This window comes from Electrophorus electricus, chromosome 11, assembly GCF_013358815.1.
Source record: "Electrophorus electricus isolate fEleEle1 chromosome 11, fEleEle1.pri, whole genome shotgun sequence".
Classification (NCBI taxonomy): domain Eukaryota; kingdom Metazoa; phylum Chordata; class Actinopteri; order Gymnotiformes; family Gymnotidae; genus Electrophorus; species Electrophorus electricus.
In genome coordinates this window covers 19,541,421-19,604,726 of record NC_049545.1, presented here as the reverse complement: position 1 = coordinate 19,604,726, position 63,306 = coordinate 19,541,421, and the positions used below count along the sequence as shown (strand labels likewise).

At 43.5% G+C, this 63,306-nt stretch overlaps 5 protein-coding genes, 1 pseudogene and 1 gene segment (V, D, J or C); 3 read left to right on the top strand and 4 right to left on the bottom strand.

Moving 5' to 3' along the window:
• Positions 1-2,752: 2,752 nt before the first annotated feature.
• Positions 2,753-3,732, bottom strand: LOC113575528 (annotated as a pseudogene).
• A 1,327-nt stretch (positions 3,733-5,059) lies between these two features.
• LOC113575529 lies at positions 5,060-5,656 on the bottom strand (the record flags this gene model as incomplete). The annotated part of the segment is given in 1 exon segment: positions 5,060-5,656. A coding segment is annotated over 1 exon segment (357 nt), but the record flags the coding sequence as incomplete, so codon positions are not given.
• A 2,668-nt stretch (positions 5,657-8,324) lies between these two features.
• On the top strand, positions 8,325-17,926 carry lbh (LBH regulator of WNT signaling pathway). Its single transcript, XM_027007086.2, has 3 exons — positions 8,325-8,630; positions 14,245-14,347; positions 15,885-17,926. The coding sequence occupies exons 1-3, from the start codon at positions 8,602-8,604 to the stop codon at positions 16,125-16,127; spliced, it is 375 nt and encodes a 124-aa protein (XP_026862887.1). The 5' UTR covers positions 8,325-8,601; the 3' UTR covers positions 16,128-17,926.
• Positions 17,927-23,720: 5,794 nt separating this feature from the next.
• Positions 23,721-34,143, top strand: lclat1 (lysocardiolipin acyltransferase 1). 3 transcript variants are annotated; one of them, XM_027007058.2, is made up of 6 exons: positions 23,721-24,069; positions 28,999-29,171; positions 29,911-30,109; positions 30,233-30,379; positions 32,360-32,476; positions 33,611-34,141. In XM_027007058.2, exons 2-6 carry the CDS (start codon positions 29,001-29,003, stop codon positions 34,114-34,116), a joined length of 1,140 nt encoding a protein of 379 aa, XP_026862859.2. In that variant the 5' UTR covers positions 23,721-24,069; positions 28,999-29,000; the 3' UTR covers positions 34,117-34,141. The 3 variants fall into 3 exon arrangements, with proteins under 3 accessions (XP_026862859.2, XP_035387723.1, XP_026862860.2); XM_035531830.1 differs by lacking the exon at positions 23,721-24,069 and adding an exon at positions 28,801-28,855 and having other exon boundaries at positions 33,611-34,142; XM_027007059.2 differs by lacking the exon at positions 23,721-24,069 and adding an exon at positions 29,579-29,624 and having other exon boundaries at positions 29,100-29,171; positions 33,611-34,143.
• Positions 34,144-41,955: 7,812 nt separating this feature from the next.
• On the bottom strand, positions 41,956-45,005 carry slc30a10 (solute carrier family 30 member 10). Of its 2 annotated transcripts, none has more exons than XM_027007056.2 (4): positions 44,399-45,005; positions 43,615-43,689; positions 43,178-43,417; positions 41,956-42,865 (listed from the first exon to the last, which is right to left on the bottom strand). In XM_027007056.2, the coding sequence occupies exons 1-4, from the start codon at positions 44,928-44,930 to the stop codon at positions 42,438-42,440; spliced, it is 1,275 nt and encodes a 424-aa protein (XP_026862857.2). In that variant the 5' UTR covers positions 44,931-45,005; the 3' UTR covers positions 41,956-42,437. The 2 variants fall into 2 exon arrangements, with proteins under 2 accessions (XP_026862857.2, XP_026862856.2); XM_027007055.2 differs by having other exon boundaries at positions 44,444-45,005.
• Positions 45,006-52,602: 7,597 nt separating this feature from the next.
• Positions 52,603-54,461, bottom strand: LOC113575512 (protein yippee-like 5). Of its 2 annotated transcripts, none has more exons than XM_027007061.2 (3): positions 54,350-54,461; positions 53,629-53,791; positions 52,603-53,262 (listed from the first exon to the last, which is right to left on the bottom strand). In XM_027007061.2, the coding sequence occupies exons 2-3, from the start codon at positions 53,767-53,769 to the stop codon at positions 53,038-53,040; spliced, it is 366 nt and encodes a 121-aa protein (XP_026862862.1). In that variant the 5' UTR covers positions 53,770-53,791; positions 54,350-54,461; the 3' UTR covers positions 52,603-53,037. The 2 variants fall into 2 exon arrangements, with proteins under 2 accessions (XP_026862862.1, XP_026862863.1); XM_027007062.2 differs by having other exon boundaries at positions 54,354-54,461.
• Positions 54,462-57,507: 3,046 nt separating this feature from the next.
• Positions 57,508-63,306, top strand: part of LOC113575505 (collagen alpha-6(VI) chain) — a 30,137-nt gene continuing 24,338 nt past the window's right edge. For both annotated transcript variants that reach the window (XM_027007048.2, XM_035531448.1), the window contains exons 1-6: positions 57,508-57,569; positions 60,326-60,368; positions 60,772-60,862; positions 61,067-61,663; positions 61,836-62,408; positions 62,656-63,219. In XM_027007048.2, coding sequence (XP_026862849.2) covers positions 60,790-60,862; positions 61,067-61,663; positions 61,836-62,408; positions 62,656-63,219 — 1,807 coding nt within the window. In that variant the 5' untranslated portion in view covers positions 57,508-57,569; positions 60,326-60,368; positions 60,772-60,789. The remainder of the gene's footprint in view (positions 57,570-60,325; positions 60,369-60,771; positions 60,863-61,066; positions 61,664-61,835; positions 62,409-62,655; positions 63,220-63,306) is intronic.

Below are 63,306 nucleotides of genomic sequence, written 5' to 3'. Positions count from 1 at the left end.
CTACTATACGAAGCACTAAATGACAAAAGACACCAATTATTTTAAGTTATATAGCCAAAAAGCCTAAAGATTAACAACTTTGTAATTAAAGTTAACTTAGTTACAAATATGAATCATGGTCGGGTTGACTAGACAGAGTTGGATAAGTTACTAACTCACTCCAGTAGGACACACCTGCATATAACCCCACCATGTGCACACGCACACACACGAAAGGTTGACTGAGCAGTTATCCTTTTCACGGAATGTAACATTTTAAGTTGAATATCAAAAATTACACAGTGATTCACAAAACACATTTTTCTGTTTTGGGGAAATCCTTATCTTTTGCTGTGCCAGCACCTTTCTTCATTCCCTTCTGAACGCTTAAATAGTGAGGGCATAAACTAAAAAACTTCACTAAAATATCTGTTACACGGTTATGTTACATGTCATTGGTTATGACAGTACAGGAGATACAAGATAGATTTTTTTTGTCAAATTTTACCTACAGTTTGACCAGCTCTATCATATCATCAGCTTTACGTTACCCCTGACATAGCAGAAATAAATAAATCAATGAATAAGCACTGAGTCAGTTGTTGTAACGTGCCATGTCATTTCACCACACAAAGTGTCATGAGTCGTGACACATTGTAAAGTGTTTAGAATTATGTGAAAGTTGTTTTGTTTCTTTGTAAAGATCTAAAGATCTAAATGGGTTTGGTACCAGGTATATTTTCAATCTGCTGTGTCCCTATTCGGCTTCTAGATCCTTGAGCTCGTCTTCCGAGCAGCTCCTTATTGCTTATCGCTCCATGGCAGTGGAAGATTCTAGCCATGGAGGTCAGAGAGTCTTCTTCTTTACCGAACTTTAAAACTACACTCAAAACATTTTTTAATGTACCGGCTTTTCCAGACTAATAACATTATCTGTCATACAAAATATAGTTCTATGTCTCTGTGACTCATGTCTTTTTAATCATTTTATCTAATGTCCTTCACTGCAGCACAGCACTTTCGATCAACATCAGTTATGTAAATATACTTTATAAACTAATTATACTTCCTTACGTTTTTAGTGCATAGGGTTACTGAACGCATGAAAACAAGCTTTGCTGTGGAGTCTGTAGAATGATGGTATAGGTGTGTTTAGACCTACGGCATCCTGTCATAAACTGGCCTCAAACACACAGCTTTTTCTACTGCAACGATGACTGGAAACGTCACAATGACGGGAAACGTCATGGTGTAGTGGAGAGCTCACTGCAATGGTGCAGTGGAGACCTCCCTGGCCAAGGCAGTGATTGATGTCAGACATCAGAGAGGCATCCAGGTTTTAAAACACACTAACACATTGCTCAGGCTGAAAACTTAACTCATTCCCATTCTTTCTTTCTCCATATGCGCACGCACACACACACACACACACACACACACACACACACACACACACACACACACACACACAAACACCACACACAACACAGTTAACAACAGATCAAATTATTTAAATGTATTTGCAATTGATTGGTGCATTGACTGGTACACCGCTCTCCTGTTGTCATGCATGCAGTGTGAGAAATCAAACAGCAGGACCAGATGATGAAATACAGACCTGAGAGAGCATCATGTGCATTATGCCACAATGAAAGAATGAGTGAAATGTGACAAATGGAGATGTGTGCAGGCAAAGGCATGCACAGGAAGTGCATGTAAATCTGATCTCCTGGGACTTCAGAACAACGTTCGTTGAGAGGTTCCTGTCAGGTCCACAAGCCACTCCATTGTCAGAAGAACCAGACAGTCCTGAATAATCAACTAAATGTTCTGCCCTTGTTCACCTTCACCAGAGTACAAATGTGATCCACCTGTTTTCAGCTGACTGCCTCCCCTACTTAAACTCTCATGTTCTGAGTCCTCATGGTGAAGTATTGGGTGCCCTCTCTAGCACATGGATTGGTTTTATGAATTTGGTTTGTTGCCCTGGTTTTGACCCCTTTTTGTTGTTCGTCACCTAAGCTCCGGATCTGACCTTTCTGTGCTACTGCCCGTTTATTAAAATAAGATTGATAAGACTGATGCATCAAGCTGCATTCTTTGAAGTCTTTTAATTCCAATATGTGTAAATTGTTGATATTTAATCTATCTTATAAGAATTTACTATTATATGCAATTTACTTAGAAGATAATAATTGACTGTGATTGTCATGACTAACATCAGCTCATTTAAATATTTTACTTTTGAAATATACTATGATGAAATATAAGAGGCGAAAGGTTATTTGTTTGTTTGTTTGTTTTTTATTATTTGTTTGCTTGTTTTTGTCAAGTCAAAAGGTCAGAATGACAGGCCCTGGAACTCAAGTATGCTTTTATCTGCAGTGACTTTCCAAAATGTCATTTTTAGTCCACACAGTAAGAAGGAAAGTTGATATGATGAAATTCTAAATTTGATAATAATGTTTAAAAATTAAAGAATTAATTTGCTATATATGAACTAAATAAATGTTCATGTTTAACTAAGGTAGCGATCCAGAAGAATTGTGGAAGTTTCAACTAAGTGAAAGCTCAAATATTATCCCTGGTAAAAGTGCTTACAAAACCACACATATCATTTTAGACATTTGATAATAATTTTATTAAGGCAAAGAGATGCAATTAGCAATACAGTTCCAGTGAGCTGTTAAACAAAACACATCAAACCAAAAAGCAGAAAACATTAAGATGTGAAGTGACATTAATATTAATATGCTTCATCTCCTGCAGCTGTCTACCCACACTGCTCCACCCCAGCGCTGGAGCTCACAGGGCTGGCCAGGGCCGAGTGGCTCACGGTGCAGGTGTAGGTGCATCCGGAGCTCCAGCGTTCTGCACTGAGTTTCAGGAAGCTGTTCCGGGAGAACGTGCCGTCAGCCTGATGCCGAGATGAGCCCATCTGGACCTCAGGACCCGCCATGGCGGTGCCGTCCTCGGACCAGGACAGGGTGGCAGCATCAGGGTAGAAACCCCAGCGAGGCACATGATGCTGGCCTCGCCCCCAGAGGGCGGAGTCTGGGAGGGAGACAGGACCAGCAGCAGGACCAACTCTGCCATACATGAGAGCTCACTCAGAACTCTTATTCCAACGCATCCTGGCTAGATCTCAGCTACTTGACAGACTCCGAGCAACTTCAGGTAACCAAAGTCACTCTGGAGGTTTTTGTACAAGCAGTATGACAAACTGTAACACTGTGATGGTTCTCACATATGATACAGCCACAGTAGTAAATGGCCTCATCTTCAGCCTACACGCCATTGATATTCAGGTACTCGTTATAGCCACTGTCCGTGTATGTGAATCTGCCAGGCAATCCACTGGCCCTGTTGCTATCAGCAAGTAGGAACTTTGGAGCTTCTCCAGTCTTCTGTTGGTACCATGAAATTGTCCAGCCACTTTGATCTTTTTTACATAGAATTTTAACATTCTGTCCCACACTGACATCCAAAGTCTTCTCCTGGGTCAGATGCACTATGGCCTCGAGTCCTGTGAACACAGCAGAATCCTGCATAAAAGCATGTTTGCTGTGTGATTTAAATCTCTGATTATTATTACATATCCATAACATATCCACGTTACAGAGTATTACTAGTTAAAACTGGTTAGAGAAATATAAAATGTTTTACATCAGAAGGGAAGGTGGTGGATATTGGCTGTGAGTTACTAGATAGAGTGATCAGGAGTGTAGACAGGGAGGCATTGTTGAGAATCATGTTCAGGCTTCCAGTGTTCAGAGAGGAGAAATGAGTCTGGGAATGTTCAGAGCAGGACACATACACTTACAAACTACTGCTTATAAAGGGAGCCAACAAACTGTGACACACACACACACACACACACACACACACACACACACACACACATACAAAGAGAGAGAGAGAGAGAGAGAGAGAGAGAGAGAGAGAGAGAGAGAGAGAGAGAGAGAGAGAGAGAGAGAGAGGAGAAAATGCATAACAAGTTGTGCAATAACATGGTTCTTTCCATATTTAACTAATTTTATATCTACCCACTGGGATTTTGGACGATTGTCAGTGTATATATGTGGAAATAATGTTTAACTGTAAATTTAATTCAGTCTTTCTTAATACCCAGCTAGTGGAAAGTCAACCATGACAATTCAGATGTTCAGGAAAAAGATCAGGAACAGAAACTGCATGTAAATTTGACCCCTGGGGTCTCCATTAATAGAATTCTGCTTTCAGCACTGAACTTCAAACAGCTAGGGGGAGAAGCTTTTGCAATAAAGATGACATCAGCATGGCTGAGCACCCAAAGACTGTACATAAAGCTCAATTTACGAAACTTCAACCATTATTAATGCTGTATTTTCTAAGGTACACATTCAATTATTTCAATATTATATTATTATATTATATTATTCAAATTTTTATGGTCTTCAGAAGCAAAGTTCTTTTGCTTTTAATTTATTTATATTGCTCCAAGAGCACAAAAACACACATATCAATAAATGGTCAAATAACTCAAATAATGTAAAGTAATAATGTAAAATAATGTAATATTCCATAGGTTTTTATTATTTTATGCATATTAGTAACAGAATGTGAAGTGATGAAAAATTATCTTTACTCTATGACAATCAGCATTATTTAAAACTGCCTCAGGGCTTTTTATTTCATAAACATAAACATTTATGTTTATTTCATAAACATAAACATAAAAAAGTAAGATTTGTGTGTTTAAATCTAGATAAAAACCTGTTACAGAATGCACCTCATTTTAACATTTTATTTTCATAATTTATTTGAATGTTATTTAATTAATGTTCTTTATTTTCATATAAACTTTATTTAATTTTTCTTATGTCAATTATTTTATTATGAAAATGTAAAGTGCTATTATTATTATTATTATTATTATTATTATTATTATTATTATATGTTTTAGGCTGTGTGTGCAGGATGCTTTGATGTGAATGTCCACGGTAAGAGTGTTTGGGGTAACAGAGTAGGGTCATAGTGCACATGGGAGTGTTGGTTGCATAAATCCATGTAAAGACACTTAAAGACATCACTCTGGTTATATGATGAAAGAGTTTTATTCAGTAACACTGAGCAGTACAGATGCAATCCCTTGCATAATAGAAATGTACAGTAAGAAAATTACATTCTTTCATTGGTGCTTTGGGCTGTGAAGCAGGTTTTCCTGTGTCCTGTACTGGACAAGAACAACATGGCCAACTAAGCTACTAGTCTCAAACCTCTGAATTAGAAGTAAACCTGGGAAATACTGTTCTTTGTATTTCAGTATTGTGAGGTTGCTCTACCCACACTGCTCCACCCCAGCGCTGGAGCTCACAGGGCTGGCCAGGGCCGAGTGGCTCACGGTGCAGGTGTAGGTGCGTCCGGAGCTCCAGCTTTCCGCACTGAGTTTCAGGAAGCTGCTCCGGAAGAACGTGCCGTCAGCCTGACGCCAAGATGCGCTCATCTGGACCTCAGGACCCGCCATGGCGGTGCCGTCCTCGGACCAGGACAGGGTGGCATCGTCAGGGTAGAAACCCCGAGCGAGGCACACGATGGTGGCCTCGCTCCCAGAGGGCGGAGTCTGGGAGGGAGACAGGACCAGCAGGGATGGAGGAGACACAGGACGAGCTGGAGAAGACACCTCTAGGGAAAAAGATCAAGAGAAAGATGAATGCAGCTATAACAGGAATGATGTGTCCGAAACAGATTATAGAACATAAAAAAAGAGTGAATGATCTTTCACAATTTTCACATACATGTTTGCTTCCCAAACAATGGCAAATATAGATTGTACCCTGCATTCAGCTATCAACGGGGAATATTGATATGTGTAATTACTCTATTCAATGTTATACATATTATTTACATAGTCTAGTATAGAGCCTTTTCAATACATATCACATTATATATAAACCAAATATAGCTAAGTGGAGAAAATGTGTGTAATTCCAGTCATTAAAAATAGAATTTAAAATTTTAAAGAAAGATATTACTGCATTTAGTTATAGCTGCAGTGACACAGAAATGCCATTTTTTAAAAATAAAAGTGTTCTTACCAAGGCTGGTGCCTTCAGCAAACACTGTGCTACCACCTCACAGTGTTAGATGCCAGTACCCAAACATCAGTACTGCAGGCTATGAGCACAGCCCACATTCAGGCAGTGCTCCTATCACCCCTCCTAAAAGAAAGTGTGTTCAAATCACACATCCAGCTAAATGGAAGAAACTGACCATGCACCGGCCAGTTTCCCATGGCCATTTACTGAAAGATCCCAAGTCCAAGTGACTGGACCGACTCATGGAAGGGGGAAGTCAGCCGAGTAGATGTTTGTATGAGCACTCCACTGGAACGCAGCACCGTAAGCCGATCCACAGCTAACACAAGCACAGTAGTAGACCGCTTCATCCTGGGATTCTACCCCATTGATGTTCAGATAGTCCTGGGTGCCTGAGTCAGTGTAAGTGAACCTTCTGGGTAATCCACTCGCTCTTATGTTGTTTCTGAGCAGAAACTCAGGGGCACTGCCAGTTTTTTGTCGGTACCATGAAATGTAATGCTGATCATCTTGTGCAGTACAAAGTATCTTCACCGTGTCTCCCAGTTTCACAGACTTGGACTTCTCTTGAGATAAGGTATATGCTGCCAAACCTGAAATGAACACCAATAAATAAATAAATAAACATAGGCTGGCAAATAAAATTTGCTTACGAAAAGTAGAAGAGAACCAAAGGAAAGAGAATCTACTCAGATAGGATAGTAGTTCATTGTCTCCATTCACTGCGAGGAGAAATGTTGCTTCGTTGATATCACTTGATGTTTGGGGTGCTCTTACCGGTCACAGTGAGCAGGAGTCCAATGAGAGAGGCAGGGCTGAAGAACATCATGTTTCAGAGAGGTGAGAAGAGTCTTTGTGGGTGTCTCTATACACAGCTCCTTATAAAAAGAGCCAGACAGAGCAATTGGGGAGGTGTGTGTTTGTTTCAGTTTCTCATATTTTCCGAATCTCATTACTGTTTCTCAGTAAAAGTAAAGGGTAAGCCCCTCACCTTTTTGTGCAGCTGTTGTAGTCAGAAAGTAAGTCATATTCTTACACATACACACCAGGAAAGAGCCCTGTGTGAAACCCTTTGTCCATATATTTATACATTTCCCTTAGTCTTTAAATATATCATAAATTTGTGCAGCAATAATAATTAATCTCTAGTAACTAGTAATTCAGTACAAATCTTCCTAAATTCAGGCATTCTGTAGGGTGGAGTCATGCAGCAATTCAGCCTGACAGATACGGCTATCGGAAGCCTCTTTCAGACCCCATTCATTAGCTTTGCAAATACCACACGCCTTTAAGAAAAATAAACCTATTCATAGTTTTCAACGTCATGCAGTCAAAAGAAATGTATTGTCTTTGACATAATTATACAGTAGGGGGCAGGACTATCTTGCAAGTAACACTTTGCGTGGCCAGTAGATGGTGCTGTGGATTAGATTTTTAAAAATTGAAAAAAATCTCTCTCTCTCTCTCTCTCTCTCCCCCTCTTGCTTTCCTGTGCATTGAAGCAAATAAATCTCTACTAAAACGTAATGACTGACAGTATGTTACTTGGTATGTAACCACCATAGTGGGTGCTTTTTTAACAATTGCCTGAGTTATAACCACAGACAATTTACGACTTAAAAAGAGCATTCAACAAGTGACTGATATGTACTGAAGACCAAAGACTGCCTTCTTCCGACACTGATACATCCGTTAACGGAGACCTGCTACAGCCGGTTAACGGATACTGATACATACATTTGGACTACTTCTTCTGGGTCTCATATTATTGGCCTCCTGAAGTGGAAATTCAGAGACCTCCAGAGAATGAATGCCCACATGGGGTTGGTTTTCTCCCCAGTCATGAGACGCAAAACCAAAGCCTGAATCAGAGCCCTTCCTTTAGACGGGCACTTAAAATACAGCCCTGGGTCTGTAGAGTGGTCATCACGTCAGTATGCCCCTGTGCCAGTCCGATTTCGTATGCATTAAACTTGGACTTGGAACTCCAAATACTCAGCTAGTCGCATTCAGTCGTATCAAAGTATTCGTGTGTGCGTGCGCTCAGGGCGGATAAGGTGCTGGTGTCCACCGCTTGCATGGTGTTGGGGTGTGTGTGTGTGTGTGTGTGTGTGTGTGTGTGTGTGTGTGAGTGTGGGTGTGTGTTGCAGCATCCGTAACATCCAATGAAATAAGTCCTGTACCATTGTCGTCATCAAACCTATTGGCCATCTGACCAGCACCAGCCGCGTTTCTTCCTTCTCATACGGCCATGCAGTCATTCAAGATTTGGTTAAACCCTTGTGTGTGTGTGCGCGCTGGGGAGAAGGAGGGGCGGGTCCGCTGGTTGCGTTACACGCCTCCTTTATAAAATACAGTTCGCTGCAAAGTCAAAGTAGTCGATGGAGAGACTGTAAGTGGCTGTTGTCATTTGCGCCTTAATCCTTTGATGCCTCTTTAAACGCTTTTTTTTGTATTTCAATAAGTTGCACGCACGTCGCTCGCGAAAGGAGAGAAGAAGCGCTCGCCTTGATCAACTGATAAGCGTGCAGACGCGAAGACCTACATGTCTGTATACTGTCCTCCACTGCACTGGTAAGATGTGTAGTCTTTTGCATTTATTAAAGGTGGGCTACGGTGAAGAACATCGGTGTTATTTTCGGACAGGTGTAGCAGTTTTGCGATCGTTGAATGAAAAAGCCGTTTTGCTATGAATAGATCATTGTTTTAAAATACATGCAGTCTGGACAAATCGACACTGTAATTTAGCCAAACGCATCGCGAGAAACCAGTGTTTTCGAGCAGGCTGGTAGTTAACACGTATAGTGTGAATTTAAAAAGAATCCGATCAAAACCTGAACGATTGGCTGTCTGAACAGAGCAAAAAGCTTTGTAAAAACGTTGCGCTGGATATGAGATCGTTTTTTTCCCCCCAGAGCTTTGCAAAGTTGCAACAAATCGTTTCGCGCTGTGGAATACGCGAGAAGGTCATTGGTGTTACGGTACCTTTGCTGTAAATCCACATCTAGAAGATTAACAAAATCACCATCCATGGACTGCACTCAGATAACCGTGAGTCACAGTGGAACATGTTAGAGGTGTTTGGAGGCACTCCCCATCGCGTTATTTCCACCCAAATCCACTGCACAGGTCGATGTGAGTCATTACTGCTGCCCTGTCAGCCTGTGTTAAAGGTCACGTTCCGTAGTGAACGCGACCAACCGAGCACCGCATGCACCACAGTAAGCAAGCAAAGACTAGACTTTCAGTGGATGGAGCAGCATGCATATGCACCATTTCATACCAAAACCTTCGCTTACTATCACCCTCTCCCCACACGAGACCGGGGTCCGTCCTGGGGTTGGAGGGGAGGGGCCACTGATCACTGACAGCCCTGTACCCATAACACTATTGCTTTGGGGTTTTTTTTTTTTCTATCTCCTCCAACCACTTTGAGTTGTCAGAATGTGAAAACCTGACCTTCAGTTATCTTTCTCTGTCTGTCTGTGTGTGCGTGCGAGCAAAGTTGCAGTTTCTCTGCACACTACTGCAAGCGATTTGCTGGTGGTTTGGTTTGCAAAGGCCCTTGATTTCCTCACGTAGCTCTCCATCAAAGGACTTGTGTCAACCCAGCCATGCCACTCTTGTTTTGTTTACATCTGGGTGATCCCAAAGGTGTCAGAGTGAAATTAGACATAGCTGCTTGTAGGTGCTTGCTCTTTTTGCTTGTTGTTTACAGGTGCCGCTGCACAGTGTCACTTTCCATGCTTCTTGTTAGACTCTACTTGGAAATGGTTTGTGCCATCTAAGACTTCTCCTCTCCTTATTAACAGAATCATATGGGTAGGACGGTGTGTGTAGGACTGTAATGAGTGAGTGTAAATAGAAAATGACTAGAGAACAAGGAAGGCCCATTTCCTGCACCCAAACACTGCAGCATTGTAACCAGCAATGTTTTCACCGCAGTCATGTGTTCCACTGATCTGAGCACAGTTTTGCTGCCAAGATATGCTATCATTAACATTAGAGTAGGTGGTCTGGGGTGGACCCAGATCCATTTCTGAGCACCACTGCCTTGCACCGGTCTTTGCCTGCCTATCCACTGTGCCAGTTCTTCTAAGCTTTTGTTTCGCAGCACTGAATACATGCTGTCAGAGCGTACAGCTACAGATGCCCTCTAGCAATGACATGGGAATATGTGTAGTCATCTCCTCTCTTTATAGGACTGATAAATCTCTGAACCTGGTGAGCTCCAAGTAGTTCATCACTGGGGGGTTTTAGTGGGGGGGGGGGGGGGTAGTCTTGCTCTCGATGAGCTCATCTGAGCAGTGGTCACAGCAGAGGGGGAATGGCACAGATTCAGCATGTCCTGAGCAGGGTTGAGAATGGCGTCGTTAAATTAAAGGCAGCCAGCGGAAACCTTCACTCATTGGTGGGAGGCTCTGGCTTAGCCGGCACCTCGGGAGTGTGGTCCAGTCTCCCAATGGGCCCAGCGACCTGTTGTTTAGCTTCTGCAGGTGATTACCACCAATTCACTGAAAAACAGTTTTGGCTTTCTGCGCTCCGGTTCTCCAGCTTGTCCATGGGTGATGAACAGAGAGATGAAATGGGGCAAATCTGCAGTTGAGTCCCCAAAAACAATAGGACTGCATGTCCTTTACACAGATGAAAAATTCTTTATAAACGCACTCTTGTTTAATGCGGTTGAGTAAACATGAGCCAGATAGTGGAGCTGGCGGTGGATAAGATGCTTGGTGTGTGTGTGTGTGTGTGTGTGTGTGTGTGTGTGTGTGTGAGAGAGAGAGAGGGAGAGAAAGACTGCACTGCCAACCTCTCAGTGCTTCCGTCTGTCGCTTAGTCTCGACGTCTGTCGAGGTATTGGCATCTCTGGAGTGCGGTCCTTGGCCCAGCATCCAGACGGCAGCTGCGTCCCCAGCCCTGTGCTTCGCGCCCCCTCTTCATGTGCCCCACCCACCCCCACATGCTCCGCCTTCCCCACATGCCCCGCCTCTCTGCAGAGTCGCATTCCAGCCCCATGCTAGCTAGGCAGTCCCTTCAGATGGCCATGACCAGGTGTGTGGGCTCTGCGATGGAGCTGAGCTCATACAGTCATCAGATCTCCAGGAGACATTAGTGGCCATTGGTTTTATAGCCTCAATTAAACATGCCCAAAGAATCCTTAGATTTCTGTAAAACTTAATAGACGTGGCTATTCTTGACATGGTGTTTCTCCCCGGGCGGTCTGAATAATCATATTGCTGCGGTTGACACCCAGCACCCAGTTATTAAAGTACACTCCTGCTGTCTGAAATACTGGAATAATGTTTGGATGAATCCAATTCAATTAATTTGACATTAATCACCACTAAACTCCAAACAGATTGCTGGAAAATATTGCACGGCTCTTTTCCTTGCTTTGATGCCACGAATAGCTCTTCCCACAGCTAAATTCTCCTTTGCCCTTGGCTGGAAGCCATATCTCTGGCTTCTTGCTTGTTTCATAAGGAAAACTTTGCTTGGGATGGGAGAATTTTTTCGAGCTCTGTGGGAAGGAGGGGCCTCGCGTTGGCCTCGTGTGACAGCGGCCGGGACACTCCCGTCCGGTCCCAGGTTAGGGAGACGGACTCCTCTCGCGTTCTCCTCTCTCCTCCAGCGCTCTCCTCCACTTCCTCTTCTCCTGTGCCCCTCCGTGTTTTATTAGGCTGATGCTCTGTTATTCTTAGCCAAGCAGGATGTTTATGCAGCCTCCGAGCTGAAATATCACTGCCTGCGCTCGAGTGTTTAGCTTTCAGGCCTCTCCTGCCCAGGACTGTACATCTAAATCTATCGGAATCTCCTTTGCCCTACATCTCTTACCCCATACTGTGTGGGCATGTACTGGTGGGTGCAGAAATACTTTCACTCCTCATATTAAGGGCCAGAAATGATTTAAAGTGATTGAATAAATGGGGATGGCATTTAGGAGCTTAAACTATGACCCCAATTACTTAATCAGTTACTTGAAGGTAAATGTGCGTTATATTTTTGTAATTGGAGGCTTCTCCATGGTTTGGGGCAGTACAGCATGTCTAGTGGAGGACAGGGCACTGATGGCAGCCCACTTGGGAAGATCCAAGTTCATGGTTTAGTCTTGAGACTGTAACTTGTCTTTGAATGAGAGGCAGAAGTGGCTTTTTGCTGGCTATATAAAGCATGCTTATTTATTTAGTTTTTTTTTTTTTTTTATGAATGCTTTCCAGTTGTTCTTCTGCACTTCCTGTTTTGTTTTTTTTACCGCAATGGTCATAAGGTCATAAGGAAGAACACAGCACCTCCCCCACCCCCCACCCCCACCGGGTTTTTGCTTTTATGTGGGCGCCAAATCATAATGCTAAAGCTAACGCTTGGTGATACGGTTGGCATATGTTCGATATGCCTGCTGGTTCTCAGAACAACCTTGAAATGGTCTGCTCTTGTACTGGGAGCCATCTGTAGTTATTGGGGCCTGTTGCATCAAGATGCGCATATTGCTTGTGGCATTAGAGAGAAGACCTGGTGGAATGCTTGTCATCGGCTTGCCATTTGGTGCAGCGTTGTTTTGTCTTGCTTCCTTAATACACGTGTTTGTGTGCGCGCATCCCACTGGGACATGTGTGATATGTGGTTGGCTCCAGCTTCTTTGTGCGGTCGGATTCCGTTTGCCCTCCACCTGCTTGACTGTCTTCTGTGTGACATACTCGGCCATCTGCAGCAAGATGTAAACATCCCTTACAACGAGCAAGTGTCTGTGACAACGGCACGTGCGCAGCTTCCTGTTGATAACGTACAAGCCTGGCGATATGGAGATGCCTGCCAAAGATCACAGAAAACTCAGGGCTTCATTCATTTTTTTTTCCTTTTTAAGTGCAAAGTGTCAAGGCTTTGCATGTCAGAAGAGGCCTGTTGGGCATAACTGTTATTAATCCCACAGATATGAGCACGTGCGCGCGCACACACACAAACACATATACACACAGACAGAGCCCATGGGGTGGAGCTTCAGTGGTTTGGAGGTATGATCTGGCATTTGGTTGGCTCTGTCTGTGGATGTCAAATCTTTGATTATGATGAAACATGTTTATTTTTCACAAATGTTTGCGAATGTGTAGGACTAAAATGTTTTTGCTGTCTGTAATGAGGTTTGCATTGGATCAGTAGCATCACACCTTTAGCCTTTGCATAGTTCAGAAAGTATCATTACACTTGTAGTGTTCACCTGCGTGTACTGTAGTCATCAGCAGATAATGTTCTGGGCATATCGGATTCAGTACATAGTTCCATGAGAATTCCTCTCTTTTCATGTTTTTCTGATCACAAGCTTACATAAATGCTCTTGTTGGAGTTTATTTGGCTAGACCCTTGAAGTGTGTGTGTGTGTGTGTGTGTGTGAGCGAGCGTACGTGCATGCACGCACACTCATACTGGCTGCTATACCGGCAGACTTTAAATAACTGCTGTGAGAAAAGATCCACGGTGCAGCCTATGTTCTCAGCTCATACAGGAATAGATGCCCTTTCTTGCCTTTGACATGTCCGCTCTGACAGTGTATGGTAGTCCTTGAGATTTCTGGGGCAATTTACTTGGACACACCGGCAGTAAAAGCTCGACCACCTTCATCATTAACTGGAATCAATCGCTATCTTCCCCCCCAGTTACATATGTATCTAGTAGCATCCAGGATGCCCGATGGAAAGTGCCCTCGCTGTACGCTGGAAGTGACACTCTTCACTCCTCACTGTCGCCAGCTCGCTCCTAGCTCACTTTCACAATGACTAGAACTTTTTAAATATATCCAGGCAGCAGAGCGCCGAACAGCGACGTGACCTCGTAGCTCTAATCACTGACCCAGATGCAGTGGAACCTGCATGGCCACACAGCACTTTCAACGTTTTGCTGAGTTCGGACTAAATGCGAAAGGAACACACGCAAGGTTATTGATGGTTCAGCGTGGCAGAACATGCAAGGGGAAGTTCTTAATAATACAGAATATCCTCGCAGTGTCTCTTAGACAGTGGGAGCCTCCGTATTTGTGTACCGTGTATGTATGTAGTGTGGATAGGTGAGGGCGAGATGGCCTGTATGAGGAAAGTACAGCATTATCTGATGTTATGTGATGCAGCTTGATTAAATTATTCATCTTTGATTTTCTGTGTGTGTGTGTGCGTGTGCGTGTGCGTGCGTGCATTTGCAGCCCCGTGTTCGTGCCGTGTCGTGAAATGACGGACGTGATCATCAGCAGTGCTCCGATAGACGACATGCTCCTCAGTCCTAGCAAAGATGGCAACACCTTTCAGGTATTAGAAAATTCCCCTTCCTAGCAACCCGGAACGCACCATGGTGCTTTCCAGTCTGTATTCCTGGACCATGGTCTGGACCTGCTCCTCCCTGCCCAGCCGGATTCCTCAGGGACCTCTCTCTCTCTCTCTCTCTCCCTCCCTCTCTCTCTCTCTCTCTCTCCCTCTCTCCCTCCCTCTCTCTCTCTCTCTCTCTCTCTCTCTCTCTCTCTCTCTCTCTCTCTCTCTCTCACCCCCTCTCCCCCTCTCTCTCTCTCTCTCTCTCTCTCTCTCTCTCTCCCTCTCTTCCCCACTTTCTCTCTCTGCAGGGGTTTGTGTTTTCTTATTCCCCATCCCCACACCCCTCCAATCACTTCTGTTGGTTGCTGTGCAGAAATAATGCTTTGCTGTTTTGAAGGGGAGCTATTTATAGTGAGTGGTGATGTATATATTGTCTTTTTCTTGCTGTTGGCCTGAGATAACTGAAAGGCTGAACTGGGGGGAGGGCTTATTACTGACCGCATCATTTGGTATACTTTTTTAAACACGCATATTTGTCTCGGGTTTAAGCAAACTGACTGTAGGTGGGTTCTTCAGTGAAAGGTCTAGTAGGCTCAGGCTTGGATAACTAATAGTTTTGTAGCCTCCTCTGGCTTTGGTTTCTGAACTCATTCTTACGTCCTTTGTTTTTAACTATGGATAACGGATATTTTTGCACATTGTCCTTCACAGCCTGATTTTGCAGCTGTGTGTGTGTGTGTGTGTGTGTGTGTGTGTGTGTGTGGTGCTTCATGCCTCTTTGCTGCCAGATGCTAACCCTACAGCAGTGTCTTAGGGTGTTATCAGTACTAGGCTGTGACAAAAATTCACTTCTCCTCTTCACTCTGAGAGCTGATTTTCTCACACACAATTTCACATTCCTCTCTCTCTCTCTCTCTCTCTCTCTCTCTCTCTCTCTTTCCCATATCTAATGAAATCAGATGAAAACTCCCTCGTGAATTTTTTTTTTTAACTGAAGCTTGTTAATTCTTTGAGTCTTTCTGTTTTTGTGTCTGTTTTCTGTTTCTCTGTCTCTTCAAATATTGTCTTCTCTTGGCTTATTGCCTACATGGTGACATTTACTTTCCCTTCATTCCATGTGTGTTGCTGAAGCACAGAGCTAAAAAACATTGCTCCACTTCATCCAGAAGTCAGCCAAGATGGGGTTTTTGGATGGAGACTGGGCCTCCAGCCATATTCCTCTTACTGGGGCCAAGAATGAAAGATAAACAAAGAGAAAGATATGTGTGTGCGCGCGCATGTGTGTGTGCGTGCACGCAACAGAAAGAAAGTCAATTCTGGAATTCCGTTCGTCATCTTTGTGTTGCAACATCTAAGCATACATTCAACATTTCACACAAACTTTAATGATGTGGCACAGTAGTGCTTGTTTTCCTTTAATCATCTTGGTTTGTATCAACAGAAGCTCAATGGAATAGTATTTAAAGCTGGTCTTGTCTTAAGATGAGCATGGGCAGAAGTGCCATTCCCAACCTCGCTGTCATTTTATTCCCCGCAGATCTTTCCTGGTCCTTCCGATTTCGAGCATTCCCGAAAACAGAAGCACCGCCTACCCTCTATCGTGGTGCAGGTGACGGAGGGCGAGGTGGAGAGTGGTGAGCTCCGCTGGCCTCCGGAGGAGTATATCGTCAGCAAGGAGGAGGAGGACGTGGAGGAGAAGGGGGTGAACACGCAGGGAGAGGGAGAAGATAGCAATGGCCAAGCACCAGAGGGACAGCTCGTGCTGAACTCTCAGCATTAGACAGGACTGCACTGACTTACACACACACACACACACACACACACGCAAGCACGCACGTACAAACACACGCACGCACGCATGTGTTGAAAATCGCGACAGATCATATAAGAACCAGCTTTCTGTCTCTTCATACAGGTGCTAAATTGAAAAAGCAGACTTCAAAACAGTGTTCCTTCTTTGAGAGCATAGGAATCTTAGGGTGATATGAAAGTGGGAGATGCATTATATCCTCATATTCACTTACTAAAAATGATGGAAGTGTTGTCTGTTTCTCTCAGTTCCCATACCAGCATCTTCCCTGCACACACAGGAATGTTTACGTACTGACACGTACTCCACCTTCATGTCCCTCATTCACTCCCGCTCGCTCCTTCTGTTCAGTTCAGACACTCCTTCAAATACTACACACCCATTTACAAAGTGCATGCACACACACAACCACCCAAATGCGTAAGGAAGGCATGCAGTTCTGAGGCTTGCAGACTTTGTCCAGACCATAGCAGAATCTGTATCCGATGGTCAGATGAACCAGGCTGAGAAGACCTGCTCCTCAAGACCATCATATCTCCTCCAGCTGCAGTCCAATGGAGAACTCTGACTTGGTCTAAAATGGAGCCAAGGGTTTGGTTTTGTTTTGTTTTTTTGTTTAGTTTTTTTTTGTTTGTTTTAGTTTTGTTTTGTATAATGTTCACTAGGAAGTAACCCTACACCACAGTAAAGATGTGGGCCATGTCCGAAGGTTGTCGCTGATGACTGATCGCTCGCAGAGATCGCCAGCAGATGGGGTTTCGGATGGCAGTTCCAAAGTAGGTGTGGTGGAGAGTTAAAGAACAGTGGGATGACTTTTCACCTTCAGCCGTCACGGTTTGGAGAAAGTGGACGGGTGTTTTCTGAAACTTGGGGAACAGAGATGGTGGAGTCGCAAGCGCCAGACATGTACAACCTTCAAACTGTGCAGCATGTAGAATGCTCTTTAATAGTTTTACTATGTTCAGTTTAAATTGCACTCTGTCCCCTTTCCTTCCACCAAAACAAGTTCATCCTATACATAATACTGTATGTAAATAGTATTTGTATGCAGAAATAGTTTCACTGTGAATATCCGCAAATTAATAGTGTCTTTGTATATAGCAGCATTCTAGCAGATAAGTGGCATGCAACTGTTGGGGGTGGGCGTAATCGCCCCCTGGGGTATAAATTGATGTCATCCCTTCATCCTTCCTTTCATCACAACGTTATACCTTCTTTGCCCACCATCATTCATAATGAGAGGTGATCTTGAGGCAAAGGCTTTATTTGAAGTGCACTGGGATTGAGAAAAAATAATTAAGGCTTCCTCCAGCCGCATCGGGGGCGGGCAGTAAGAGAACTTGTCTGAAGTTTTTTTTTTTGTTTTGTTTTTTTTCCTTTCTCTCTCTCTCTCGCTCCCCATTCATCATCTTCCCTCGGTGGAAAGACTCTAGCAGGTCACCTTGGTGCGGAAAACACCATGTGTATTTTAATCAGGATGTCTAGCCATTAAAAGCAACCCCCCCCCCCCCCCCCCCACTATGTAAAAAGGTTTTGTGTAATTAGTCTGCGCATGTGTACTGGAGTGTTCGGGTCTTTCGAGTAGGGGTGGGGCCATGGTCAGGTTCCTCCTCTATCTGAACCACCTGAAGATTCTGTTCTGTTTCTATCTGTGTACAGCTCAGGGAGAATGGTTGCCATTTAGTTTTTCTTCGTTTTGATTTTATTTTTTCCTTGCTGCCATGTTCTCTGACTGAGAGGTTGTAAATAAACAGTTTGAATGCACTTTACAGACCAGTGTGTTTGTGGGCTTGGATGCAGTTGGAAGGGGTTGTTAGTGCTGGGTGGTTTTTAAGGGTACAGCTTGCTCGTTTCTTCTCTGAAGTATGTGTGTTTTCAGGAAACATTTATACATATAAAATATTTAAAACTCCGAAACTTAAAAACCCTTTTGGTTTCGCTTCCCTTTTAGCAAGCCGCTTCACCGAGCGCAAGCTTTTAAAGCCGCGCGTGGTGTGACTTCCTGCAAAAAGCCTTCACGAACGCGCACTGTATTTAGCTGCACTAACCACATCTTGGCTTCCTGTCTTCCCAAACTCACCTCGAGCCTTGCACGCTTCCTCTACGCGAGCTGCAAGCTGAGACACACACACACACACACACACACACACACACACACACACACACACACACACACACACACACACACACACACACACACACACACACACACACGTCCGTGTTTCTTATAAGGCTTCTGGCAGACGTTCGGCTGCAGGCGGTTTTCTGCTCTTTGTGGAGCGGTTCCGTGTTGCAGTGTCATGACAGTGACCTGTTTTTGACACTTGTTGCTTTAACATACATTTAATATTAAATTATTTGATCTGTTTTATGGGTAAGGACATAACGTAGCATGTAAGTAACAGACCCCATAATTTAAATATATTTGCCTAAATGTTTGGATATATTGACCATATTTGAATATGTAATCTGTGTATAATATTGACAAATACACTTCCTGCTATGTAAAGAAAGTGTAACACAGGTGGTAGGAAGGTAGGCAGATGCATTGGTACAGACTTTAATGTGGCTTGAAACCCAGGTATTGAGTCAACCAGTATAGCTGGTCTCAATATCTCCAAAGACCTCAAAAGAGAAACAAAACAATAGTTTCAGGGGAGATGGACAAATACAGTCATGTGAACCGTGCTCTAATAGGCCTGTGAAATATTGTGGACACCTAACTTCTAAGTTCCTCGTAGGCCATGAGAACAAGCAGAAATACACCCTGGGTCCACAGTTATATTAACCTTTGCAGGTTTTGCCATGCAAATGATTTAGCCGCTTTCATTTTCAAGTTAGGTACATCTCACGTAAGACTGGAACCTTAAAGGTGACGTGGAAGCTGACCTGCGCAGAACTTCTTATGCCTCCTGTTTTATGATTTTGTAATGTACATATATTGTGTTATATAATGTCTGAACTGGGGGGAAAGATCAGTGGGCAGAGCAGTCCGAGTCACTCTGGGGTTGTTAAAATCGCTTTGTTGACCTAAGATTTCTGTTATGTCATGTGCTTGCTCTGAAGAGCGGTGACTATGAGATGCTTCATTGACTCAGATTATGTTGCGTAGTCATCATCCACACTTATACTCATCCAACAGGAACATTCCCCAAAGCAGGATATCTCAATAAACTTAAAACAAAAGTCAAAACTAACCAATAAGACAATAGGGGGGGAAAAATGCTTGACTTCAGCAGTGGTTTTTGTCTTAAATGATCAAAATGACCCCTTGGAGGGTTCCAAAGTCTAAGGACAGCACTGACAGAGTCATGGAGGGTCACTTGGGCTCCCAGTGGGCCTAACCAACTGGACAAAACGTGGCTTGTCTGTGCTCTCTTCTCTGTGCCCACCTATGACCTTTTGCCCTTAATGACTGTGATGAGGTAACTGATCCTAGATCAGTTGGGCATGGGGGGGGGGGGGGGGGGGGGGGTTACCGAAAACATGGCTGCCAGCACAGGTCCTCGGGTTACTTCCTGGAAACAGTGAGTTGACGTTGCGCCCAGATAGAGGCTCCTGGCTAGATGCTTCCTGGAAAACTGCCATCCACAGCAGAGTTATTTATATGGTGGACAATGTTACAGTTCACCCAGGCAACTGGGTGAAGTCATCAACAAGGATGGGCCGACAGGTGTTACCAAAATCAGGTGATCGCATCATCACTGTGGGAGTGCTTTTACATGCATAAGTGCAGGGAAGGGTACCAAAGCGACGGTAACACAGCCACACAACGTGCCTCTGTCAGTGTGCACCCAGCCACCAGTGAACTGGAAGGACAGACAGAGGATAAGAACTGGATTTGCAAAGACAGCCCAAATTAATCTTCATGATAAGTTGATTTTACACTTTTTGCTCGTTTCCACTGTGCTGTCGGAAAATAACAGTCACACACATTTCTCAACAAAACAAGTGGGCAGAGTTTATGTATGTGTGTTTCAGACCCTCATGGACATGGAGTGTGTGCATGTGTGTGTATATTTTAAATTATTGTCCGGGTCATAGTGCTCAGTCACTGATAGCTATTCTCTCGCATTCCTAGCATTCTTTCCAGTGGAAACAATCTGCCACTGATCCTTGTCTGTCAGCGCGCGCACACACACACCCTTACTCGTACTTTTAAACCTGTCACCAAAGTTCACACACTCAGACCCTGTTATAGCCACATACACAGCAGAAGTACCCTCTCTTCAGAAATAATGTCATAATATCAGGGAGAGCAATGAGTAGTCTTGCTTCACACAGACACACATACACACACACACACAGTTGTACACTGGAAAAATGTGCTTATCCCGTGACCTAACACTCTGCCCATTCCTCTTGTCACCTTTACCACCCCATCCGTTTCTTACCGTCTTTTTATTCATACGTCTTTACGATGTCAGATTATAGTTCAGGACCGACTGCTGGTATTACAGAACCAGAATGTAAATGTAAACTACTTGTGTCAACCTCTGTGTATGTGTGTGTAATGCACTGAGAAAGACGGAGGGAAAGAGAGTGCACAGGACTACTTATAAGAATTTCTCTGCTTGGGGTGTGTGTGTGTGTGTTACCAAGGCTATCGTGTGGGTAAATATTCTTTTCCCAGGGTTGTGCGAGTGTAAGAAGAGAGAGATGTCCCTGGTCATCTCTAAGCACAGCAGCTGATTATTTATATTACATCTGTACCTGCAGCCTTCTATGTAACACAGGGGTGGATAGCCCAGGTTTACTCCTTATATATTTTACATATATGAACCCGAGCGAATATATTAAGGGAAGTTTAGTGTTCGTGCTTGCTGACATCTCAGCAAGCATAGGTCCATTGATCTGTGGCTCTGTGGGGCCAGTGGAAAAGCTTATTATGCAGATGAATCATTTTGTTTACTAGAGGTTGCTCTGGGAGAACAGTGGCCTCTGTCAACATGTCTCTATTTGGGGCATCTTGCAGGTTTTATAATGTATTATTATGGTTATTGATACACTGACCCTCTTCCATTCACTGTCATTGATATAAATAGGCCACTGTCCTCTGATAAACCTCCATGCTTGGAGAACCTGATGGAAAAAATTAACTCAGACACAGAGAGAGAGAGAGAGAGAGAGAGAGAGAGAGAGAGAGAGAGAGAGAGAGAGAGAGAGAGAGAGAGAGAGAGAGATGGGGGGTGTTATTCATAGTTCTACTATCTTAATATCTACTGTCTGTGAGTTCCTGTCTCCTGAGTGGCTAAGTAGCTCGAGGACAGGACAGGAAATGGAATCCTGGAGATTGGAATGCAGATTCTGGAAAGTAATGAATAAAAATAAATTAGAATGCATCACTCCTCTTTTCTCCTCTCTGCTCTTCTCTTCTCCTTTTCTCCTTCCATCCCTAGATCTTCTACACTCCCAAAAAGGAGAGGGCATAGGTAACAAGAATGTTAAAAAACAACAATCCAGTCCGGATTCTTTCCAATAAAGCATCGTTAAAGTGCTATCAATAGCCTGCTTTTAAAAGACACAATGTCCAGAGTCCAAAAGAAAACATTCTCTCTACCATTTCTGACTTAGCTACTCCCATGTCGCCTCCCTCTTTTTTGTCAGTCACCACACACACACACACGCACACACATACGTACAATGGTACAAGGTTACACTCTCATATACTCTGTGCGTGTCTGTATGTCTTTCACAGTCCATTACAGAGAGAGAGAAGCACAGAAACAGAGAAATGCCACTGTCACTCAAATCAATATTTGAGCGAATATAAAGTCAGCGTCTTATACAAACTCGCGTTGGCCTAAATTTAAATTCTCTGCCTCTAATCTCACCACAGTGAATCATTGTGTTTGGGATAACATACTGACTGTTTTCCCAGGCAGGTCTCCATATACTCATCAGCAGCATTTTAGACGACCGTTAAGCGGCACACTTCTTTGCTGACGGAAGCTCAGCAAAGAGAATTCTGTGGGGAAAAAAAGATGAGCAACTAACATGCATACACATCAGATAATGTAAGAGGGTGTTGAAGCCAGCAGGTTAGGCGGAATAAACAAACAAACTAAACAAAGAAAAATACATTTAAAACATACGCCCCCCCCCCCCCGTCTGAATTCCTACAAGCAGCCTTTGTCTTACACCGAACAGACCATCCACCGTGCTCTCTGTTACGTGTGCGTTATTTTGCTCCTGATCTCGGTCGTGTTCGGGGGGTGGGGGTGTGGGGGGCTAGGATTAGTCCCGATCCCGTGCCGTTGAGTGCCTTTGGCTTTCTGCAATAGTTGCTCTGGTGAAAAACGCAAGGCTAATGTGATCCAACGAAGGCAAAGGACAGAGATGCCACGGCAAAAAGATTGAATGGGAAATTAACTCCGCTCTTGCTGGTGCAGAGGACTTGATGGAGTCCACAGGGGGGAAAAGAAAAAAGGTCTAATGATTTGGAAACAAATAAACACACAAAAGAAACTAAGATAGCAAGAACAAGAGAGAATAAACAGTTCCAGTTATAGTTTAGACAGTCTGTGTGTTTAGGAGAGCAAAACACAGTATGCAGTAGCGACACCCAATGTGTGTCATCTATCTTGAATGTTTGTGGTCAATACCTCTATTGGCATTTAATAGTATTTGCTTATCAATACATTCACAACAGTTCCTAAAATAAATGGTTGTTGCATTAGAAGAATTGCCAACTTTAGTCCTGTGTTTCTTCTTAGGCCATGTATGGCAACCTAACTGCCGAGCCCCAGCCATTTTTAACATAGTTTTTAATTATGCGATGATTTTAGTTAGTTTCACGTCGGCTTACACTTCAGACACGGCAGACAGAAGAGTAAGCTGGCATTCTTGGAAACTTCTGAAACTTTGGTTTGACCTCTCAACACAGTGACCCTTAAGCAGTTTACACATAAACTCCTCAATCCCTTCAGATAAAGCACATGCCATAGAGACCAGGTCATGGAAAGTCTTGAGTCTGACTAGGAGTGCCCCCCCCCCATCACCAAACACACACACACACACACACACACACACACACACAAAGACATCCTTTAGTGTTGAGATAATGTGATGGCAGGATTGGCCCCTATTAAAAGGGTTTATTTGTTGAGCTGTCCATTTTTCCATTGCCCTTACAAGGAGCTCTATGATAACTCATAGAAGTCCCAGTTATACAGCCACTTTCAGACTTCCATTTGATGTTTGGATGAGATGGCAAAACGTGTCCTTCGGCAAGAGCAAAAAGATATTTGCTCAATGTTACTTAAACATCTCCAACCCTTCCTACACATACAGCCATCATAAAGGTGTGAACAGTCAGCTTCTGAATTATATTATTACAGTGGGTGTGGGGAATTAGAGAATACTGAGCTATTAACTGTGGAATGAGAATACCAAGTTATATGTGAAGTAACTATTCAGACAGAAACATTTTGCTTCTGACGAACCCAGGCTCCCAGATGTACCAAACGGCGGCCCCTACTGACCAAGCGGCGGCCCCTAACGACCGAATGTACCAAGCGGCGATCCGTACTGAGTTGAGCGGTCATTCGAGTTAAACGAGAAAGGAGCACCATGGCGACCGGAGCGCGCCGAACACCCTCCTTACATTCCGCGCCCTCGGCGTCGACACGCTTGACGTTTTGTGGCTAGCTGAGTACCTCGGGAGCTCGGTTACTCTCGGTCGTAGTAAACAGCCACTGTACGCATACAAACAAAAGGATGTTTTGATTTGATTGCCATCTTGCTCCTCGATGCTAGCTCGCTAGCTAGTTCGCCGTTAGCGTGTGGCGCTCGAGTGTGCTGTTGTTAGCAGAAGCTAGTTAGCTAGCAGGCTAATATTTTTAGCACCGGGTAGAGAAACTCGGACCGCCCTTGTCAACGTCAAGCTGGAGACCAGCTAAAAGTGATACGAGTGAGTAAGAAACATTCCGTCAGATGCACTGGCTTCCCAAATCGCCAAATCATGATGTGCTTTGTCGGGAGTGAACTGCAGTAACTAGCTAACCTAGTTACTGTGTAAAGAGCCAGGGTCTCTTAGATAAATAACCGACTTGGCTTACACGAAGTTTCAAACATTACCACAATAGCTGTTCTGTACATTTAAAGTTAGAGTCAAAGTTGGTAAATTTGAATTAGTTAGCGTCATATAGCTAGCTACCTAGCTATAGCATGTTGTTGCCGGTAATAGCTAGCGTCAACAGCTAATGAAACAATCAGCTGCTTGTCAGGTGTAGTAGACTCCCAAATATTAACAGGAACAAAGCTCCTCCTCCCTTTTTGGGGTTATTTTACAACTACCTTTTAAAGCATCGATGAGTTGACATGAAGTATTAAGAATAGGTTAAGCAAGGTTAGCAAGCTGAACTACATTCAGTAGCTGCATGTAGATCTTAATCTGAGATCTTAAAGAATCAAGACAGAAACGAGAGTAGTGTCTTTTCGATTGTCCCAGTGGGATCACTAGTGAGTTTTGATTTGCATTTGGCTGATTTGCATTTGGTTAGGCAAGATTCTCCTCCCTTCCTGTTTTATTTTAGAGTTGGTAGGGCAAAGTAAATATGCTGCTGTTCAGTATGTTTTTGAGTTGCATGAGTCCATTCCCTAAAGGGCTGTTGAACAGTAAATATTTATGTCCTTTAACCAGCTGGATCAAGCGTGCCCAAACCCAGTTCTGTAGATCTGCGTCCCTGCACTTTAGTTTCAACCCTACATTAATGCACCTGATCCGGGAAACTAAGGCCTTCGGTTACATGTAAATATTAGAGCCAGGTGTGATGGAACTAAACTCTGCAGGACAGCCAATGCTGTAAGGGACCGCACATGGCGGAGTAGGTTTATGATGTTGCTTTGATCTTGGTTGATGACCTTAACCCCACGAAAGGGCCTTGTGTGGTATTAATGATGTGAAAGAGTTCATGGTAGCTTGTTAAGAACCATTAGTGTTTTATTGTTCATTGCTGATAGCTGTTATTGTCCTTGGGCAAAAGGGCGTGCAGATATGAGCAGTCTCCTCATTAACTAGATTAAGGGACTGGAAAATAGACTGACTATTTGATACTTTTATAACCCAGATAATCCTATAATGCAAAGTGTACAATTCCAGGTGTTGTGTGTTACTCAGTGACATACATTCTGTGCAGTATTCCGGTCTGTGTTCACTTAAAGGCCAAAAATCCCTCATCAACTCTTCTTATGGTTCATCTGAGGTGATAGATGAACCCAACCCGCCTTGTAATGGCTGTCTGTCCCCCATCAGTGGTTAGGTGTGGCTCTGGAACCAGATATACCCTGCCTCTGGGGAATCTAAGATGGGTTTTTGTGTGAACATAGTGTGGTGCAGCTAGCTGTCAGAACAGACACCTGTTCAGTCTTTTGGATGATCTTTACGTTTACATTTAGCTGATGGATGGTCTCATGGATTGTGCAGTTTTAATTGCTGTATGCGTCAAAGCCTGTTTCGTATGGTGGATGGCCAGTTCTGAACCTGGTTTGCACATTTTTAGTTGTAATAGATCGTCACACAGGTTGCATGATCTGACTGATCGCATGAGCTGATGGATCACATTTGATCACATCATCATCTAGTTTTCAGATGATCTCATCTAGTATGTTACAAAACATTTCCCAATTGCAATGTAGTAATGGAATCACAGTGCAGTGTTTCTGTCCTTGTGGAGCCGTATATTAACATGAAACAGGGATCTGCAGTTACGTGTATCTGCAGGCTTGCAACCCCCCCCCCCATCTCTGTGGCTGGAAGAGTGAGCAGTTCCATGCTTAAATCTCACCACCATGTAACAAGGATTAGTGATGTAATCACTTATCAGGAACCAAAGCCGGAGCTGGATTTGCTCACCCCCATCGCTTGGAAGCTCGGATTCACTAAATCGTTTGACTTCTGATGCATTTTCCCTCCTGTCCTCACTACCAGAGAAAATCCACTCACAGGCCCCAGCTTACAACTCCATTAGCCAAATGAAGCACTGTGTTGCAAATTCCACACACACAAATATCAGCTGCCCTTTAATCTGGTGGAATATGTTTATAGGTTTATAACCTATAGGTTTTGTCCTCCAGGGTTTTTCACCCTAAAAGTTGACTGGTGGCTGCTTTTTATCGTTGTCCCTCAGCAAGATGTTTACGCTTGAGGCCAGGATGCATTTCTGTAGGGAGGGTAAGGCCCATGTTTAAATAGCTGCAAGGCGTGCGTCTGCTTAGGTTAACGCACACCTGGTTGGTTCTGAACTTATTGTGCTAATAATCTTATAGGTTTTCTTCTGCAACTAGTAAATTGAAAATAAATGAGTAGTGCTTCAGAGCGTGACATAGGCTTGTGTGAACGTTGAGCCTCCACCGTGCTGGAGTAATGTTCAGCCGTCTGGACCGAGGACCCACCATCCCTTTACCAACGCCCTCTTTAGATATTGTACTCATGTGGCACAATGGAAAAAAGTAATCAAAGCATAGTTTCCACTCCTCCTACCACACGCTGTCATCAGCGCAGACAGTAATTAACTTTGAGTGCGTGCCTGCATACGCACGCGTGTGTGTGGGGATGTAGTTCCGAACGAATGGAGAAGGGTCAAAGTCTTTCTGTTTTTTCCACTGTCCCTCAGCAGATTACAGAATAGGTTGACCGTGGCTTCACAGAGGGACGCTCTGACGCCACCTCTAGCACGAAGTCCCGACGGGGTGGCTCAGAGCCTGAAACCCTGGGATACTCAGCCTAAATTTACGAAATGGGAGACCACAGGCAGGGGCTGGAGATGGGGGGCTTTGGAGGTGTGGGGTCGGCGGAGGCGGTCTGCGTTTGATAGGCTTTCAGGCTGGCTGTGACCCATGTCTTCACATGAGCAGAAATGGCCCAGCCAAAGAGAGAGAGAGACAGGAATGATGATGATGATGCTGCACTCAGCTGAGCCCAATAGGATCTTGGCCGATCCATGCTCAAACCATGAATCGCCTGCACCAGTTTTCATAGTGACCTGTCATTATGAGAATGGAAAGTCTTGTGTTATTCTCCTGACCTCATGCAGACAAAAACATAATTCCACTGACACACCACTTTGCACTGTCCAGATGCCTCCAATGGGTGTGTCTGTGTGAGAACACACTTGGACTTACTGTCCCATGCGTTAGAACGCGTCTAGACTGCACATGTTTTTTACTGAGTCATCATATTTGCCCCTCTTAAATTTCTTATTTTCCATTGTTGGGTGGAAATGACTGTGTGTTTCTGTAATAACCCCACCTGTGCCCAGAGTGCTGAGTCATGGCTCAGTGGGCAAACGAGGGCGGGGCAAGAACGCAGCGTGTGCGTAAAAATAGCTTGATTAATCAGTGTTCTGAAGCTCCTCTTGACCTGGGGCAGGTGTGCTGGGATGCGGGGGTGGGGGAGGGGGAATGGTTTAGGGCCTGGAGCGAAAGCTTTCTCCTCTGAGGTAGCAGAGCTATTCCAATCTGCTCTGCCTTATTCTGAGATTTAAAAAAAACAAACAAAAAAACCCCTCAGGATTCAGAAATTTAGCCTCGTCTTTTCCCTGTTCCATCACAGCCAAAGCCCGTCGGAGCATTCGCTGCTTGGCTGGACTGCTGTGCGGATGATGTGTTGTAACACCTGCTCATATAAGCGGCTGTATACGTTAAACTGGGCCTGTGACGAGGAAGCACTTTCGCCTCTCTGCAGTGCTGGCCGTTTAAATGAACGCTTCTGCCAGCATGATGCTTTACAGGGTTGGGGGAAAAAAAGTTCTAACACTAGTCATCTACTTCTGCTGTGCCCCATGACACAGCGAAACTATGAGTTATCGGTTTATTGGTTTATAGGGTTATCTACAGTAACGATGCGGCGCACGCCACTGTTACTCAACAGTTTTGGCTTGAGAATTTGTCTTCTAAACTGTGTGACTAAATTGGTTGTTTGGATCTTTTCTTTCTGCTTCCAGTCATTGGCACTGCCATTCCAAACATTCCATGTATAAATTCAGGCTAAAGGCGTTTCCAAATCGGTGCCGGCACCTATGAAACTAATCAGTGGTGGGGTGTGGGTTGGGTGTCAGGGTAATCCGGATTAGTTTCAGACAGTCATAGTAGTTGAACTTGAGCTGGGTTACATCTGCCTTTTTCACTGTACTGGAGGAGAGTTAGACTCCAAATGGAGAGCTCACCTCCCTGTCTCCAAGGCCCTGCTGCTTTCCTGTGGCTTCTGGTCAAAGGCCCTCTTTCCAAACTCTGGTGACCTCCAAGTAGAGTATCCTGCACTTTGCAGCACCACCCAGTGGTTCTGGTTCTGGGTTTAAGACGGCTGCTTCTGCACTCGTCATGCTCTGTAGTAGCCCTGGTGCTGTGGTTCATGTTATCTCTAGTTCCAGACTTTCACCCCGTTTTCAGATCTGGGTGTGGGTTTTCAGAAGGTTATGCTTTATGGTTACCCATGTTCTGTTTATTTTTGGCTGCTGTTGCTACTCTAAAGCTTGACATGTTTAGTGTGTTTTGGTAAACTTTCAAGTGGGACAAGCAAAGTTAAGGATTTGGAAGTTGTTTAAGTCAGCATACGAAGGTTAGGATGTAGATGTGGTGAGGCTATTTCAGTCTGTAGTGTAGTCATGTATAAACACTGAATTTGTCCCTCTGCCAGTGCATTTGTAATATTCATGGCTCTGAGGGGAAAATGGTGTCTAGATCCAAGTCTTGTGCAAGTAAGTGATGCAGGTAGTGATAAATTGTTGGTCATTTTTTTACAATTATCACAAATGGTTAACCTTTCTGGTTTGGATAGCTAAATAAAGCTCTCTCTCTCTGTCTCTCTCTGTCTCCCTGTCTCTCTCTCTCTGTCCCTCAGACATGGCTGCATTGTCTATCCAGGGCCTGTACTTCGTCGTCACCCTGTTCCTGAGCAGTTTCTTCGGCAGCGTCTTCATGCTGGGCCCGGTGCTCCCTGTCATGATTCTCTCGCCCGCCTGGTACCGCTGGCTCACGGACCGCATCGTGGCCACTTGGCTGACGCTGCCAGTGGTGCGCTCTCGTCTTCACCACACACACACACACACACACACACACACACACATATTCATGTAAGCGCATGCACCTCTTTAAAGCTGACACAGCTTGTGTGCATGTGTGGCTGCTTGGAACCGCGGCAGCAACCCAAGCGACTGTGGAATTCCGTCTGTTGGCCCCTAATAAGATTTTTTTGATTTTTTTTTTAATCCTGGCATGACATGGTATCTCTTCCCCCCCCACCCCACCCCCTTTTTTTATTGCTCTCTTTCTGCTGCTCTCTCTCTCTCCCCCTCTCTCTCTCTCTCTCTCTCTCTCTCTCTCTCTCTCTCTCTCTCTCTCTCTCTCTCTCTCATGCATGCTCTCGCCCTCACCCTTTGCTCACTCCATTCTCTGACTCTTCACCCATCACAATGCATCAGTGCACTGAAATGGATATTCATAATTAAATTCTTTACAGAATCAACAGTTAAGGGCTAATCAACAACACTGACACCCTCTCACTCTCATCTTCCTTTCTCGCTCTCTCTGTCTCATACTCTCACTGTCGCTTACTTTAGCATTCCGACTCTCTTCGCGCATCACAATGCTTTATTTAAATGAATATTACTGTTACCTTTTAAAAGCAAATGATTTACAAAATTAACAATTAAGTGTTGATCAACAATATTTACCCTCTCTCCCACTATTCCTCTCTGCCCTTTTCTCCTTCCCTTTCTCTCTCTCCCTTCGTCTCCCTCCCCGTCCCCCCCAGGCACTGTTAGAGGTGGTCTTCGGCGTGAAGGTGGTGATAACGGGCGATGGCTTCGTTCCCGGGGAGCGTAGCGTGATCATAATGAACCATCGCACGCGTCTCGACTGGATGTTCCTCTGGTGCTGCCTGCTGAGGTACAGCTACCTCCGTCTGGAGAAGATCTGCCTGAAGGCTGCCCTCAAGGCTGTGCCAGGCTTTGGTGGGTGAGCGCGCACACACGAATGCGCTGAGCACCGTAGCTTGCATGTCCGTTTGACGTCTGGGTCTCCACCCTTATTTGGATGCCTTGACTTGGTTATCTATTTGTGTGTGTGTGCGCTAGGCTGGGCAATGCAGGTGGCTGCGTTCATCTTTATCCATCGAAAGTGGGAAGAGGATCGGCGCCACATGGCCAACATGCTGGAGTACTTCTGTGATATCAGGGAGCCAGTACAACTACTCCTCTTTCCTGAAGGCACTGACCTTACTGGTGAGACACGCACACACAGCAGGTCGTATACTCCTAGTTCTTTTCAGGCTGATGGATCCACACACCGATGGCCTCTTCACACAGCTGATCGTAGCTACATCTAAAAGCACTTGCTTTAAAACTACCAGATAGTCAGATACTGAGCGTTCTATGCAGCAGATTTCATTCTATTACACAGGAGCCATAGACCTGGTACAGTTGTGTGTGCGCGCGCTGGAGCCGATCTCAGACCTGCTGCATGTGTGGGTCAGCCGGAGTGGGTCAGTCAAGGCTGATCTCAGACCTGCTGCATGTTCACAAAGACCTGCATCCTCTGTGGCTACTGCTGTAGACAGGGGTGCTTAATGCAAAATTTTGGTACCTGAAATGTGTTTGGGGTTAGCAGAAAGACTGGAAGGAAGTGGGCTTAATCAGTACCGCTTGTTTCAGCATGGCTGACAAATGGAGAACATCTCCACAGTTACTTTGTTTTGTGAATAACGGCTGGAAAATGTCACTGGGCATGTATTTAGATCCGCCCACCATGACAGAAGTGTATGATTTTGCTGCATTGGCATGTTTTGAGGGATTCCGGTTAGCAGACAGATTTGATGAAGGAGCAGAATTAAAGTTGACTGTTGTATCAGCGTTTAAAACGCACCCAAATTCCACTGGAATGACTAGCCACCACAGGTTCCACCCAGAGGATCATACTTGTGAAAGGGTTAAAAAAAAAAGGGCCCCAGCACTGAGAAATGTTAAGCCAAGCTTGGGTCATTCTTTTTATAGCTGTCTGTGGCCCCGCTCTCTCAGGGTCTGTCTGAAGATGTTCAATTCCCTTATTAAACTCAGCTTCACAGGAGATTTCAAGACCTGTTCAACAGTGACATCTTCATTTTAGCGGCATTAGCTCTCTCTTTCGCTCTCACTCTCTTACTCTCTCTCTTACTCTCTCACTCTTTTGCTCTCTCTACCCTGCTCCCTCTCTTTCTCACTAGTTGGGCTTTTAATTTGCTCTCTGGGAGCCCAGGGGGATCAGAAAAGCCCGATTTAATTGCTCATCAAGAGGCAAGCATAGGTGTGTGTGTGTGTGTGTGTGTGTGTGTGTGTGTGTGTGTGTGTGTGTGTGTGTGTGTGTGTGTGTGTCTTTGTGTGTGTAAGTGCGAGGATGAAACTCGTCAACCTCTATTGGAGTGAGTTCGACCCTCACTGGTACCGGAGAGGACTGTGGCTGCACTTCAGTTTTTGCTATCAGTAGCCTCCATAAAATGACTGATCAGATAAGTGTGACATTAAAGGGTTATTAGAAGGCTTATTACCTGAATTAACATCCTGACTGCATAATGCTGATTATGGCGTAGTTAGATTTATTAAGCTCGCTCTTCTTAAAACATGGGATGTCACAAAGCAGCTTTATGCATTTTTGGTCCCAGTCCCTAACGAGCAAACCCGTGGTGACAGTGGCAAGGAAAAACTCCCTCGAGGAATTAATGAAGAAACCATAGGAGAACCAAGACTCAAGAGGGGAGCCGTCCTCCTCAGGCAGCCCAGTGTATAAACGAGCCGTCCTATACGAAACGGCAAACTTCCACAGCATTCCAAATGGTTAAATACATTTAGTTCGGTTCAGTGCAAGTGTGGCAGTCTTTCCTTCTCTAGGGTGGAGCTGTTACTGCATCCATTACAGTAGATGGAGTAGGTGGAGGGAAATGGCAGCATCTGAAAGGTTGTAGCAAATAAGAAAAGGTCTCATGATCAACAGAAAATGAACTGGTTTTATTTCAAATCCGGATGTCTGAGTAGCGTTGAAAGGAAGAAAAAAAAAAAAAGCACTGAAGACTCATGCTTGTATGTTTCATATGTTTCAGCATGTTTATCCCTACATTGGTATTTGTCTGTCATGTTTGGTAGTGGCAGGGGACGTGGAGTTGGTCATGTTGCGGCCCGTTTACTGATGTGAGGATTGGCTGCTCTTTGTGAACGTGTGCTGTTCCCCTGCAGACAACTCCCGTGCCCGGAGTGACAAGTTCGCAGATGAGAACGGCCTCCCTCGCTACGAGTATGTCCTCCACCCGCGCACCACTGGCTTCACCTTCATCGTGGACACCCTCCGGAAAGGTCAGAAGTCATTGCGGTTCGAGCGGCCCGAATTGGCGCTTCCACTCGTTGAATCAAACGGTCATCAGAGTCAGAGATTGTTTACATTTTTATAGTGCTTAGCATTATTGCAGTGTTTTCCCTTGTTGGATTTAATAATTGGATTTAATGAGCATTTACATTTTTTTTTTTTTTTTTACAGTTTTTGGTCTTTGTTTCATGTCATGGTTTGGTGGCACACTAGACTAGCCCCCCCCCCCCCCCCCCGCCTCCAACCTGGTGGTGTTTGTCATTTGTAAGTCTCCTCCATAATTGCACATGTAGGTGCCCTCACTGGTTTCCTGGGCTGCTATTCACACAGCACTGCTGAGCACCTCAGTGTGAGGGCACATGGCTGGCATTTGAGCCTCATCCTGTCTGCGTTGCGTGCAGCGTTTTACCGTGCTGCCAACCAGAAATATTGTGCTAATCCAGGCAGTATTAACTGTATCTACTGACTGAAGCTCAGTGGTCTTTCAGAGTCCACGCACACACAAAAACACAAACACACACACACCCTCGCACATGCTGTAATGAGGTAAACATGGCACTGCTTCGAGCGAGTCTCTGAAGCAGACGGATGTGAGTGATATTAATGCACCACTAAACAGGTGCGTCGACCTCCCTGACGTCACACACATTAAACCCTATTCCAAGAGCTGATGACAGCCAAGCGTGTGAGTGTGTGTGAAAGAGAGAGCGACAGAGAACCAGAGCGACAGAGAGCAGGCAGAGACATGTCATCCATTAAACTATTCATGCTCGTCTCCATGCCTGGTACTCCTCTTATGTAGGCAGACTGATGGTGTTGCGTATGTGTGTTGTGCATGTTTGCGTGCTGTAGTGGAGATTATGAGCTATATTTGTGCAGTATGCACTTAGGTGCCAGAAGTATACCCTCATGCATGTGTTATATTAAGCTGTAACTGAAAATGTGTACTATTTTCTGCTGTATATGGCATACATGGTATAGTTGTTTATTTTGCCAAGCTTACCTTTTTGAATCCAAGTGACTCATTGGCAGACCTCCTCGAATCAATGAAATGTGTGGTTTAAGCTGTGTTGCCATAGATATGCATCAAAGAGCTTCACCCGAGCTCTTCCTATGTTGCTCAGGCGACAATCTGGACGCGGTCCATGACATCACCGTGGCCTACCCGGAGAACATCCCGCAGACGGAGCGCCACCTGCTGTCCGGCTCCTTCCCGCGCGAGATCCACTTCCACGTGCAGCGCCACGCAGTAGCCTCATTACCCCGCCAGCCCGAGCTCCTGGAGGCGTGGTGTCGCGAGCGTTGGGCGGAGAAGGAGCAACGCCTACGGACGTTCTACGCGGCCCGGCCGCCTGCCTTTGCTGCACCCGAGGCTCGCGTGCCACCCTGCAAGAGCGAATGGCGCGTGGCGCTGGTCAAGACCGCCTCGCTGTGCTACTGGACCGCCTTCATCGCCCTGAGCACCGCTGGCCTCTGGTTCTGGGCCCCGCTGCGCTACTACTTCCTGTTCATGGTGGTCTTCTTCCTGGGTCAGCAGAAGGCGATGGGAGGGTTGGAGCTGATCGAGCTGGCCTGCCATCGGCGGCGGAGGGGCGGGGCGATAGGCGGAGCTAGCAGCAAGGAGGAGTGAGAAGAGACCCGGTGAATGTGGACGCAAGTGCGGTGGGGGGGTGGGGGGGATTGTGGGGGGCAAGCGTGGAGCTGAAGAGTGGACAGAAGGCCAGGAGAGTCCCCTGCTGGCGCCGCTGGCGAACTACATACAGCAAACTCAGCACTGCTGCCTTCTTCCATGTTCCTTCGTTCTCTCGGAGGAGAGAGGGCACGCTTCCCTGCCACCTCAGCGCTGCACGCGTGCATCGCCTGACGGGGGAAGAAGACACAAAAGACTTGTCCTCCTGTGCTGGACGGAGCACATATAACCACTTGCAGCCATCACTGCGCATGTGTGTGGATGTGAGGGAGCGTGCGTGCACATGCATGTGTTCGGTTTTACCTGCGTCTTTCAGACTCCAGTCAACATTCATCCCGTGTCTTCATTTCGTCTTTCCCAGGGGCTCTAGTTTTGCTGTTTTCTGTCATCCATTTGCTTTTGAGTCATGTTGATCTTTTTATTTTCTGTTTAGTAATGTTTCTTTATATCTTGGACATCTTATATTTGTTACAATTCAGTGCAGTCAGTCATTACTGCTACAGCTTTATTTTAAAATAGTTTTAATAATGTTTTTACTGTAACCCTGCCCCTTTTCATTTTTCATTTATGTGGTATGAGTGTGGAAAACAGCCATAGCCCACAGTTTTTGAATAAGGCACTATTGATTGTTACCATATGTTCCTTAGACCTCCAATGTAGCTACAAACATCACTGTAATGAGGGAAAAGAACCTTAATGTGAATATGCACTTAGAAATTGCATCTCTTTGTAAAAAAAAACAAAACAAAACACTAAAAAACAACAAACACCGATAAACACCTTGTCTACTGTGGAATTGGAGCAGGCTAAAGGATGACTCTCTCTGCCTCTGCTCTACCCAGAGGACACAGGCAGCGAAACCTGTTAATCTTGTCCACACAGAACAGGGAGAGGACTGACATTGAGGGAATAAGAACATCCGTGACACGTCAAAATGTTTTTGCAGCTGTATTTTTCTGTGTTTTCTTGGGCAAATTCAATATAAATGGCATATTTAAAGTTATCTTCCTCATCTCATTAAGTAAAACTGGGCTTTTTGCAGATTTGCAGAAGAATAAATTTCCTGTGCTAGTTGATATAAGTAGCTCATAGCCTTCTCAAGGACTGTTTTTCCACATAAATGTAAAAACGGCAGAAAACGTAAATCTAGCCATCGTTAATAGGCTTTAATAACTTCTCCAGCTAATGAATGCAGCGGCCATGCGTTTGCTTGTCGCGGAAGCACACTGCTCCTGTCTCCACACCCCTCTGTGGAGGCCGTGGCTAGCAGGAGGGGGCGGGGCTTTGTACTGTCTTTTTTCTTAATCCTCCCTCTCTCCCTTTCTCCCATCCTCTCCCCGTCCCTGCCTCAGGTGAGACTCAGTCTCCCAGTGTTCCAGTCTCTTTGAGGTTAACCTCAGAGAGACAGCACACAGGAAGATTTTTTTTAGGGATACTCCCACGCACACAGACACGCGCGCACATGCCAATTAGTTAACGTCCCCTTTTTTCATGCATGTGACAATCCATTCTGAGTCTGTTGTGTGTGTGTGTGTGTGTATGTGTATGTGTGTGTGTTGTTGGTTCTGATTCATCTTACAGCAGGTAGAGGGAAGGCCTGCGGTCATCTTGACTCTGTGCGTAGTTCCTGTTACGCAAAGGGCAGAGCGCTGTCGGTGCCGGCCGACTTGAGTGGCTGGAGAGATGCCGTTTACGGGGTTCCAGGTGTGTCGTCGTCTCCTGCGCTGTAGCAGAGGACGGATCAGGCACCGTGATCAGTGATATCATCTCACACCTGTACACCATCGTCTTCTCTCCTGTTGTCTCCTTCTGTGCTCCTGCTGTCTCTTTCTCTTCTCTTGTCACATTCTCTCCTTTCTGTTTGCTGTGTCTCGCTGCTGTCACTGTGCTCAGGTATACTTCGTTGAGAGTCCGGTTCTTCTTTAGCACTCAGTCAGAGGTTAATGCTCTAATAAACATCTCGGCCTTTAAAGTCTCTTGTACCTGTGCTTTTTGCTTCTGTTCTTGTGGAACGTGGGATTGCATTTTTGTCTGTACTGTGTTATGGGCATGCCAGCCTTGGTGTTATCCACCATAAACACAACTGCGTGAATGAGTTCGGAAAACGCACCGACCGAGGAGATCCGATGGGATGAGACGTTTGAAGGTGATGGGGACAACTTCAACAAGCTTCCTGCACAGGGCAAATGTATCCCCTGGCTGCTGTGTGTGCAACCGCTGTGACCCTGGTGTATCTGCTGTCAACAACACTACCAGCAAACACACTCGCACCCTCATTGCCTTGGGAAAGAAATGTTTCTGCCAGCATCAGCTGTTTGGCATGGACAGATTGAAAAATAAACTGCTTCTTTAACTGCTTTCAAAGCCACTGTAGAAGCATTATTTCTACACACATCCGTGTGGGAGCTGCTACATGCATGTCCAGTCGAGGGCTTCCGGTCAGGCTCGGATCTGTTTGCTCATAACCTGCCTTACAGAACGTTTAAGGGCACGTTTAGTACAATCCAGTGCTGACACTGATTTGGGTTGGAGCTTTTCATTACATATGTGACTCTTGCTGGATTCTGGGTGTCTATGTACAGTACTGTGTCTTAGGTCACCATTAGATTTGTTTTAGCTATGCTATAATGAACATGTGTAATTATTAATCAGTCTCTTTATTAGAATACAACCGGAAAGTGTATGACCTTTATATATACGCCACAGCAGCAGTGATACTTGAGATGCTTGGCTACAAGAAGAACAGCATCAAGGAGCAGTGTCCTCCATGGAGAAGGTGGTTTGGAGGCCACGATAAAGGCCACACAGTAAGGAGTCAGCCAGCTATCAGAAATGCAGGAAGGTGTGACGAATGTACCTGAGAAACAAGCTGTCCATACCTGAGGCCTTGGAGACTGCCAAGCAAAGATTAACAGCTCTGGCTACCCACCTGAAGAGGTACACAAGAGAAGTATAAGCCATCAGAATAAACAGGATGTTCTCCCATGAGCCATCCACAATGTACTCTCAGTGGTAGGGTAATAGCATAAGGACAGACTCACCAAAGTTGGTGACTAAACAATGCTAGAAAAGGAGAAGGTATCACACAGAAACAATGTCTAGTGGTTGTTGAGCCTGAGAGCAGCAACCTCCCTGAACAGGATCCAGTAACCATCACACTGGCTGACGTCCAAAAAAGGGTTTCGGGTATAAAGAGCTGGACAGCTGATGTGGTTCACACTTGCTGGATGAAGATGCTAACTACAATCCATGAACACATGGCACTGCACACGAACCAGCTGCTAATGGATGGAACCCACCCTGAAAGGTTAATTGAAGGCAGGACAGTCCTGATCCAGAAGAACCCCCGGGGGCAGTTCCATCAAACTACTGGCCAATAACCTGCCTCTGTACAACGTGGAAGCTCCTGTCAAGCATCATGGCAGCTAAGATGAGTAGGACACAGAAAGGCAGTGGCAAGAACACCAGAGGAGCCAAGCGCCAGTTACTGCTGGATAAAACATTCACTGAAGACTGTAAAACCAGACAGACCAACCTGCGCACCACCTGGATTGACTACAAGAAAGCCTATGAAGGCCAGCTCTCTGAAAGAGGAAAAATCACTTTTTTCTTTTTTTGGGTTCTAGTTTTAATGACATGGCTTTCCTCTGCATTTTCATTGAGAATTCCTAATGAATATTGGCTAATGAAGCTGTGCGCTGCAATTCACCGTCTTTTGCTGCCATCTAGTGGACAGAGAGAAAACACCTCATTCATTCATATAAATTGTGCTTTTTGCAGGCAACCTTCCAATGAAGCAAGCCCAGAACTGACGATAGCAAAATCTATTTTTTCTTAGACTCTGTTTCGCTACCTCGCTAATAAAGAATCTTCTGATAGAGGTTTCACAGCAAACCTCCATCAAATGAGTGATCACATAGTGAAACTACTACCCCTGGTTATTTGGAGATTCAGGTGGGTTTGTTTTACACTGTTGAGAACAGAAGGAGTGTGCAATAGTGGCCAACCAATACTCTGTAGTTCTGGGACAAATTCAGTGGGTTTTTTTCCCAATAATAATAGTAATAAGAAAAAAAGAAAAAAACACATTTGCTCCTGTAGTTCACCTGATAGAGCAGGTAAAGCAAGGTGCAAGTAATACTAAAGTCATGGATTCCTTGAGCACATATACCATCATACTGATAAATGTAGGTATGCCACTCTGAATATGTAAATGTAGCTTTTATTATTATATCATATATTGCATCACCCTATGGTATCATCCATAAATCTAAAATAAAGTCTAAAATAAGCCAAAGGACATTACAATATGCTCGCCTTAAATACACGTCTAAAAATCAACAAGAAATTGTCTCATCTGTAAATCCATCATTTAAATCAATGAAATGAGCACAAACGGCTGTTGGCTGCTGAATGCTGAGGTATTCTCTGCTGATATTGGCGTAGTGTCCTCTGGAGATGGAGAAGGAAAGGTTTTTCCATTCCGTGCCTGCCAGGAGACTTAGAAGCCGCATGTGTTGTTGTAGTTCACCTTCTCTCTGGTTTTCACTGAGCCATTACAATGCCGGATTTATCAGCTGCCCTCTACATGAGGCATCACACATAACCTGCGTTCTTTATGCTGAGATGTGGGTTTTTTGTTCGGTTGGTGCAATTGTTCTTGTTCTAGTTTGTTGCATTGTGATTGTGTTTCCTATAATTTTCCTGTTATGTAAATAATAATAATAATTATTATTGTGCTCACAGAACCACTCCTGAGCCAGCATTATTTAGGTCTCACCCCAGCAGTGGTGTGAGTGGGTGTTATGAGTGCATCAGGAACTGCAGTGTCACTGCTGGGCTGAGAATGGATCTGCTGCTCAGACAAACCCAGAAAACAGCCGTGCTTTTCTAGTGGATTAAATCCACATTTGTGAAGAAATGTGTGTGTGGTTGTGTAAGTGTGTAATGGCTGGAAATGAGCCCCTCAATAAACCCAATGCACTGATTTCCAGAGTATTTCCTCTGCTAAATGAAGCACAATAATGGCCTCCTTCAGAATCATCTTAATGGGACTTACACACAGCAGTGGTCAGCAGGTGGGAGGGGCACATGGAGCAGGTGGTCAGCAGGTGGGAGGGGCATGATGAATGAGTGGAGGAGGAGCAAAACAAGCAGATAGGGGAGGGGGATGAAAAATGACCAATGGGAAAGAATATTGGCGCATAGTACAGCTTTCTAGCTGCTGTCTAACCAGTGGCAGTTAAGAGAAAAGATGAAGCATAGATGAAGCCCTCCACGTAGAACCGTCCTCCACGTAGGAGCGTCCTCCACATAGCACCATCCTCCACGTAGGACCATCCTCCATGGTCCAAACCAGCTGTGCTGCCGTCCCTGTGTGTGTTGAGGCTACACGTTTTGGTGGTGAGCTAAACCCTCTAATATGCCATGGAGACAGTCACTTTACATTTTTACGCAAAGGGTATGTGCTAATTACTCTCAAATTGGCCAAGATTCAATCCTATTCAATCATTATGAAGCAGAATTTGCAGCTGTGGGCCATGCCTTCTTCCATTGCACATGGTTCACAAACAAACACTAACTCAGAAATAGGCTTCCCTTGCCTCCTTATAATCAGTTATTTTTCCAGTACAATACTAAGGATCCTGGTGCAATCAGGCAATAGCATAAATGCATTTATTGTGCTGTGTTGAAAACTGTAAACGTGCAATAGAGAGAACACCAAGGTTGTCCCGGTGGTGATGCAGGCACTTGTCGTGTGACCCCTAAGATAGTGGAGGGGGCTCCAACAGACCCCTGGAATGACAACATCAGTCTCAGTCCAGAAGAGCACAATCCTTAGAACAGTGAAAATACTGCATTGCACTCTCAAACTCGCAGACCTCTAGTAGAACACACACACACACACACGCACGAATACACGCATACACGCACACACTCAAACACCCAGATCTCTGGTTGAAGATGTGAAAAAAGGATCTGACTGGAAGGATGACGTAGGACCGATCGTGACAGTCATATTTTCACTGCTAAGACAACAAGCTTCTCTTGCACACTCCTGTCCTTCAGATCAGGCTTGGACTGTAAAACCTGATCTTTAGTTCAGCATGTGAGTGAATAGTTCAGCATGTGAGGCGTGCATCTTACTTCTGGCTAGTGAACACTCACCCACCTTCACTACACCTTCACCCTGTGCATGCACTGCAACTCAGTTGCTGGGCACTCTAACTTTATGCTTTCATAATTGGGTTTATAAAGTGTGTCACAAATGACATTGCAGCTGTGATCAGCTTTTTTGCGATTTGATTCACTTCACTCGGTGCTGAGCGGCATACACCTGCACAGCAAAGGCCACCACTCACACTAAATTATTTAAATTAATGTTTTGAAATTAAACGAATGCTTAGTGAACAGTCAGAGTCATCAAAATGATATATATACCCTATTCAGGAAGTAGTGAATGTGACTTATTTTCTCCAGCTGAGAATCATACACTAAAGGGTGAGCCTAGTTGCTATAAAATGTGAGAACATTAATGTGTTACTGTGATGGAAACAATAAATGAGAAGATCTCTAACTGGCCTTGTATATCATAAATAATGGATGACTGTTTTGTAGCGAATTCTTACAAGCATAGCAGCACACTATGTGGCTTTAGCGATCAGGTGAATTTGATCTCTAAATGATCAGCTATAACAGACAATATCGATCTGAATTATTCCAACTTCTTATAGGCTTTAGCACACCAGGCCTTGAAGTTCAGGTCTTTAGATATGGTTAGAGTGCAGAAATAAGACAACGCACAACAGAGTTATTGGAGTCTATTGATTTTAAGCAAAAATATCACTAAACTTTTATTTGGAAATAACCACAGTGAATCATTAAAGTAACTCCAAGCATAAGGGTTTACTGTATTACAGGCACTAGTCTTTTTTCAGCTTCAAAATGCTCAAGACATTAGCTCTACTGGGAGCTAACTGCATTAAATTTGTTCAAACACATGCTGAAACAGCACTTAAATCAGAGATAAAAGCTCAACGTTTATCTCTTCACTGCCAGTGCCATGGTACTTCAGCTGCATCCGTCTGAAGCAGTGGAGATGTCTTCCCCCTCCGGTTTAAAAGTCCTGCCCGTTCCTGCAACCTGTGCTACTGGCAGCACTTTGGAACTCAACAAACTCCCAAGGCCCTCAAAAGCATCTCTAAATCCAGCGAGTCTGGTTAACACAGGATCTGCGGAAGGGGAAATATCTCACGCTTTGTCTTAATTTTAATCGTGAATCCTTTTGATCACTAAAACCTACGCCTTCTGTCACGCTGGCTCTGCCTTGTCTTGCAACAGGCGCAGAAACAACAGAAAGTGCATGTTGATGTTTCCATTACATTCTCATGTCACAAACCGCTTTGCGAAATCTCCAGATTACAGTGAATGTACTGTCAAACAGAAATCGGTGTTTACATGTAAAATTGGTCTTAGATTAAATAAGACTGAAAGTTACCCTAAAAGGTTTCTAATACAATTTGAACTTCTGATACAATTTAAACTTTAAAAAAATAAATAGTATTAAATGGAAGTAGGCATTGCCCAAGAAGCCTTGAACCTACCAGAAAACCTCTCATTCTCGTGTTTCCTGTAGTAACTGGGGTAGCACTAGCTAGGCAGTGACAACTCAAAAATCCAGAAAAAATTCAAATTTTTTTCTTAAATTTAAAATTTTGGTTATGAAAGTTGGACTTCTAAAATGAGACTGACAATAAAAATGCTGTATGACTGCACAATGTTGACACAAGATGATAATCCCAAACCTAGTAATATGGTAGTAATCCTTCACTGAGGCTTAAAATGGTGTTTTGACCAAAGTCCTCTCTGCTGGGCTTCAGAAAGTTTGGTACAGTAATAATTTCTAATAAATACACAGCACCTTTGGTCTAAATGATACACATCTGTATCTCCCGCTTTGTCAGCACTGCTTACAAGCACCAAGGCCATCTGGGTCCTGGAGGGGCAGATTGAAATTTCTTAAAGACTAACCACAAAGTCCATGGACCTTCACAGTAAAAGTTAATAAATACAGCAGTTGTGGAGGGCCTACTCTCCCTGAGGTGCATGGTGGGTAATCTTTGGGCTAGCTTCTCAGAGACACATCAGCCATATTCCTTGGCTAAAAGCTGAAAAGAATCAGAGGGGATTCTTCTTGCTGAATCGGCTTTAGTCAAGGAACAAGCCGTGTTCTGGTCTGAGAAAACCTAATCCTCCTGGGCTTAAAACATTGTGATTTGGCAGTTTTTGTCTTCTGTCCCTCTGTATCCTCCCAACAGGTTCTGCATGCCCTCCATGTTGACAGCGACCTCAGTGGAGGGGCAGGACAGCTTTACATTACGGCCCGTTTCTTTCGGGTCACCTGGACAGCAAGAGTTTTTCAGGCAGTCGGCGGACACGCAAGGGGTGCTGCAGAGGTTCCCCTCCTGGTCGGCCTGGCCGAACTCCATCTGGACGGTGACGCTGTGGACTCGGGCCTTGTGGAACACCTCGCGGATCTGGGCGTGGAGGGTCCTGGTGCTGCTGGTGAAGTCCTGGAGCTCGGCGCTGACGTTGACGTGCAAGGTGGCGATGTTGCGGTCCTTGGCTAGCTCCCACACGTGGAGCTCATGGATACTGATCACCCCGGGCAACTGACACACGTCGTCCACTATGGGAATAAAGGAAAGAAGAGGAGCGAGAGAGAGAGAGAGAGAGAGAGAGAGAGAGATGAAAAGGCAACCCAGGGTAGGGGCACAAAAGAAATCGAGACAGAGCAAGAGAGAGAGAGTGTGAGAGAGAAGGGGTAGAATGAAGCTAATATGAGTAGTATAAGTAAGAGTTTTTCATGAACACGAAAAGGGTGTTTTGTAGTTAAAAGTGTGACTTTACTCGCCTCCCCTGTACCCACAAGCCCTTACAAAACAGAAAACAATGTCCTTCTAATAGGACAAGGTGTTAAAATGTATGCACTCCTGCTGACCTATTCTGGTAAGGGGCAAGTCAGGGGGGCTCATCTGCAGTAGTATACTCGTGGTCTCTTTCACCAGAGGGGCCGCGGAAGACATGATGATGGCGACCATGATCAGCGTCAGTGCGGGGTCCACGTAGCACTGCCAGTTACAGGGGGCATCTGGGCCCAAGGGCCACACATAAAACAGGGTGGAGGTCACCACCACCACCACCGAGCCCAGTGCATCATTCAGCACGTGGAGCAAAACTCCTGAAACCAATATGAAAAAGGAACATAAGATGTGGGTGACATCTCCAGAAGCAGGCCAATAACCTGACACGTGATACAGTCTGAAGACAGCGGAGAACGAGGCTATCAGATTGTTCGAGGCTTGAACGCAGTTTCATTCATTCATTCATTCATTCATTCATGCATGCATTCGTGCATTCTAGCTGCTAGGCGCTTACCTCTTATGTTGAGCGGTTGGCCTTCCTGCTGATTCTTTTCTTTTGATTGAGAATCAGCCGGCTGGGCTCGAACGCCTGCGGGTGCATAGAACACGAGTGCTGAGCGCGCTTGCCGCTAGCAGCGCGCGTCGCCAGTTTTAAGAACCCTTTACTGCGGAGGACCATACGAACAAGTGGAGATTATGGTCAAAATGCATTCTTTATACGCCGTTGTCTGTTATTTGACTGCACAGTTCTATCTCTCGCATAAAGTACTTACAGGTGCAATAGAATTTGAGTCGCATTGATTACACTACCTCTAAAATGCCTTACATGTAACCTAATGTGTTATTCATACGTTCTTTCAATACATTTTCAAAAATATACACATAGGCTACACTTTAAAATGTAAACTGTGCTGCCCGTATTTCATTTTCTTGGCCTTCTGAGGGGTTTTTTTTGTCTCTTTAAACAGCTGAGCGTTCAAAATATTTTATCAGTGGATAAGGCTGTCCCCAACCTTATGAAATTGGCCTGCATGTTACATAAAGTCTATAAACGAGCGGTTCAGTTTTTACGTCTGGTCCTAAGTTCTGAAGCTATCCTAATTTAGCACTCTCTGGATGCGAGATCAATTTCTACATCGAATTGAGTCTTAAGTGGGAAAAATAAAAAGCTGACTCACTGTTCACTCCAAAAGTGAAAACAAAAATTGGAAAAGCACCACCGATCCGAGCAAACCCTAAAAACTCTACGTTGTTTAGCATTTTAAAGAAAACGACTTCTCCACAGTTAACTCAGCCACGCGTTTTGGACTGAAAATACGGGAACCGTTGCAAAATAAGAGCACCTGCTTCCCCGTTCACGACGCCTTTTCCATCGCTTCCATCCCTCTCAGAAGTCTCTCCCTTTTTCCCGCGACACCACCGGCAATCCTGAAAGATTAAAAGTCCAATGACGTTGACCGCCAGACCGAGGGCTCCGACGGTCAGCACCAAAAGCGGGTCGTCGATGGGCTCCGGTTCACCGAGTCTTCTAAGCGACTCCACGGAGACGGAGAAGCAGAGGGCGGCCAGGAACACCGCGTTGGCCAGTGCGCCGACGACCTCGGCCCGCACGTATCCGTAAGTGGAGCGACCCGAACCTGCGCGGCGAGAGATGCGGGACGATGCCAGGCCGACACAAAGCGACATGATGTCCGAGAGCATGTTAAAGGCGTCCGACACGAGTGCGATGGAGTTGCCCACGTATCCTGCCACTATCTCTGCGAGGAAAAAGATCACGGTGATTACCAGCATAAAAATAAGGCGACATGTTTTACCGCTATAGCGACCCATTTCTGTCCCTTGCGTGTGTGCTTCTGCTTAATCTTCAGAGTGCTGTTTCGCTGGTAGAAGCAGTACGATCCGTATTCATTTACTCACTCCGTTAGAAAGCTCAGGCGCACTCCCTCCTCGTTTCGCTGCCTCATTGCCCCTCCTCTGTTCATATATTTATTAATCTCCACTACGTTCAGCTGTCGCAGGTAGAAACCTGCGGCCCATGGTAGCTGCAACCTGCAAAATTGTTGGTAATTTACTGGTTTATTATTATTATTATTATTATTATTATTATTATTATTATTATTATTATTATTATTGACCGCCTTCGGAGGCTTCATTCTGGGCCAGTTCTCGAGTCTTGGTCTTCCGCTGTTATATAAAATGAAGGTATGGAGATATAAATTATGACTTATAGGTCTATTTTAAATATTTTTCCATATAGGTCAAATTTAGGGCATTTTCCTGACTGGTGTACAACTGCACAGTGCTATATAGTTTTTTTAAAAAGAGGGTCACATGGGTTTAATGTCTTAACTCATTCCTTTTTTAAAAGTGAGCAGTGTTCAAGTACCTGCTGTGTGGCTTCATCATAACATGTTTATAATTACTGGCTGAATACTGTTAACGTGGTATTGATTCAATCTCACACGCTAAAGAGCCAGAAGAAGGACGAATTGTGCAGTGCTATTCTGGCTTCAGCACTACTATGACAGTATGGCCTAAGAACAACAGTGTCTGCTGGGATCCTGATCTGTTCTGCTGTTCTCAATTATGATTCCTTGGAATAGCCATAATCAATAATAATCTTATAAGCATAAGAGTTGTATTCACACTGCATTATTGTTGTTTCCACTGGGGTGTTTGATTATAATATATCTTTATATCTTTACCAAACATTTGATCACGCCTTACGGACCTTAAGGAAATAGAAATCTGAACTTCACTTCCTCGTTCATATAATCTGACGGGAGCCTGGAGTAAGTTTACCAGACAGATGATACCCCTGCACGGACCCTTTTACAGAGGGGTCTCACCAGCCAGTCTCATCCTGCATAAGCAGAGAAGTGTTGAGTCTGCATTATCTTATGAACTAGCAGGAATTTACACCAGCGAGGTTTTATGAGAAATTATGAATGGCTGAGATTATTGCAAGTGTCATATTTCACGGTTGTGAAACCTGCTAACACTGAATCAAGCACGATGTCTCTCAGCATCTCTTTGTATTAATTTTGGTGAGGTCACATTCACTGAATTGTCAATTGTCTTGCTGGCAGAAATCATCCATTAACATTTTACTTGTACAGAACTACCCAAGTCCATGTGATAATCATAAGAACTTAGAACTTGTGATATCAGCAAGGACGGCGCATTTGGTGAGGAGATACCCTATGGCCAGAAGGGTACATCCTCATGTGCTTGGATTTCAGGCTGCCCGACCATCACCCGGAGCTTCAAGCTCTCCCAAAAGGCCAGCATGCCCTGGCTTTTCAGTATACACAAACATACTCCGCACAAGCATACGACTCAGTTTAGCAACTCAAGAGATTTTTATCATTTATTTTCCTACAAACTGCTGAAACGTGATATTGAAGATAGCCTTTCAGTGACCTGCAAGACCAGTCCAGCTTGTAACATGGCCTTGCTTGAACTGAAATCTTCTCCTTTTCCCATATGTACCTTTTTCACATTTTTCTGGAGGTCTTCAGAGGCCATGGAGGCTAGAAAAGTGTTACATGTAAGAAGCACAAATATAATCAGGCCTCTTCTCACTGAGTCACACAGCAGGTTTACTGAGAGCGTTTTGAATCGCATTTGATTGTGATTGAAAACAAGTTTGATTTCTAGTTAGGCTATGACAATATACAACGCCTCTTGTGTGATTGGCCAGATGTGAGTTCCATGGCCAAATTCAATATGAGAGTATACCCAAAGTCAGGACAATATTTTGTTTCACTAAGTCATTGTGAAAAGTTTGGATATGTGTTGGATGTTGTTGAAAAATTCAGAAATGTTTAGGTCACGTCAAGCTGATTGTGCTCACATGATTGTATTCACATCGACTCCACACAGAATATAAGAATTAAGTAATATGCACAAAGATTATGTAAAGAAGTTTATCTTGAAATGTACTGGAATGGCAGTGGCTAGTTATTAAGTGCCTTGCCTCTCTTTTGCAGGCACACACACAGACCCACACATATCCAAACAGACACACACAGAGTATCGTGTGTCAATATGATAAAAAGGTGTGTGTGTGTGGAAGTTACAAAGCCCAGGTTGAAATACTGATTTCCCTCCAATTGCTATTACATGCCTTCAGGTCTTTCTGAGATAGGAAACAATTAATTATAAACTGGACTGGACTGGACCTAAGAAAACAGTAAACCTATCTTTCCACTGGTCATGAGTCAGATATTGTGGGCTTGTCAGTCATGCATCTGGTCACATGGCTTTGCCATGACATCACAAATAGGAAGTCATGTGAGCTAGTTCCATCTGACCAGTGTATGAAAGAAAACTTGCCTAGACCACTGTAGGCCTTCACAATTACACACCATTTAGTACCATCTAGTACCATTTCAGGACATGTATCAGTATTACAAAGAAAAAAACTAAACTCACATTAAACATTAAAATTTTTTTCCTTTTGACTGTGATATACTATCAATGTGCAATGCTAATATTAGACATTTATATGTGATCTGGAAAGTCACGTGAGAAAACACTTGTTTTTTAAAACGTGTGAGGTTGAGAACCTGAGTGGTGGAGCCAGGAAAACAACCTTGCAGGAACAAAAGAACTGATCTTTGGCTTCAGGAGACTGACAAACAATTGTCACCATCCCATCAGCATCAATGGTGAGAGGACAGAGGCATTTCAGGGCAGACATTCTTTAGAATCAACATCAGCCAAGACCCATGGTCCATTAACACCACAGTGAGATCCCAGAAAGGTCTTCAGAGCCTAAAGTTCCTGAGGAGCCCACAACAGCTGATGGTCAGCTTCTACAGCATCATATAACTATCATTACATATTACATTACAACAGGGTACTCTGTCTGCACCTCTGAGAACAGGAAAGCCCTCTAGTGCATCATTAAAGGGGGTCACTGGCCCACAGCTTCCAACAGTGGAAGGCCTCTACAGAACCTGCTGTATTCCCATACTGGAAGGTTTCTACAGAACCTGCTGTATTCCCACACTGGAAGGTTTCTACAGAACCCACTGTATTCCAACACTGGAAGGTTTCTACAGAACCCACTCTATTCCAACACTGGAAGTTCTCTACAGAACACACTGTATTCCAACACTGGAAGGTCTCTACAGAACACACTGTATTCGCAATGCCATGGAAACTTTGGCCACAGCAACTTCAGTGGTGAGTCGTTCTGAACTACTAGACAGAAGGGATGTGATCATCACACTGTAGGGATTTCCTCATACAAACAGAATGTGTAGAAGGTCAGTGTCATCATTTATTATTCGTAAGCTACATTTAGCTTCTTAAAGTAGCTCTGCATGCACATCCACATGCTATGTCAGAAGAAGAAGACCATGTGGAATGAGATGATATAATTCACAACTTTACAATTGAAGTATACAGACTGAATCTAAAGTGCTGGACGTCAGATTCAACATAAAGGGTATTTACAATTCTATTGGAAGACCCATGCAGAGACTTTGTCAAGCCTGTAAGGCAGATCAAGGTTGTGATTCACTTGGGCAGTCCTGGGCTTTCTGCTTTTTGGCCTTGAGAAATGTAGCTGCTATGGCATATATCTGGGGCCATCATCTTGCTTCAAGGTTAAAGCGCATATGGTGGGTGCCGAAGCCTTTTAGTTAGATTTGAGTTTAGTTTAGTTTCAGTAGACTTCAGAATTCATCCTGTTGCTGTAGCTGACAGGTTATCAGTGAAGACCAGTGAGCCAGTTCCGTTGGCAGCCATATGTGTTCAGACCATTGTGCTTCACATGTGGGGTAGTCAGCTTTGGATCATGTACAGTTATTTTACTAGTTCACACATATCATCCCTTAATTTTTATCTTACCTATCTTAAAGACTTTGTCCCAGAACTCTGTGAGCATACATATTAATGTACCTCTTTAGGAAGATGTTGTGTGCATCTAGCAGAGGTTTTGTGTACTTCTCTTTTATGGGAGACTTTGACAACTATTATTACATACTGGCATGCTTTCCTGATCAGGGCTGGGTTTCCCAAAAGTACTGTAGCACAGAGGTCATGGATAAATGGTACAGTATCACACTGAATACTGTATCCCTCTCTCATTTAAGATGATCTCAGTACTATGATGCTTTTGGGAAAGGGGGCCCTGTTTGAAAAGAGGCTGTTCTTCCTGACTGAGGTTCTTCCTGACTGAGGTTCTTCCTGACTGAGGTTCTTCCTGACTGAAGATACTGTTCAGTCATAGTTAAGCAGGTTGTTTGCTTCTGCTACGATTACCAGCCTATGCATTCTTACTGCTGAGCTATGTACCCAACAGCTGACACGCCTTGGGTTTGTGCTGTGTCTATGACTGATTTATTCAGATTTTTTTCAGCTGCATAATGGCCTGCTCTATTGGGACTCTCTTCTATGGGGCTTTTGTTCAATGTCCCTTTTATGTCGAAGCACAACAGCAACAACCTCCAGATACAAATCAGAATGACCTCCAGAATATTATTTAAGATGGCTCTTTAAGCACATGTGGTCAAGAAGCAACAACCAGTGGCACATCTTTCCCCTGTGAAATAAGAGAGAAATTGACTAATAAATACTGGAGTTCATTGTTTCACTGTACTGGAGCCCAGAGGCAAAACAACAAAAATGTATGTATCATACTCTGCTTTGGTCAGAAACATTATGTCACGGAATGCTCCTCCCCCCACAAGTCACGTGGTACGGCCCACCACGTGCAGGGGGATTCACATGTGTTTGTAACCTACACACAGGTTTTTGTAACCTACACACACCTGCGCAGGGTTTACTGTTTGTCTATTTAAACCCCTGTCAGTGTGTGCACCGGTGTTGGTCATTGGCGCTACGTCTGTTTAATTCTGACCGTTTCCATTCCAGCATTTGTTCAAGGTCATGAAGTTTCTGAATAGTTGTATTTTTTAAATGTTATTTTAATTATAAGGCTTCACATACTTTTTTTCATTAAGTACCTTCACTGATTAAACCATGTGTTCAATAAATACCAGTGGTACTATAAATATTTAATGCTTATTTATCATTAATAAGACTCGATTTGGTGACATTTTAGAAGGAATTTATACAGAACTCCAAATAATTACGGATTACGGATTCCTCTGCTAGCTCCAGGAGGACAAAAACTGGGTCATGACTTGGGCTCGATTTCTCAGCACATGAATGATGCACAAACCCAAAGCAGCACATCGACCATGACTGATACTTGCATCTATAGCTAAACTATACCATCACCTTGGTGGTTCCAGCTACATCCAAGCTAAGGAGGCAACCCAACCTGACCCAACAGCTCAATGCAAGACCTACTCCCAGTACGTATGAACTCGCACACAGGCACACGCACACACACACACACACACGCTGTCACAATGACTCAGCTCGTTACTGGGACACGTACCAGTAACCAAAACAAAGTCTCTGGAGAAGAAATCTGATCAAACAAACTACTGTCAAGCTCTCATTTCAACTGATCATAGGAGTGGTATTAATTAATTAACTACTAATTAACAGAGTGCTATTAGCACCCAAAGTCATAATCACATATCATCAGTTTTTTTTATGCAATATATGACTTGACTACTTGGTGGGAAACACACCTTGGCAAATAATTGTTGTCAAGGCAATGAACAGCCTAATCCATGGAGGCTGCTAGACACGCACGGCATAAAGATGGCACTGGTATCTGTTTGTGTGATTCTCTTGCCCAGGGCAAATGCCATTGCAAGCTGCTGTGCTTTAGAGTGGTCTTTCGGTAGCTTTGATAAATGTTGCATTGTGGGAAAATCCTGCTCTGGACCAGAGTCCCACTATGAAAGTGTGCCATTCTACTGCCTACATGTTTTGGTACAGTCCAGATTTCTACTGCCTGGATGTTTTGGTACAATACAAACTTTTGCTCCTGAAGTGTGTGTGTGTGTGTCTTTTGAACAATCTGATGCAGAAGCACCTGAGTAAGAAGGAATTACCTGAACGCAGCTGCTCACCTGAGCACTCACATGCTATTTATAAACGGACAACAACACGCAACACCATAATGTCTTCACTTACATTACTGGCATGGTAATTCTAGAAAAAATACAGTACAATTGACTAGTGTAATGTACCTAACCAGGCTCATGAAAAGCCCGATAGCCTTATGAGGTAGGGGTGATAACTACTACTGTGCAACGTATATATTTACAGTTTTATTACAGTGTGACATCTTACCTTGAAACATATTACCCTATCTTGACTGACAACTATGGTCAAGTTAATAAGTAAGTTCCCTCTCTCACACACACAAATGCAGATGTGTCTTATGAAATTACACAGTGAAGTTTGCCTTTTACAAAGTTCAACTGGTTATAACAGCTTTAATACACCCCAGTTGTACTGGATGCAATGTGCACAAAAGGGCTCATAATAAGATAACGCTGAACTCACTCACAGTGTCTCGATAGCATGGCAGTCATTATGAACAAAATTGGCTGACTGTGTTATTTGCAGATCTGCGGGCAACATAGCAGAACTGAAAGAGTTACTTTCTTTTCACCAAGACCAAGACAATAACTCATATCTGTGGGTGAGCAATGCAGTTCTTTTCAATACTATTTAACTATGATATTATGTATGAACATAAAAATATGTAGTAATGCTCTGATTACATGCTTGGGTTCTGGGTTTCTCCTACGCACATCAAGCCTGGTCAATAATTCAGAAGGGCTCTCTGTGCAAAAGATCTTTTGGTTTAGTCCAAGACCAGGGTTGGGCTTTCTTCCACCCAACAGCAGACATAGCCTCAACAATTAGATCGCAGTATTACTGAAAACCAAAATATTTTGTTTTGTGGCCACCTAGTGGACAAAGAAAACTCTTACACTTAATTCTTTGTTGGTTAAGGGGAAGTTAAAAATCATAAGACAGTTTAACCTTAACACTAATCCTATACAAGAAAACATTTGTTAAATAAACAGCCAGAATCATAAGTAAGATTTTTATATATATTTCTGTTTATTTCCAAGTAACACAAACAGTTTGCATTTCTCAATTATATGCAATAAAATGTAAATTCAAATTAACATTCTGTCATAAAACTAAGATAAAATTTATGGAAACATTAATGTTAATAAACCTATATAATTCAAATATAAAACAAAGTAATGGATTTCACAATCCATGTGTTATTGAAGCAATTCACTTTAAAATTGACGCTGATGCAGAACCACCAAAACATTCTGACAAAAGGCAACTGAAAAAAAGTCGAACCATAGAGGATTCTAAATACAAAACATGTAGCCATAGCAATAAAGCTTAGACTAGGAGAGCTGTTCCTGGATCAGCTTTGGGTGGCGTGAGTGCAGCAAAAACAAGCAGATGCTCCTGTACTGCAATTCAGACAGGAATCAAACAGAACAGAGTACAGAACAGGGACAGCAACCTGCAATGGACACCAGGTCCGGAATCACATCTGCAAGCGTATGTGGTCTATCTGGATGTAGGCGTGCTTAAGTGAAGGCCTGGGGGTTTTTCACGGTCAGAGCGATTCACCTTAGGGAACCCCGGGAGCTAGCTGGCTAACAGGACCACATTCATGGAGAAACTCCAGCCCAGAAGCAGGTTGCCTGACACTGTCCTCCTGCACAAGGGACAAGCCTGGATCACAGAGATGGCAAAAGCCTGTGGTGTGGCCCAGGGCTATAGAAGTCACTAGGTTAATACTGCATTGTGTGTGTGTGTGTGTGTGTGTGTGTGTGTGTGTGTGTGTGTGTGTGTGTGTGTGTGTGTGTGTGTGTGTGTGTGTGTGTGCGTGTGTGCACGCTCTCAGGATAACATCTCTGAGGCACCTTCTTATGTTCTGATGGCTCTGATGTTCACCGCAGGACAAAGACGATGACAGCTCATACCGAAGATCAGGCAAAGAGACATCAAGCATACGTCAGTACACATCTGACGGCGCATGCTCCTCAAAGCCCTCTCTCTCTCTCACCAGGGCTCTCTCCAGGATGATTCGGCCTTCCTTGTACCGCTGGCTGTCCTTAGTGGCAAACTCGTAGATCCAGCCCAGCATGCTGCTGCAGTTCTTGCAGCTGACGTCCCGGACCATGTGTCGCCCGGTCAGCATCACACGGTCCTGCACGTCGCTGTACTGCAGATTGACCACCTGATGTGCACACACACAAGCATACACCCACACGCACATGCACGTGTACACACAAGTACATCCACATTCGAACCAGAGTAGCAGAGGAGACTCAGCGGATGAATGGTGACCTTAGATGTACAGTAAACAGTGACACAGGACTGGATTTAGACTAATAAAGACAGTTGTTTGTGAGTCTGAGAAATGGAACAAAAAAAAAAAGAGAGAAATGGAGCCAGAAGCCGGAGCCTCGAAGCTCAGTTTGATTGGTGTGTTTGTATATGGATTTTGGTGACAGGTGCATGTTTTGCTATTCGAAATGCCTGAATCATTCACTGATGCTGTGTGCGTACATGTGTGCCTGTGCTTGCAGGAACGGCCATGTACCTTGTTGAACAGGAAGGACCTGCCAGTAGCTCCTGTGAAACGTGTGGAAATAAGCTCCGAGCGGTTGGTTAGGATGGTGTCGCAGCTGGCGCAGGAGAACAGCCGCGTACCTCCGATGTGGTCCAGAAAGATGCGGCCCATGGCGAGACCAAGATGTTCAGACCTGCAGGAAACATCACATGCACCAGTGGACATTTACAACCACGTACAGACTTAAGATTACCTTTGTCTTCTTTGTAACTCACGTCCTTCTTATATCAAATGTATGTAATATATTGCAAAGTACTACCTGACTAAACAGAATATACTGTAATACAATTTATTTAACATTTATTGTGGCAGCACAAGATCTGGTTAGAACTGGCATTTGTACGTAATAGTATTCCTAAACTGGGTTAGATTTAGGTGTAAAGGGATTTGTTTATATTTGTTTCCTTTTACAATGTTATTATATGACCTGGATGTTAGTATTGCATGTAAGACATGTGAACATTATATCTGGGAGTTGTTTGTTTTGATCTCTATGGAAGCTTTCTGGCTCTAACACTGCTAAAGTCGCAGAACGCATGGTCACTGAGGACAAGTTGACGGCACGTACGCAATAGTTAATTTCACAACTGTCGGGTTCGTGTATAAAGTGGCTTAATTCCCCATGTTACACTGAAGCACAACATTATGGAGACAGTTAGCCGAGGTCAGTCAAAAGACAGTGAAGTCTTACCTGCCTTTGGTGTTTTCCTAATGCAAGCGTTATTTCTTGTTAGTTAGTGTAATGTCATTGTACTGTGAATTTTATGTGCTCGTAACAGTTCCGACGTCACGGGTTAATGGCGTCTGATAACTTGCCCGCTTTGGTTGGTCCTCCACACAATGTCAACATCCGGTCGAGCAGTGACGTGGACACGCTCCTCCCACTATATAATCTCGTTAATCTTCTTAATGAACCCAGATTTGTCATAAGAAATATAAGGGTATGTTTTATATATATATATATATATATATATATATATATATATATATATATATATATATATATATATAGATAGATAGATAGATAGATAGATAGATAGATAGATAAAGACTCCAAGTGAGTACAATTTTGAATATCTATCTATCTATCTATCTATCTATCTATCTATCTATCTATCTATCTATCTATCTATCTATCTATCTATCTATCTATCTAATATATATATATATATATATATATATATATATATATATATATATATATATATATATATCTTTTTTTTTTACATACCCTTATATTTCTTTATATTACATACCCTTATATTTATTTATTTTATTTTTTTATTTATTTAATTTATTTATTGCTTGTTGGTGGGAGTGGGGTAAGACATAGTATAGTTTTGAGTTGAATGTTTAGTTCATTATTTATTTATGGAGGACCATGCACATTGATTAGTGTAAGAACAGTGCCATTGTGACCCAGGCACAATGGATATTCAGCATATAAGCAAAACTAATGTTATAACACAGCACACAAGTAATAATCTTATACTATTATAATATGAATTATTATTAATAATAAAGGCCATAATAAATGATGACAACTTACATGCAGGCAAGCAGACATGCAAACTAAATAAAGACTAAAAGTGCAGTCATCTGTGAAATAAGAGTGGTATATAGAAGCGTTAGACAGATAAATAGTGTTAGCCAGAAGCACTATGTCTGTATGAATTTAAAAAAAAACAAAAACAAAAAAAACCGGTGTGATGATAGCCAGCGTAACTCTGAGATCTCCATAATATAAATATTAATGCTACCAAAATGAAAGAGCTCTGCACTGTGTTGACTTTAAGACTCCTTATCTCAGGTTTTATCTGCTGAGGACCAGTTTTATGCCATGACCCCACCTGAGGGTTTGAATTTCAGAGCTGTTATTTATACGTAAGACAGAGGCCAGTGCCTGTGGTGAAAGCAAAACAACAGGGATAGTTGGACACTAATTATTAAAAAGTTGCAGAAAAATATTCATAATGACATATTTCATGAATTCCACATGGTCAAAGACTACAAAGGCTTTCCTAAAGGAAATTGCCTTTTTACAAGCAGTAAAACAATCCCAAACTGAACTCAGTACTCATCTACTTTAATGCCTCCTACAGAGAGAGATGTCTCATCCGCTTCCATGTCCCTGAGCAGGATTTGTGGAGACATGACAGGCGGGGGCAGGTTCTTCCAAAAAAAACAAACAAAAAAAAAATAACCAAGGAACCCCCAGAACAAAACAAAATAAATATTTATACTGAAAACTCAAACAGAGATCAAAGTTTAGCAGTCAGAAGACCCAACTGACCTACATCATATTTACACAGCTGAATAAGCTGTGCTGTTGGTGTGTCAGGAATATCATTCACATACACAGGACTTGTCTGGAGCTTTCCATGACAAATGCCATCAGTGTACAAACAAGTAGATCGGTCCTGTGGAGGGAGTCAACAGACCTATGCATACATAAGATACAGCGCAACGCAATACACATGCGTACTGAGACACTCATTTTTTGGAGCTGACGTAACTAGATGTAGTTTTTGACAAATGATTATGACAAGAGGACAGGGTAAGGCATGAAATCATAGAGTGTGACGCGGTGTTAGAGAGCTAGTGCATCTGTTGTGATAGTGCTTGTATTATTTGTGTGTGTGTGTGTGTGTGTGTGGGAAGAAAATGTCCATCACATAATGGAAAAAATGAACAGTTTGATGTTGTGGGGACATTTGTCAACATTTATCATTCGGTTTGCTTGGGTTAAACCTTAGGGTTACGGTTATGTGTCGGCATACTGTTATTTAGCTATAGTAATTGCAAATGCTCTATAATGATAGTAATACAAAACTCTTTGTGTGTGTGTGTGTGTGTGTGTGTGTGAGAGAGAGAGAGAGAGAGAGAGAGAGAAGGAGAGAGAACAGAGACATATGTTAGTGTTGTGTTAATCAGAGTTTACAATCAGTTTGCTTTATACACAATGTAGGAATTTCACTGCATTGTGGTTTGAATCCATTGTTTGAATTAACTGCATTAAGAGGGCTTATGTGTGACCCACTTAAGGTCTGAATCTGCTCATGCAACCCAGCTGGGTGTTCTTAGACGGCGGAAATGTCCGGGCGGACTGCGTGCCGAGACCACTCCAGTGCCATGTCCCACAGAGCAGCCAAACAAAAATGTACTTGTGACACCTGTGACACCTGTAAGAAAAGCACATATTTGAAAGAGGAAAACAAAATCAGAATTCATACCGGATAAGACTACAATTTTTAGTTTACATGTTACACCAAGGATGCAGACAGATCAGATGGAAGCAGACTTGGTGCATTCCGAAATCAAAACCAGTAACCCAAGCCTCAATTACTTTAATTCATAAATTGATCTTATTTCTCCCATTTGGTATAATGCCTCTGCTGATTAGGCTTATAGTATACCAGACTACTAATATTATTTTGGTCTATTATAATGGCTATGTTTTCTTATTGCTACATACTAAAATGTGTTAAATAGTAAATATATTAATGTGATTTATATTGAATATATTGAATATTATTAGATTATCTTGTTAGATAGATAGATAGATAGATAGATAGATAGATAGATAGATAGATAGATAGATAGATAGATAGATAGATAGATAGATAAAAATGAATGTGCATTGTGCAAAATATTAATGATATTCCCCATACACATAGTGTGGAAATAGGTGGTTTGTGTGCACGCCTGTGTGTGTGTGTGTGTGTGTGTGTGTGTGTGTGTGTGGGTGGGTGTTTGTGTGTGCGTGCATGCAAGTGTGTGTGACTAGTTACATAACTGTTCTTATGTCATACCAAATCATTGAGGAGTGGCTTTATAAACACGCTTCTTAAACTGAAGTTTTCAGTGTCTGAATTCTCTGCGATTCCTCCTCTGACTGATCACTGCTTTATGTAAGTACATGGTTTTTTATAGACTCTTAGAATTACTTTTTGTATTTTATCTTTCTTTTAATAAAATAATTTAACATAAGAAACAGAAAATATAGATTTACAGTATTAAAAAGACAATCCAACTACATATAATTTTAAAGAGGTTTTTTTTTGTTTTTTTTTAAGTAACTGATTAACAAAATGATCCAGGCAAATATACATATACATGTAAGTGAATGCAAATTATGGACATTCTTCATTTATCATTTTCTATGATTGTAACCAAAATCATAGTTTTAGTTCTAGCTACAATCACATTGGAGATTGGGATCAGTGGAGTTGTCCATCATTTTAGTTTAGCAATTTAGTCCTCATGTAAAATTCCTGCTTAGTACAACATATAAATTTTAAATAGGAGGTAATTATCGCACTTTACATATATTACCAAATACTGTAAAGGAAACACTTTGTATCTTTATATTCATATATTTATAATTTGTCTTTATAAAAGACAAATTACAAAAAGCAATACATTATAAAAACAACTGTTATGTCATTAAACATTTTCTAGTTTTTTCTTTGGTTCTTTCAACATAACAGGAACATGTAACTCTAAAAAATCATGACAGATTGACCATCTTGCATCAATACATAATATTTCAATATTACTATTTTGTTTTAAAAACCATTGGTGCCAAAGAAAAGCGGCAAACTGCAATTGTCATGTAACATGAAGGAACTTTCTTTTCATAAGTTATGGTGTAAGAAAAACAGTTTTAGAACTCTGACCTGTGTTGCACCTTGAGCCCTAGATTTTCAGGTTAAAACTGTTGTTTTCACCTCTCTTTAACGTTTTGTGGGATAATTGATAAGTAAATAAAGTTCAAGTTTCAAGTTGGGTATATTGGTCACATACAGTGTCATACACAATGTAACTCGCAGTGAAATAGTTTGAGAGTGCTCTGTCCAAACATAGGAAAAAAAACAGGGGTGCATAGGGATATATATATATATATATATATATAAAATATATTACAATGTATGTACAATATATGTATAATATGTTTAGATACATAATGTACAATGTATATATGGATATTTATATATATATGTATGTACACAATGTACAATTCCAGCTTACAATTGACATATTTACAGTTACATGGTGGTGGTGGTCCCCACAGTTTATCAGTTTCCCTGATTCAGGGCCCGAATGGCCTGTGGGAAGAAGCTCCTCTTCAGTCTCTGTCTTGGTCTTCAGGGAGCGAAAGCGCTTCCCTGACCTCAACAGAGAGAAGAGTCTATTGTTAGGATGGGTGGGGTCCTTCACAATCCTCCTGGCCTTGGTCTGGCACCGCTTGTAATAGATGGTCTGCAGGTCAGGAAGTTCCGTATGAGTGATGTGCTCTGCTGAACGCACCACCCTTTGGAGTGCTTGTCTGTTCTGCTTAGTGCTGTTCCCAAACCAGACTGTGATGTTTCCCGTGAGGATGCTCTCAGTAGTGCAGGTGTAGAAGTTCCGCAGTACCTTGGAGGGCAGTCTGAAGTCTCTTAGGCGTCTGAGGTGGTAAAGATGCTGACAAGCCTTCTTTGCCATGGAGTTGGTGTGGCGGGACCAGGACAGGTCCTGCAAGATGTGAACACCAAGGTACCTGAAACTATCTACTCTCTCCACCATGGTTCCACTGATCCTCACAGGTTGGTAGTGCCGCTCCTGCTTCTTGCTACAATCCATGATCAGCTCCTTTGTCTTGCTGATGTTTAGAAGGAGATTATTTTCCTGGCACCAGTTTTCCAGATGTTTAATCTCCTCCAGGTAGGCCTTCTCATCGTTGTCTGAGATCAGGCCCATGACGACGGTATCGTCAGCAAACTTGACAATGATGGTGGAGCTGGAAGTGGCTGTGCAGTCGTAGGTGTACAGTGAGTAGAGCAGGGGGCTTAGGACACAACCGTGAGGAGCTCCAGTGCTGAGGGTGAGGCTGGATGAGACACAGTTGCCCACCCGTACTGATTGTGGTCTGTCTGTTAGGAAGTTGGAGATCCAGTCACACAGGGATGTATGCAGTCCTAGATCCTCCAACTTAGTAGTGAGTAGGGAGGGGATGATAGTGTTAAATGCTGAACTGTAGTCGACAAACAGCATTTTAACATAATTTCCCCTCGCTTCATCCAGGTGTGTCAGTGTAGTGTGGAGCAGATGTGCAATTGCATCGTCAGTGGAGCGGTTGTGGCGGTATGCAAACTGCAGTGGGTCCATGGAGGCTGGCAGTGAAGATGTGATGAAGTCTCTGACCAGCTTTTCAAAGCACTTCATCACGACTGATGTGAGGGCAACAGGGCAGTAGTCATTGAGGCTGGAGGGTCGAGATTTCTTCGGGACGGGGACGATGGTGGATCGCATGAAGCTGGACAGGACAATACCGAGCATCAGGGAGAGATTGAAGATGTCGGTGAATACTGGGCCTAGCTGGCTTTGAGGACTCTCCCGCAGATACCGTCTGGTCCCGCCGCCTTCCTGGTATTCACCCTTTTGAACACTCTCCTCACGTCACTCTCCGTGATGATGAGGGGGCGCTGTTCTATGGTGCCATTTGCGTTGTTAGCGTTAGCGCTGTTAGCATTAGAGCTGCTAGATGTAGCCTCGAAGCGAGAAGAATGTGTTCAGCTCGTTCGACAGAGACTCATCCGCACTCATCAGTCCGCAGGGTGGGCTCCTGTAGTCCGTGTAGTCCGTGATTAATAAATAATAAATTATTTGTGCTTCTGTTTTACAGTGGAAGAGCTCAAATGATGAACTGACAAAAATTACATTAAAAGGTATTGTGCACTTTATTATATTATTAAGTGAATGTTATTAAGGAATTAACTGTAGCTATTTTGCAGTGTAGAATGGTTGAATTTAAGGAACATTCTTACTAATTAAAACTAATTACTAATGTTTCTACTAATATTTTGCATTTGTATTCCTGCTCTGTTGTTTTAATTGTGTATCTTATTTTTGCATTCGCGTATAAGTGTTTATTAATGAGGATTAATTGGATATATTTGGATTTGTGACCATGGAAAACATATTCATACTAATATGTTTAAGATGATTTAACGAGACATGAATTATCTGAGAGCACACTCTCAAGATTTCAAAATGTAATCCAGATAAACCGCAAACCCCCGTCTTTCCGACATTCCTAATGAGTCTAACCTCGCCGGTTGCATATTTCAGGGCAGTGAGAACGGCAGGATGAGGCTGATTCATGGATTCTGTGTCTTTGTCCTCTCATTATTCTTCCTTCCCTGTCATGGACAAAAAATTGGTGGGAAGCATTTTCACTAAAGTTTGTGTGGATGACTTTGTATTTCTCAGGGATTTTATGATGTTTTTAAATATTTAGTTCTGTTGCATTAATATGGCCTTTGTTAAGTTAAATTTGTATATATGAATTTTAGTGTTTGTAGGTATCACTATAATTTGATATGTTTATCAGTGTTTAATAAATTAGCTGTGTTCTTTCTTCCAGTGTGTACCCAAGAAGCCATGGCAGATATTGTGTTTTTAGTTGATGGCTCTGCCAGCATCGGCCTCAGCAACTTTCAACAGATCCGAGACTTTCTGTCCTCGCTGGTGTCCAATTTTGACATTGCCCCGAACAAAGTCCGGATAGGTCTGGTCCAGTTCAGTGACACACCCCGCACTGAGTTCTACCTAAAAACATATGAGAACAAGCAGCAGATTCTCGACTACATCCGACAGCTGCCTTACAAAACTGGTGGCACCAACACGGGCCTCGGCTTGGAGTTCCTGCTCAAGAGTCACTTTGTGGAGGAGGCAGGAAGCCGGGCCAAATGGAACGTGCCCCAGATTTCCGTGGTCATCACGGATGGAAACTCCCAGGACGAGGTCGAGCCGCACGCCCAGGAGCTGAGGCAGAAGGGGATCAAATTGTACGCCATCGGGATCAAGGACGCCGATGAGAAGCTCCTGAAGCAGATCGCCAACCAGCCATATGACCAGTACGTGTACAGCGTGTCAGACTTCACCGCCCTGCAGGAGATCTCGCAAAATGTAATCCATAAACTGTGCACCACCGTGGAAGAGGCCAAGGGACTGCAGGCCGGTAAGGATAATTGAAAAAAATAATGACCTATTCAGTTGTTGTGCTTATTGCAGTCATTTAGAACAGCCATTATCCCTAACTGGGAAAATGCAACTGTGATGATTCAAGTGGCTGCGATAATTAAAAATCGATCCCTGAATATATCAGTCTGAAACTATATCCTTGATCGCAGATTGTCGTGAGATTACTTCGGCAGATATAGTGCTGCTAGTGGATTCATCTGACAGTGTTGGAGACACCAACTTTGCTGAAATACGCCGTTTCCTGCATACATTTGTAGACAGACTAGAAATCGGGGGTGATAAGGTAAGAGTTGGACTTGCTCAGTTCAGCCATGCACCATACCAGGAATTCCTGCTTGATGCATACAGAGACAAAGCAAATCTGCTCAAGCAGCTGGAAAACATCATGTACCATAAGGGTGGCACAAATATTGCAAAAGCCCTGGACTTCATTCGGGAGAGTTACTTCAGCCAGGCCAGAAAAAATGTCCCTCGTATCGCTATAGTGATCACCAATGGCAACACCAATGATACAGCAGAAGAGGCAGCCCAGAAACTCAGGCAGCAGGGAGTCGTCATCTTTGTGATTAAAACTGGGCAGGCAGATGCTACACACTTGAGCACTGTTGCTAACAGTCCTCAAGAAGAATTCCTGTTTAGTGTAGACACTTACCAGAAGCTAGATGGGCTCGTCGAAAATCTGCGCAGGAGAGTGTGTAATGCTGTCGAGGATCAGTTGCGAGGTAAACAGCATATTTTTGGTTAATACCATTTTATGGGACATGCTAAATTATAAGAGTGATTCAGAAAGGATTGATGTACATTAGCAAGATGTAATAATGCAACCTAAAATATCAAATTATTTACTGCACCATGTTCTGTAAACTGTGACAATTAAATATTATAAATACTTATGAACATATGTTCACACATTGTTCATATAATTAGACTATATTATACTAATTATAACTCTCAAATCCCCCCATTTAGCTCTTGCCATGAAGTTTGCAGATATCTTCGTCCTGGTTGACAGTACAGCATTAGGAAAAGAGGCTCAGCAAATGAAGACTTTCTTAGCACGAATAGTCAACCAGATGAACATAGGGAAAGATGCTAATCGGGTTGGCCTGGCTCAGTTCAGCAAGGATGTTCAGGTAGAATTCTTGTTCAATACTAATAAAACCAAGGAGGAGATCTTGTCATCCATCCGAAGTCTCCAACTGAAGTCCAAGGAACCACGGAGAATTGGGAATGCCATAGAATATGCTCGCAAAAACTTCTTCAACACCTCAGCTGGCAGCCGCATCTCCCAGGGCTTTAAACAACACCTGCTTGTGATGACAGCGGGCAAATCAGACGACAATGTGCTTCGGCCAGCACGCGTGATCAAAAACGAGGCAGTGAAAGTGATCGTTGTTGGCTTTGGCCAAACGGAAATGGATGTGATGGAGGACATTGCTAGTCCCAAACAGAGCTACAAGTTAGAGACACCAAACACTTTGCAGAAAGTCAGGATGACAGTTGAATCAAAAGAGCCACCTAAAATCACAGGAGGTGTGTTTCGATAGAGTTCAGGCCATTTAGAAAATGTTATGCAAAGTAGAAAATGTTATTTTCTGGAGTATATTAGCAGTATACGAA

What these genes read in the sequence shown, in the direction of transcription:
- slc30a10 (XM_027007056.2), bottom strand. Translation starts at nt 44,930, where the DNA reads ATGGGTCGCTATAGCGGTAAAACATGTCGCCTTATTTTTATGCTGGTA. An exon ending in CCAACCGCTCAACATAAGAG is followed by an intron (nt 43,418 to 43,614) that starts GTAAGCGCCTAG and finishes TATTGGTTTCAG; the next exon opens with GAGTTTTGCTCCACGTGCTG. An exon ending in CTTGCCCCTTACCAGAATAG is followed by an intron (nt 42,866 to 43,177) that starts GTCAGCAGGAGT and finishes TTATTCCCATAG; the next exon opens with TGGACGACGTGTGTCAGTTG.
- LOC113575512 (XM_027007061.2), bottom strand. Translation starts at nt 53,769, where the DNA reads ATGGGCCGCATCTTTCTGGACCACATCGGAGGTACGCGGCTGTTCTCC. An exon ending in GGTCCTTCCTGTTCAACAAG is followed by an intron (nt 53,263 to 53,628) that starts GTACATGGCCGT and finishes TGTGCACATCAG; the next exon opens with GTGGTCAATCTGCAGTACAG.
- lbh (XM_027007086.2), top strand. Translation starts at nt 8,602, where the DNA reads ATGTCTGTATACTGTCCTCCACTGCACTG. An exon ending in TACTGTCCTCCACTGCACTG is followed by an intron (nt 8,631 to 14,244) that starts GTAAGATGTGTA and finishes GTGCATTTGCAG; the next exon opens with CCCCGTGTTCGTGCCGTGTC. An exon ending in AAGATGGCAACACCTTTCAG is followed by an intron (nt 14,348 to 15,884) that starts GTATTAGAAAAT and finishes TATTCCCCGCAG; the next exon opens with ATCTTTCCTGGTCCTTCCGA.
- lclat1 (XM_035531830.1), top strand. Translation starts at nt 28,828, where the DNA reads ATGGTGTCTAGATCCAAGTCTTGTGCAA. An exon ending in TAGATCCAAGTCTTGTGCAA is followed by an intron (nt 28,856 to 28,998) that starts GTAAGTGATGCA and finishes TCTGTCCCTCAG; the next exon opens with ACATGGCTGCATTGTCTATC. An exon ending in TGAAGGCACTGACCTTACTG is followed by an intron (nt 30,380 to 32,359) that starts GTGAGACACGCA and finishes GTTCCCCTGCAG; the next exon opens with ACAACTCCCGTGCCCGGAGT.